The sequence below is a fragment of the Rhinoderma darwinii genome (genome assembly GCF_050947455.1).
Source record: "Rhinoderma darwinii isolate aRhiDar2 chromosome 2 unlocalized genomic scaffold, aRhiDar2.hap1 SUPER_2_unloc_11, whole genome shotgun sequence".
Lineage (NCBI taxonomy): Eukaryota > Metazoa > Chordata > Amphibia > Anura > Rhinodermatidae > Rhinoderma > Rhinoderma darwinii.
Genome location: NW_027461676.1, coordinates 63,241 through 135,329, shown reverse-complemented (window position 1 = coordinate 135,329; position 72,089 = coordinate 63,241). Strand labels below are relative to the sequence as shown.

At 43.1% G+C, this 72,089-nt stretch overlaps 1 pseudogene; it reads right to left on the bottom strand.

Annotated features, from left to right (window-relative positions):
* Positions 1 to 32,034: 32,034 nt before the first annotated feature.
* LOC142674706 (phosphatidylinositol polyphosphate 5-phosphatase type IV-like) lies at positions 32,035 to 67,628 on the bottom strand (annotated as a pseudogene).
* Positions 67,629 to 72,089: the final 4,461 nt, after the last annotated feature.

Sequence of the window (72,089 nt, the reverse complement as noted above, 5' to 3'; positions counted from 1 at the left end):
CCGCCTACAGTTGTCTCTCCAACCAATTCTAGGCACTGGAGTTTTTTGGCTTCTGGGGACACAAATGCACATAATGGCCCCCGAGGCCGAAATACAGACAGAGTCTCGAAGTGTGTCCGTGTTGTCTCTCCTGGACTGACAATTTGAGGAGGTCCACTTGCATAGGCTCCTCTGGTGGAACAACGGATGAGGGCAGCAGGGGTTGCTGGAAAGTAGGAGCCAACAGAGGGGATTTTATTTCCCGGCCAACCTCTTGGGACCGTTACTGGATCCTCATGTCAATCCAGGTGGCCTGAAGAATGTCCCTGCCAAAATGTTAGCCAGCAAGGCCTAGTTGTTGCAGGTTAGTTCTGCAGCCAGGGTACGGAACTGAATGGAGTACTCACCCACGGAGATGTCTCCCTGGCGAAGGGTCAGCAGAGATGCAGCTGCAGAAGAGACTCTCCCAGGTTCCTCAAATACTGTATGAAAAGTCTGTAAGAAACACTGTAAGTCATGGGTCTCTGGTCCCTGACATTCCCAAATGGGTTTCGCCCATACCAGGGCCTTGCCAGTAAGGAGAGAGATTATGAAGGCGATCCTTGAATCATCAGAAGCAAAGGCCTTGCATGCAGTCTGAATTGGATCTGGCATTGGTTCAGAAATCCCCTGCAGGTCCTCGGGTCTCTGTCATAGCAAGGAGCTAGTGGCAGAGAGAATAAGGGATAAACACTGGTACTGACATGAGGCATAGCAAGAGGAACAGCAGGAGCAATAGAAGCAGTTGCTGTGAAGACTGCAGCTTGCGCATCCAACCGATGTGAAATGGCATTTACCGCCTAAATGGTTTGATCCTGTCATGACCGGAGGTCTCGCATGTCTGCCTGCATGACTTGTGACGTCGTCATGCTATACGGTTGACCAGTGGGGTCCATAGCCTGAGTGTACTGCCACGATATGTGGGTATGTGGACTCACTAGGCCGCACCGCCGTAGCAGAGTAGAAGCTGGCCAAACAACAGTCTATACAAAGTCCCAGCACAAGTTTACCTGAAATAGTCCAGACAGTAGGCACAGATGGAAGTTGAAGGTAGATGACGCCACATGTGGCGAATGATATCAAGTGTGGCAGATGACACCATACATGGTGTATGACAGCAGGCGTGACAGGTGGCACAACACGACTCCAACACTAAATAAAGCTCAGGAGCAAACACAGCATGGGATACAGGATACAGGTAGCAGGGCACGGAAACACTGGTAATAGGATACGACTAAGGGACCACTTGCTAAGACTAACATGGGAATACACAACAACGCTCAGGCAAGGAATGAAAGAGAAGGGCCCTTTTAAAAGTCCAGGTTGATCTGCAGGGCAGGGCAAATGCATGTGCTGGCGTCTCCGGGGAGGGAGACTTTGGCAGGAGAAGAGAGGTCTGCGGTCGTGGCCATCATTTTTTTAAGAATTCTGGACTGACTGGTTTCCTGAATAATGAGGTCCTAGGCTATGGGAAATTTACACCCATGTTTGTAAAACCCACGTTTTGTAACACCCATGGCCACGGACCGTCAGGATTACTCACTTCCTGATGGCCGCAGCCATGGATCAGTGAGCTCTGGCCCGCATCTCCTACTAGCGAGACACCAGCACTCACTTCTGCTTCACTCTGCTGTGTCCCATAGGGTGTGCGCGCAAGCTCGTGCCCGGTCTTAAAGGGCCAACTACCAATGTCCCATCCGAGCCAATCTTCGCTACTGTCTGAAGTTACCACAGGTACACCTATCCGAACTATAGACTTTGACTTGGTATCCTGTTGGCTAGCTGCTATTCCATCAATGCGGTACGGCTCAGTGGGTCCACGCACCCAACGTGACACTGTTTGCTGCTGTTTACAATAAGTGACCCAGAGGATTGGAAAATACACCAATTTTAGAGATGGAGAGGCAAGGCTGAAGGGGAGGAGGAGGCCTTTATTTGAACATAACAATAGTTGTGTTGTTATGTTCAAAAGTCTTATCTAGTAAATATCCCGTAGCTCGCTATCTTTTTGTCCACATTCTTCACGTACCCACTATCTGACCAATATAATAGAAGAAGCATTATTTACTCAGCTAATATTCCAAGAGCTGTTTTACAAATGTTTGGAAACTCATATGTATATTGTGCTTAAAGCATTGGCCTGTAGTGGTGCCATAGATTTAGACATACAGAGCCCGGACTGAAGCAGATTGGGAGAGCTTTTGTGTGATGATCAATTGTGTAGATTTAGGTTATCCAGGCCTTGTAAGTTTTATAATGTGTAGCTATCATGTGTGTTACTAAAGAATCAATACATTTTGTATCTGTAGAGCTATAAAAAGTTATATTGTAAAGGGGTGTACACTTCTGGCTGAATTAATTCTTCTGCATTTTCCTGTTTACTGTAAAAAAGTAGGGATTTTTTGGTATAGTTTTCAATTTTGTTTTATACTTGCACACATTTTATGTTAATGTTGTCCTCTCATTTGGTTTTGATTGGTTGTATATAATCATGGAGATTTTATCTAGATTCTTTTACTATATTTTTATAAGTTATTCTGTTATGTTGAAGTTAGATGTACCTCAAATCATTATAGTTACATTGGTAATATGGTGAGATTGCTATCATATCACTGTGTCATTTCCATTATGTTCATCTAATTTCCAATGGAGATGTCTGGTCAGAAGTGGTTTGTTTGGTTCAGTTGCTGGGCACTCCTTGGATATTGGTACTTCTTGTGTAGTGGAATAACTTATGGCAGGTCCCTTTAGCTGGATTTGTTCAGGGCAATAAAGAGAGATGTAATGCTTATGTTATTGCTCCTCTCTCTCTCTCTCTCTCTCTCTCTCTCACTCTCTCTCTCTCTCTGTAAAATTGTGTGGTCTGAGATGGTATCAGGTTTGTTTTGGAGAAATGCCACAGACCAATAACCTTGTAAGGTATTGGGAATAAAGAGGTCTGCTTTTTTCAAAATTCTGTGTAGGTGTCATAGTATGGCACCATTTGCTCGTTAGTAAGTCATCTGATTTGATTTTAGTGATGGTGTTCACTGTGTTTGTTTAGTCTTTGAAACCAGTGACTCCACAGGTACTTGGTTTTGGTAAATTTGTTACCAGTCTCTACTTCTGTGTACCAGAGTAGTGTGTGATATCTGATAGCCAGGGGTTTGAAACGATTTTTTTAAGAATTCTGTACTGACTGGATTTCTGGATGATGAGGTCCTAGGCTATAGGAACTTTAATATTTGCTGCTATTTACAATAAGTGACACAAAAGATTGGTAAAGACACCAATTTTGGAGATGGATAGGAAAGGCTGAAGGGGAGGAGGAGGCCTTTATTTGAACATAACAATAATTGTGTTTTTATGTTCAAAAGTCTTACCTAGTAAATTTCCCATAGCTCGCTATCTCTTTGTCCATATTTTTTACGTACCCACTATCTGTCCAATATAATAGAAGTAGCATTATTTTCTCAGCTAATATTCCAAGAGCTGTTTTACAAATGGTTAGAGGCACATATGTATATTGTGCTTAAAGACAATGCCTGTAGTGGTGTCATAGGTTTACAGATAATGAACCAGGAATGAAGCAGATTTTGAGAGCTTTTGTGTGATGATAAATTGTGTAGATTTAGGATATCCAGGCCTTGTTTGTTTTCCAATGTGTAGCTATCATGTGTGTTACTAAAGAATAAATACATTTTGTATCTGTAGAGCTATAAAAAAAAGTTAGATTGTAAAGGGGTGTACTCTTCTGGCTAAATTAATTCATCTGCATTTTCCTGTGTACTGTAAAAAAGTTGAGATTTTTTTGTATAGTTTTCAATTTTGTTTTAAACTTGCACATATTTCAGATTTTTGAAATTATATTTGTATATGTTATTCTGTTACGTTGAAGTTAGATGTACCTCAAATCATGATGGTCACATTAGTAATATGATGAAATTGCTATCACGTCACTGTGTAACTTCCATTTTTTTCACCTAATTTCCAAAGGAGGTGTCTGGTCAGAACAGGTTTGTTTGGTTCAGTTATTGGGCACTTCTTGGGTATTACCACAAAATTGTAAACATATTTGCTATTAAAGCAAACAAAAGCCCTATTTTACGGCTAGCTGCATTAGTGTAGGCTAAAATATAACTTTTATTAATTATTCCTAAAAGGACAATGAAAGGAAAACATACACACTTTTAAAATTTCGCCAATGTTCACTGACAGTGAGAGGACTGATTGACACGTTGCTATAAAGCAGTCGCTCAGTGCGGACTAAGTGTCAGAGTGAGGACAGTGTCCGGTCAGAAGTGGTTTGTTTGGTTCAGTTATTGGGCCCTTCTTGGATATTGGTGCTGCATGTGTAGTGGAATAATTTAGGGTAGGTCCCTTTAGCTGGATTTGGTCAGGGCAATAAAGAGAGATGTAATGCTTATGTTATTGCTTCTCTCTCAAGGTACAATTGTGTGGTCTGAGATGGTTTCATGTTTGTTTTGGAGAAATGCCCGAGACCAATAAACTTGGAAGGTGTCACGGCGCGGGGTGTGGACCCACTGGGCTGTACCGCGTAGCGGGGTAGCAGCTGGCCAACAAGGTACAAAACAATGTCTATAGTTCTGAATGGGTACCTGAGGCAATGTAGACAGTGGCAGGAGCACGACTTGACTTTCACAGCAGGTGACGCCGCGGATGCAGCGGGAAGACAAGACTTGACTTTCACAGCAGGTGACGCCACGGATGCAGCGGGAAGACATGACTTGACTTTCACAGCAGGTGATGCCGCGGATGCAGCGGGAAGACACGACTTGACTTTCACAGCAGGTAACGATAGCTTGGGATACAGGGTACAGGCAGCAGGAACGGGTAACACTGGGAACTGGAAGACACTGGGAGAACTTTAGCAAGACAAACTAGGGTATACAACAACGCTCAGGCAAGGAACCAGTGGGCAGGGCCCCTTATTATAGTGCAGCAGCCATTTGGGCTGATAATTGATCTTAGACAGCTGGACGCGTACTGGCCCTTTAAGGCCGTGCACGCGCGAACGCGCGCTCCCTGCGGGACACAGTCTGAGGACCGGGAAGAGAGTGCCGGCGTCTCACTGGAGGGAGCGAACGCAGAGAAGAGAGACGTCCTTGGCAGGGATCGTCAAGGGGTAAGTCAGAACGACGACCCCCGGCCATAGACGTAACAGAAGGTATTGGGAATAGAGACATGTTTTTTTCAAAATTCCATGTAGGTGTCGTGGTATGGCACCATTTGCTTGTTAAGAAGTCATATGAGTTTATTTTACATGATGGTCTTCACTATGTTATTTTAGTCTTTGAAACCAGTGACTCCATAGGGACTTGGTTTTAGTAAATTTGCCACCAGTCTCTACTTATTTGTACCAGAGTAGTATGTGATATCTGATTTGAAACTATTTTTTTAAGAATTCTGGACTGACTGGTTTACTGGATGACAAGGTCCTAGGCTATGGGAACTTTACTGTTTGCTGCTTTTTATAATAAGTAACGCAAAGGATTGGTAAAGACACCAATTTTGGAGATGGAGAGGAAAGGCTGAAGGGGAGGAGGAGGCCTTTATTTGAAGATAACAATTCTTGTGTTGTTATGTTCAAAAGTCTTATTTAGTAAATTTCCCATAGCTCGCTATCTCTTTGCCCAAATTTTTTACGTACCGACTATCTGACCAATATAATAGAAGTAGCATTATTTATTCACCTAATATTCCAAGAGCTGTTTTATAAATGGTTAGAGACACATATGTATATTGTGCTTAAAGAGACTCTGTCACCACATTATAAGTGCCCTATCTCCTACATAAGGAGATGGGCGCTGTAATGTAGGTGACAGTAATGCTTTTTATTTAAAAAAAACAATCTTTTTTCACAAAGTTAGGAGCGATTTAAGTTTATGCTAACGAGCTTTCTTAATGCCCAAGTGGGCGTACTTTTACTTTCGACCAAGTGGGCGTTGTACAGAGGAGTGCATGACGCTGACCAATCAGCATCATGCACTCCTCTCCATTAATTTACACTGCACTAGCGATATAGATATATCGCTATGTGCAGCCTCATACACAAACCCTAACATTACTACAGTGTCCTGATAATGAATACACATGAAATCCAGCCTGGACGTCATTTGTACTCAGAATCCTGACACTTCTGACTCTTTTTTTGTGAGATTCCGGCAAGTGAAACCAAATCTCGTTTAGCTCCGTGATCTCTCGAGATTTCGTATCCGTTGCTGGAATCTCACAAAAAAAGATTCAGAAGTGTCAGGATTCTGAGTACACATGATGTCCAGGCTGAATTTCATGTGTATTTATTATCAGGACACTGTAGTAATGTTAGGGTTTGTGTATGAGGCTGCACATAGCGATATATCTATATAGCTAGTGCAGTGTAAATGAATGGAGAGGAGTGCATGATGCCGATTGGTCAGCGTCATGCACTCCTCTGTACAACACCCACTTGGTCAAAAGTAAAAGTACGCCCTCTTGGGCATTAAGAAAGCTCATTAGCATAAACTTAAATCGCTCCTAACTTTGTGAAAAAAGATCGTTTTTTTAAATAAAAAGCATTACTGTCACCTACATTACAGCGCCCATCTCCTTATGTAGGAGATAGGGCACTTATAATGTGGTGACAGAGTCTCTTTAAAGCCAATGCCTCTAGTGGTTCAATAGGTTTAGAGATAAAGGAGCCGGACTGAAGAAGATTAGTAGAGCTTATGTGTGAAAATAAATTTTGTAGATTTAGGATATCCAGGCCTTGTACGTTTTCCAATGAGTAGCTATCATGTGTGTTACTAAAGAAGCAATACATTTTATATCTGTAGAGCTATAAAACAGTTAGATTGTACACTACTGGGTGAACTAATTCTTCTGTGATTAGATTTTTTTTTATAGATTTTCTTTACGTTATTCTGTTACATTGAAGTTAGATGTACCTCAAATCATGATGGTCAAAATGGTAATATTATGAGATTGCTATCATGTCACTGTGTCATTTCCATTATTTTCACCTAATTTCCAATAGAGATGTCTGGTCAGAAATGGTTTGTTTTGTTCAATTATTATGCCCTTCTTGGATATTGGTGCTGCATGTGTAGTGGAATGACTTAGGGCAGGTCCCCTTAGCTGGATTTGGTCAGGACAATAAAGAGAGATGTAATGCTTATGTTATTGCTCCTCTCTCGAGGTGCATTTGTGTGGTCTGAGATGGTATCATGTTTGTTTTAGGGAAATGCCAGAGACCAATAACCTTGGGAAGGTATTGGGAGTATAGAGGTCTGCTTTTTTCAAAATTCTGTGTAGGTGTCGTGGTATGACACCATTTGCTGGTTAGGAAGTCATCTGAGTTGATTTTACATGATGGTGTTCACTAGCTTTTTTTTAGTGTTTGAAACCAGTGACTCTACGGGAACTTGGTGTTGGTAAATTTGCCACCAGTCTCTACTTCTGTGTACCAGACAGAGTAGTATGTGATTTCAACAGGGGTTTCAAAATTATTTATTTAAGAATTCTGGACTGACTTGTTTTCTAGATGATGTGGTCCTAGACTATGGGAACTTTACTATTTGCTGCTATTTACAATAAGTGACACAAAAGATATATTGGTAAAGACACTAATTTTGGAGATGGAGAGGCAAGGCTGAAGGGGAGGAGGAGGCCTTTATTTGAACTTAACAATACTTGTGTTGTTATGTTCAAAAGTCTTATCTAGTAAATTTACCATAGCTCGCTATATTATTCTCCAAATTCTTCACGTACCCATTATCTGACCTATGTAATAAAAGAAGCATTATTTACTCACCTATTAATTTAGGGTTTCGTAACTCCCGACCATGAAGTAAGAAAGTGGCCGGGAGGCAGCGAGAGCAGAAAGATGTAGCACGGGGTTTAGGGGGCCCCGTTCTAGAGATAGGTGCAAGTCCCAGAGGTGGGACCCGCATCTATCTGACATTTAGGATTTAGGACATATGCTGTGGATATGTCATAAATGTCCCTCATGAAAAAACCCTTTTAAGTAGTCAGACAGCCGTCCCCTTGTAGTAAAATAACTACTGAGGGCTGTATGGGGGGGATTATATTTCAAGGGGAGGTCAGATTGTCTGACTGTCTGCTTGGGGCTCTATAGGGGGGTCTGAGTGTCTGACTCTGACGTCTGTGGGAAGAGGGGGATTATTCTGAATAGGGGGTTTAACCATATAAGTGACTGCAGAGGACACTATGAAGGGGGGAATAATCCCCCCATCCCCCATAGAGTCCTCAGTATTATTATTATTTATTATACAGTAGGGGGGGTTCAGCGTCTGACTGTTGAGTGCTCTAAGGGGGGAAATTATTATCCCCCATAGAGTCCTCAGCAGTAAGTTAGATGGACCCCCCCTTGGTGTATAATTAATCCCTCCCTAGCGTCGGCTGATCAGTTTAAAGTTAGGAGTCGAGTACCACACTAACCACATCGCATGACCACCACCCTGCTTTCCTGTTCCTCTCTGGGGGTGCCTGCATCGTCTAAGAGGCGTGTTCTAACTTCTACCACTAGCAGATGTGCCTATCGTGACACATGCCTGCTAGCCCTATCCCGCCCTGCAAATGCTGTCCCTCCCCCAGGGCCAATTCTAGCTTTTCTGCTGCCTGAGGTGAAAATTGAAATGGTGCTTCCCAGATTTTGATTCACATCCTCCTGGCTGTTCTACATCACTAGCAGCCTCCTCCAACTCTTATAGATCCGCCGTTGCCTTGTTCTGGCATGTGCGGTGCAGCTGGGCAGAGTACACATCGCTGCACAGTGCGTGCCCAAGGAGTACAAGGCAATGGCTCATAAGAGAAAGTTGGAAGAGACTGGTAGTGATGTGTAACAGCTAGAGGGATGTCAATCAAGCATGGAAATATGGGTTTGGAGGCAGGACTACGTGATTTTTCAAGATAGCGGCACCACCACATGACCCTTTAATGGGTAATTAGCATATAATGTGTGTCGTTTTAAAAGTTTATGGATTTTGCTGCATCTGAAAAAAACATACGGGGGAATGTTTGGAAATATTGACAGGTCATGTATTACATCATGGCGGCGGTTTAAGGGGGTAAAACTACCTGACAGGTTCCCATTAAATATACAATAAATTCAAAACAATTCCATCTGCCCTGCAATTTTGTTATTATAAATATATCCTAAGTAATTACAGCATCAGAACCAAGCTGTAATGATGGGGGAAGGGAAACGGACAAGTGAGCCCTAATCTACCCGCCACTCTGTCCCTGCCTACTTGCAACGACCCGCCCTAGGCGACGGGGTACAACTGGGCGACAGTCCCTACGCTCAGTAAGTGCACGAGACAAACAGACAAGGGTACACAAAGCTAAGGGAAATGGGGCAGTTGCCCACGGAAACACCGTGAGCAACAAGATTGGTGAACGAGCCGAGTCAAACCAGGAGTGTACGAGGTACAAAACGCAGAGCAGGAGAGTAGTCAGTAAGCCAGGGTCAGTATGGAGCAGGGTCAAATAGTTAGAAGCTGTAGCAGGGCCAGGAAACCACACGAGAAGAATCACAAGCAAAGGAGGAACAGGAAAGGCAGGATATAAATAGACAGAGGGCGGGAGCTAGCTCCGTCTGGCCAGGCTGCGATAGGCTCTCCCACTCCTAAGCCTGCGATCCTGAGTGGTGGAAGATGGAGTCAGTCTCAGAGACATAGACTCAGGTGCAGACTGATTACCTATGGGCATATACACAGAAGTTGTGCCTGGCAGATCCTTTACAGTACCCCCCCTTTTATGAGGGGCCACCGGACCCTTTCTAAGCGGACCTGGTTTATTGGGGAAATGAAGGTGGAACTTCCTGACCAATACCCCAGCGTGACCATCCCGGGCAGGTACCCAAGTCCTCTCCTCAGGCCCGTATCCTCTCCAATGGACCAGGTACTGGAGGGAGCATTGGACCATCTTGCTGTCCACAATCTTGGGCACCTCGAATTACACCCCCTCAGGGGTGAGAACGGGAACAGGAGGTTTCCTCGAGGGAGCCAAGGACGGGGAGCAGCGTTTAAGGAGGGAGGCATGAAACACGTCGTGTATTCGAAAATATGGGGGCAACTCCAGTCGGAAGGAGACAGGATTGAGGACTTCAATGACCTTATACGGCCCTATAAACCGGGGAGCAAACTTCTTGGACGGGACCTTAAGGCGCAAGTTCCTAGACGATAACCACACCAGATCCCCGACCATAAACAAGGGATTAGCAGAACGTCTTCTTTTAGCCTGAGTTTTTTGTACGCTCTGGGACCCCTCTAGGTTCTTCTGAACCTGGGCCCGGACTGTGCACAGTTCCCGATGAACGACCTCTACCTCGGGATTGTTGGAACTACCAGGTGAAATGGAGGAGAACCGTGGATTAAACCCAAAATTACAGAAAAAGGGGGAGACACCTGACGAGTTACTGACCCGGTTATTAAGGGAAAATTCGGCGAGGGGAATGAATGACACCCAATCATATTGACAGTCAGAGATAAAACACCTTAAATATTGTTCTAGAGATTGATTAGTCCTCTCGGTTTGGCCATTAGTTTCAGGATGGAAGGCAGAGGAGAAGGACAGATCAATCTCCAACTTTTTACAGAAGGCTCTCCAAAACAATGAAGCAAATTTTACCCCTCTGTCCGAAACAATATTGACAGGGACCCCATGGAGACGCAGGATGTGTTTGACAAACAAGGTAGCTAACGTCTTGGCATTGGGTAGTTTCTTGAGGGGCACAAAGTGGCACATCTTACTGAAGCGGTCTACTACAACCCACACCACCGACTTGCCTTGAGACGGAGGCAAATCGGTGATAAAATCCATGGAGATATGGGTCCAAGGTCTCTGGGGAATTGGCAAAGAACGTAGTAAACCCGCTGGTCGGGACCTGGGAGCCTTGGACCTAGCACAAACCTCACAAGCGGCGACGTAGGCCTTAACATCTTTAGGTAACCCAGGCCACCAATAGTTTCTGGCAATGAGGTGTTTGGTACCCAGGACGCCTGGATGACCAGATAGTGCGGAGTCATGATTTTCCCTAAGTACCCTTAGCCAGAATTGCAGGGGAACAAACAGCTTGTCCTCAGGAAGGTTCCCGGGAGCTGAACCTTGATCAGCCGCAATTTCAGAGACAAAATCAGAATCAATAGAAGAAATGATTATACCAGGAGGCAAAATACAAGCAGGATCTTCCTCCGCTACGCGACAGTGCATCGGCCTTAATATTTTTAGACCCAGCCCTATAGGTAACCAAAAAGTTGAATCTGGTAAAATATAGCGCCCATCGAGCTTGTCTCGGATTTAGCCTCCGGGCAGATTCTAGGAAAACCAGATTCTTGTGGTCGGTAAGGACCGTTACCTGGTGCCTAGCCCCCTCCAGGAAGTGGCGCCACTCTTCAAATGCCCATTTAATGGCTAAGAGTTCGCGGTTGCCAATATCATAGTTACTCTCAGTGGAAGAAAACTTCCTGGAGAAGTAGGCACAGGGACGGAGATGGGTGAGGGACCTGGTACCCTGGGACAAGACAGCCCCCACTCCCACCTCGGATGCGTCAACCTCCACGATAAATGGCTCCATTTGGTTGGGCTGAACCAGCACCGGGGCCGAGATAAAGCACTTCTTAAGGACCTCAAAAGCCTGGACAGCCTCAGGAGGCCAGTGGAGGAGATCAGCACCTTTGCGAGTGAGGTCCGTAAGAGGCTTAGCGATGACCGAGAAGTTAGCAATAAATCTTCTGTAATAATTAGCGAACCCCAAGAAACACTGTAACGCCTTCAGGGAGGCAGGTTGGACCCATTCCGCCACAGCCTGGACCTTGGCGGGGTCCATGCGGAATTCATGAGGAGTGAGGATTTGACCCAAAAATGCTATCTCCTGGACCCCAAACACACATTTTTCGGTTTTCGCAAACAGTTTGTTTTCCCGAAGGACCTGGAGCACCTTCCTGACATGCTCAATGTGGGAGGACAGGTCCTTGGAAAACACCAGTATGTCATCAAGGTACACTACAAGAAATACCCCCAGGTAATCTCTTAAAATCTCATTTATGAAATTCTGGAAGACCGCGGGAGCATTACACAACCCAAAGGGCATGACGAGGTATTCGAAATGACCTTCGGGCGTGTTGAACGCAGTCTTCCACTCATCCCCCTCTTAGTTGCGGATAAGGTTATACGCCCCCCGTAGATCAAACTTAGAGAACCATTGGGCCCCCTGGACCTGATTAAAGAGATCAGGAATCAAAGGAAGGGGATACTGGTTCCTTACAGTGACCTTATTCAAGTTACGGTAGTGAATGCATGGCCTAAGACCACCATCCTTCTTCCCTATGAAGAAGAAGCCAGCACCTACCGGAGAAGTAGAGGGGCGAATGTAACCCTTGGCCAGGCATTCCTGGATATACTCTCTCATGGCTTCACGTTCGGGACAAGAAAGATTAAATATCCTACCCTTAGGGAGCTTAGCTCCTGGTACCAACTCGATAGCGCAATCGTATTCTCTATGAGGAGGTAACACTTCAGAGGCCTCCTTAGAGAAAACATCAGCGAAGTCCTGAACAAACTCAGGTAGCGTGTTCACCTCCTCAGGGGGAGAAATAGAATTAACAGAAAAACATGACGTCAAGCATTCATTACCCCATTTGGTAAGCTCCCCAGTATTCCAGTCAAACATGGGTTTATGCAACTGCAACCAGGGAAAGCCTAAAACCAAATCGGACGATAATCCCTGCATCAACAGTACAGAGCACTGCTCCAAATGCATGGAGCCAACAAGGAGTTCAAAAACAGGGGTATGCTGTGTAAAATAACCATTAGCAAGAGGAGTGGAGTCGATACCCACTACCGGGACAGGTTTAGGCAAATCAATCAAAGGCATAGCTAGAGACATAGCAAATTCCACAGACATGATATTAGCAGAAGACCCTGAATCCACGAAGGCACTGCCGGTAGCAGACCTACCACCAAAAGAGACCTGAAAGGGAAGCAAGATTTTATTACGTTTCATATTTACGGGAAATACCTGTGCGCCCAAGTGACCTCCCCGATGATCACTTAGGCGTGGAAGTATTTCCGGCTGCTTATTCTTACGCCTAAGACAGTTGTTCACTTGATGCTTGTCATCCCCACAATAGAAGCAGAGACCATTCTTCCTGCGGAACTCTCTACGTTGTCGGGGGGACACAGAGGCCCCGAGTTGCATAGGTACCTCCGAGTCTTCCGTGGAAGAGCGAAGCAACGGAACCTCGGGAGGCATCATGGGGGAGTCAGAGGGGAAAACACAAAAACGTTCAAGTTGTCGTTCCCTGAGACGTCGGTCAAGTCGTACCGCTAAAGCCATAACCTGGTCTAGGGAGTCAGAAGAGGGATAGTTAACTAGCAGGTCTTTCAGGGCGGTCGACAGACCCAACCTAAACTGGCACCTTAAGGCAGGGTCATTCCACCGAGAAGCTACGCACCACTTCCTAAAGTCAGAACAATACTCCTCAACAGGTCTCTTACCCTGACGTAAGGTCACCAGCTGACTCTCGGCAAAGGCAGTCCTGTCAGTCTCGTCATAAATGAGTCCGAGAGCAGAAAAGAAACGATCAACGGAGGAAAGTTCAGGGGCGTCAGGAGCCAAGGAGAAGGCCCACTCTTGGGGCCCTTCCTGGAGCCGGGACATAATTATACCCACCCGCTGGCTCTCAGAACCTGAGGAGTGAGGCTTTAAGTGAAAATAGAGCCTACAACTCTCCCGAAAGGAGAGAAAAGTCCTCCGGTCCCCTGAGAACCGGTCAGGCAACTTGAGGTGGGGTTCAAGAGGTGAGGTGAGGGGCACTACCATGGTAGCGTCACGCTGGTTGACCCTCTGAGCCAGGGCCTGGACCTGTAGGGAGAGACCCTGCATTTGCTGAGCCAGGGTCTCAAGGGGGTCCATAATAGAGTGAGGGACCAGGGTAGCCTAGGTATATGGGCTTGTGATTATGTAATGGCAGGGGGGTAGGGAAACAGACAGTGAGCCCTAATCTACCCACCACTCAGTCCCTGCCTACTTGCAACGACCCGCCCCAGGCGACGGGGTACAACCGGGCGACGGTCCCTACGCTCAGTAGGTGCACGACAGACAAACAGACAAGGGGACACAAGCAAAGGGAAATGGGGCAGTTGCCCACGGCAACACCGTGAGCAACAAGAGAGGTGAACGAGCCGAGTCAAACCAGGAATGTACGAGGTATTAAACGCAGAGCAGGAGAGTAGTCAGTAAGCCGGGGTCAGTATGAAGCAAGGTCAAATAGCTAGGAGCTGCAGCAAGGCCAGGAAACCACACGAGAAGAATCACAAGCAAAGGAGGAACAGGAAAGGCAGGTATAAATAGACAGAGGGTGGGAGCTAGCTCCGTCTGGCCAGGCTGTGATAGGCTCTCCCACTCCTAAGCCTGCCATCCTGAGTGGTGGAAGATGGAGTCAGTCTCAGAGACATAGAACGAGGTGCAGACTGATTACCCATGGGCGTATACACAGAAGTTGTGCCTGACAGATCCTTTACAGTTACACCAATGTTTAAACGTTCTAACACCATATATCATACGAAAATATTCATTTTGCAGGGTTTACAATAGAATCAGTGAATAAAATATAAAATCATTTTCAAAGAAATTTTTGAGCACATTGGGCTTTTGTCACGGTGGTGATTGTACCCCTGATTTTAACGAGATATTAATAAAGTTTACAAATTTTACTCTTTAGTCACAATCAGTGAATTGGGTGGCAAGGTGATCTGTGATTCTGGCATTGTTTTCTATAAAAAAAACTTATGGCGTTCACCATGCAGGAAAATTAATGTTAACGTTTTATAGTTGGGAACGTTAAGGAAGCGGCGATACCAAATACGTGTACTTTTTTAATGTTTTAAATTTTTCCCTATAATAAAACTTTTATTATGGGAAAAAAGGCGTTTTTTTGTTTATGTAACTTGAAACAATTTTTTTTTATTCAACATTTTTAATAACTTTTTCAAATATTTTTTTCTACTAGGGGACTTGAAAGCCTGATCGCTATTCTAATACACTGCACTACACTACATACATAGTGCAGTGTATTAGACCTGAACTAAGGATGCATGACGGTACGTATTTGTGGACAGCGTGCCTATATGCGAATGAGTCGCAGATGACTTTGGATGAATAGGGATGCGTATTTGAGTAGAATAAAAGCCATTACATTCGTGTGCATGAGGCCTTAGAGTCCATGCTGTTTAGTTTACAGATTATTGCTTAGGCTGGATACAATTGTAGCATATTACTATCCATGAGAAGTATTTGGCTTCTTTGGGTTTTCACTCCGTGTTTTCATCCCATTACAGCAAAGGTTAAAACAGAAATTTTAGCACAAAGGATATTATAAAGTTGTATAACATTTTTTATTTTACAGTGATCAAGGTTTATTTGCAGAGAACCCCTTTAATACTTACACCCATATTGTCCAAGATTCATATCCCTACATCAAGAGAATTAGAAATTCTACAAGTTTCAGTGTACCAACTATTCCTGTCCAATAGTGGAATGAGATGAACTGGACTTTACTAAATATATCACGCCATGAATTATTACTTATGTTACCTATAACCTCATATTTAACCCCTGACTTTTACAGTTATTTTTGGTTTTTCATTTTCGCTCTTTCCTCCCCAACTTCCAGAAGCCATAAGTTTTTATTTTTTGGTCCAAAAAAAACGTATGAGGGATTGTTTTTTGAAGTACAAGTTGTACTTTTTCACGGCACCATTTATTGTACCATATTATATACTGGGAAACGTAAAGAAAATATTTGCTTAATCGTATTGTCTCCGCTTGTAAAGGGAGTCTAATATTACATTTTAGGAAACGGATGCTTAACCCCTTCGCGCTCAGCGACGTACTATTCCTTCGTGCTAAGTGCATCGTTCGCGCTCAGCGCTGGAATAGTATGTCGCGGGAGGAACGGCCATTTCGGCCATCTTCCCGACACATACAGGAGCTGTAACAGCTGCTAACTCGTACAACAGTCGCCGCAGCTCCTTCTGCGGAGACTGATCGCTGTGTCCCCGCTGATTAGCCCCTTGGAAGCCGCTTGCAATAGCGATAGCGGCTTCTTAGGGGTTAAGCTGCCATCATCGGCCCGCTACACGATAGCGGCCGGCGATGGTGGCTATAGCAACCGGACGCCTAACAATGGCATCCAGCTGTGCCATTTATGGAAGCCTTGCTGTCAGTGAGTAGCTGACAGCTGTAATACACTGAACTACGCATATAGTGCAGTGTATTAGAATAGGGATCAGGGCCTCCTGCCCTCAAGTACACCAGTGGGACAAAGTAATAAAGTTAAAAAAAGTTAAAAAAAAGTTGTGTAAAAATAAGAAAATAAAAGTTTTAAAAGTAACAAAAGTAAAAATCCCCCTTTTTCCCTTATCAGTCTTTTATTATTAATAAAAATAAATAAATAAACAAATAAACTATACATAATTGATATCGCCGCATCCGTAACGGCCTGAACTACAAAAGTATTTCGTTATTTATCCCGCGCGGTGAACGCCGTAAAAGAAAATAATAATAAACCATACCAGAATCACAGTTTTTTGGTCACTTCACTTCTCAAAAAATGGAATAAAAAGAGATCAAAAAGTCGCATGTACCTAAAAATGGTACTGATCTAAACTACCGTTCGTTACGCAAAAACAAGTCCTCACACGGCTTTCCTGATGGAAAAAAAGACAAAAACTGTATGGCTCCTAGAATAAGGCAACATAAATGTAAATGATTTTTAATAAAAATTATTTTATTGTGCAAACACCATAAGACATAAAAAAAAACTATAAACATTTGGTATCGCCGTAATCGTATCGCCATGCTGAATAAAGTGAATATGTTGTTTATAGCGCACGGTAAACGCTGTAAAAAAAATAGAATAAAAAACAATAGAAGAATTGCTGCTTTTTAGTCTCCACGCCTCTTAAAAATAGAACAAAAACTGTATTCTAGTAGTGCTGTATATCCCTCCGCCTTATTCTAGCACTGTACTGAAACGAGTTACGGAGAAACTCTCTAGGTGGCCTGAGGTACCGCTAATCGTAATGGGGGATTTTAATGCAGTGATGTCTGAAGGGTTGGATAGGTTTCATAGGGGAGGAGGGGGGCAAAGAGGAGACCTGACTGCCTTTGGAAGATTAAATGAGGAATTGGGTCTGCGGGATATTCCGAGAGATAAACTTCCAGGGGTGAGGCAGTACTCGTGTGCATCATCCACATTTCAGTCACTTTCGCGAATAGACTTGGTAGCATGCTCAGCTTCAGCAGTGCCGTACATAGCGCAAATTGAATACCTACAGAGGGCGTTGTCAGACCACTCTCCGATGGCGGTGACGATGGAAGTGGGTGTAAGGCATACCAGGAACCCCGGGAATTGGAAGCTGAATGCGTTTTGGCTAAGATTGATGGATGGCGGGGAAATACGGAACCTGGTTAAAGAATATTTAAATTTTAATACTGAGTCAGTGCTGCGAGGGGTGTTATGGGATGCCATGAAAGCATGGTTGAGGGGAGTATTCATTCAACATATTAAACGAATTAAAACTAAATCTAGGCAATTGGGAGAAAGTTTAGAGGTTCGGGTGACAGAAACAGAAGGGAGACATGTAGAAGAGGGGTCCGAGGAGACACTTAGACATTGGGTGGAGGCACAGACGTTGTTAAACTAACTAACAATGGTGGATAATAAACGATTATTCCTTAAACAGAAATATTATGAAGAAGGGGAAACGGCGGGGAGAATACTCGCTAGGATGGCAAAGCCGCATGGGAGTAATAATTTCATTCATGGCCTTAGGGGGGAGGGGGGGGAGGGTGGAGACACACACACGTGGCAAATCTTGCAAATATTTCAGCGGTTTTATACTGACCTATATACATCCAAAGTGCATTACGACACACAGCAATTGGACGAGTACCTGGGAAACATTAATTTGCCTACCTTGGGCCGGGAGGACTGTGAAAGCTTGGAGGCACCTATTTCACTGGAGGAGTTGGAACAGGCGATAAGGGATATGGCAAATGAGAAAGCTCCGGGTCCAGATGGGTTACCGGGGGAAATCTATAAGGAATATGGGACGGAACTAGCGCCAGAATACTTGAGTACTTTGCAGGATAGTTTTGACAGAGGTAAAATACCAGACTCCCTATATGAGGCTACGATAGTGGTTCTCCCAAAAGAGGGGAAAGACAGTCAATTACCGGAGTCCTACAGACCAATATCCTTGTTGACATCGGATGTCAAGATTTTGGCAAAGATATTGGTGCTGCGGCTGAACAGGGTGGTAAAGCATGTTGTGCATGAAGACCAATCGGGGTTCATGCCCTCCAAATCGACGGCTGTCAACCTCAGGCGGCTGTTTTTAAAACTTCAGGCGACACCGGATGATCAAGGAGGAAGGGCGGTGCTAACGTTAGACGCCGCAAAAGCGTTTGACTGCGTAGAATGGGGGTACCTATGGCGAGTAATAGAAAAGATGGGATTCGGCCCTAACTTCGTGAAGTGGGTACAGTTGTTGTATGTGGCCCCTACAGCCCGCATACGGGTGAATAGTGCAATGTCCGAGAAATTTTCACTGGCCCGGGGTACGCGCCAGGGGTGCCCACTGTCACCATTGCTATTCGCCTTGGCGGTAGAGCCACTGGCGTGCCTCATAAGACAGGAGGAGCATATAAGAGGCTTGCAATATGGGGAAATGGAGGAAAAAATTTCACTATATGCAGACGATATTTTAATATATATGACGGACACTGAGAATACACTGAAGGTAATAATGGATACGATCACAAGGTTTGGGGAGTTCTCAGGATTAAATATTAACTGGACCAAGTCTGCTCTGATGCCACTTGACACGGTGAATATGGTAGATACTGGAGTGGGACCCCGGATTCCGATAGTCTCTGAATTTACGTACCTAGGGGTTAAGGTGACGGCTAGGGTCCCAGACTATATGTCTTTGAATGTTTCACCACTGCTGCTCAAGGTGAAACATAAGGTGGATGCCTGGAACAGGCTCCCGCTCTCTGCTCTGCGGAGGACTAATCTAATCAAGATGATCCTTATGCCTCAAGTTTTATATATTCTTCATAACTCCCCAGTATGGATACCTAAGCACTGGTTCAGACGATTGCACAATCTCTTTCGGGATCTGGTCTGGAAAAAATGGATTCCAAGGATTAAATTGGAGAAATTGCAATTGCCTAAAGACGAAGGGGGGGGGGGTAGCGCTGCCAAATGCCTGGATATATTACCTGGCTGCCCAGAGCCAACAATTTAAGGGGTGGGAGGACACAGAGACCTGGGGCTCCAGTGCACGTTTATTGTCATATTTGGGGGGAGGACTCAACCCACTAGAGGGTCTGGAAGCGCATACCTTTAAGAGATTGGCGAGTGCTAAACCAACGTTACTCCTGATACATAAAATATGGTGGCAGTGCAAACAGATCCTGGGAGTGGGAATGTGTACCAAATATACTCCCCTATGGCATAATCCGGTCTTGTGGGAATTATACCAATTAGAGGGCATGCAAAAATGGGAATCGGCAGGGGTTAGGCGATTACAACACCTGTATGATGATAACGGGCTGCGATCATTTCAGCAGTTGAAAGACCTATTTCCACTGGAGCACAATATGTTTTACCAATATTTGCAGATCCATCATGCCCTACAGGCGCAGACGCATGTGGTGGACCTGACGGTCTGTGCTCTTGGGGTCCTAGAGTATGTGGGACGGGCTGACACGACCAAAGGCCTGATCTCAATGGCGTACAGGAGCTTACTGTCCAAACACTTGGGAAACACAATGGTGCTGGTAAAAGCGAAATGGGAACAGGATGTCGGTCCATTGACCGAGGAGGAGTGGGAGATATTAGCGTCCACATGTCACTTATCGCTCAGTCTGGCGCAAAGGAGATCACAACTCTTCCTGATACACAGAGTGTACCGCACCCCGTGGGTATTAAAACAGATGGGTATTAGAGCGGATGCTAAATGTCGTAGGTGCACGGAGGAGAAGGCGGACATATTGCATATGTTTTGGTCATGTGAGGCCCTGAGGACCCTATGGGGGGAAATATTGGACCTGATAAAGCAGGTGTATGGTTGGGAATTGGCGGCAGACCCTAAAGTTATGTTGTTGGGAGCGGTGGGAGAATTGGAGAGTGACAGAATGGCAAGCCTGGCAATTGCCAAGATATTATATCAAACGAGGAAATGCATTGCTAAACACTGGCTGGACGCGGAGCCACCAAGGATGAGGGAAATTGTAGGAATGTTGAACTATAATATCCTGATGGAGCATAAGATATTTTCTAAAAGGGGCACGGAAAAAAAATTTGAGAAACAATGGAGCAGATGGATGGCCTGTCCTGAGGTGCTGACACCTGAACTGAGCAGACTAAGGGCGAGAGTCGTCTGAGGAACTGGAGGTGATAGAGTCTGGAGTAAAGAAGGGGTGGTGGGGAAACTTGATAAGAGACATGTGCTCTGACCAGGAATGGTACTAGAAACAAACGGCGGAGATATAGTGGGGGGCTGTGCGGGGAGGGGGGAAAGGGGGGAAAGGGGGGAAGTTGGGGATTTCCTGATATGCTGTCACTATTGTATACGATGTTGGAAAATTGTAATGTGAATGTTAATGTGTTATTTCATTTCTGTGTTCGTATCAATAAAATTGGATTGTTTTAAAAAAATAAAAATAAAAATAGAGCAAAAACTGATCAAAAAGTCACATGCACCCCATGAAAACTACAATGAATTCCTCAAGGGGTCTAGTTTCCAAAATAGTGTCACTTTTGGGGGGTTTCCACTGTTTTGGCACCACAAGACCTCTTCAAACTGGACATGGTGCCTAATAAAAAGGAGGCCTCATAATCCTCTAGGTGGTTCTTTGCTTCGGAGGCCGGTGCTTCAGTCCATTACCACACTAGGACCACATCTGTGATATTTCTCAAAACTGGAGAATCTGGGCAATAGGTATTGAGTAATGTTTCTCGGGGTAAAACCTTCTGTTTTACAGAAAAAAAAGGAATAAAAACAATTTTCTTACAAAAAAACTGAAATATGTAAATTTCACCTCTACTTTGCTTTAAATTCTTGTGAAACACCTAAAAGGTTAATAAACTTTCTGAATGCTGTTTTGAATATTTTGAGGGGCCTAGTTTCTAAAATGGGGTGTTTTATAGGGGTTTCTAATATATAGGCCCCCCCAAAGCCACTTCAGAACTAAACTGGTAACTTAAAAAAAAAAAAAAAGAGGCTTTTTCTTATACCACACCCCAATGTACTGTATGGCCGTGTCCAGGATGCGTTATGAGGCAATACTTCGCTTCTTACATTATACTGATAATGAGCAGCGCCCACCCCGAGATGACCCCAGTTTTGACCGTTTGTATAAACGGAGACCCCTATTAGACCATTTTAGTGCCCGGTTTTCCAAAGCATACACCCCCGAGAATTGTATTTCTATTGATGAGTCCCTGGTCCATTTTAAAGGGAGGTGTAATGGCAGGAAGGAGGTGAAGGGAAAGTGAGCCCTAATCTACCCACCGCCCTGTCCCTGCCTACTTGCAACGACCCGCCCTAGGCGACGAGGTACAACTGGGCGGCGGTCCCTACGCTGGCTAAGTGCACAGGAAGACAAACAGGGAACACGCAAGGGAAGGGGCAGTAGCCACGGAACGCCACGAGGAAACGGGGCGGCGAACGAACAGTCAGGACCAGGACGAAGTGAGTACACCCGAGCAGGCACGGAGACAGAAGCAAGCCAGGGCAAGCAAGCAGGTAAAGCAGAACTGCAGCAAGGCAGAAGCACGGCAGAAGCAGGCTGGAGCAAGCAGCAGTGGGGCCAGGAATCCAAAAGAATTACAAGCACTGAGGGAGAGCACAGGGCAGGTAATAAAGGGCAGGGGGCGGAGCTAACTCCGAGAGACCAGGCCGCGATAGGCTCTCCCACTCCTGAGCCTGCCACCCTGGTTGGTGGGAGATGGTGTCAGTCGAGCAGGTCTGGCCTCAGGTGTGGATTGATTAATCCCAGGAGTGTAGCTAGATGAAGTACCTGGCAGATCCCTAACAGTACTCCCCCTTTTATGAGGGGCCACCGGACCCTTACTAAGGGGACCCGGTTTTGTGGGGAAGAGGAGGTGGAACCTCCTGATCAATACCCCAGCGTGAACATCACGGGCAGGTACCCAAGTCCTCTCCTCCGGCCCGTATCCTCTCCAATGGACCAGGTACTGGAGGGAGCCCTGGACCATCCTACTGTCCATAATCTTGGCCACCTCGAATTCCACCCCCTCAGGGGTGAGAACGGGAACAGGAGGTATCCTCGAGGGGGACCAGGACGGGGAGCAGCGTTTAAGGAGGGAGGCATGGAAGACGTCATGTATGTGAAAGGATGGGGGGAGCTCCAGACGGAAGGATACAGGGTTGAGGACTTCAATGATCTTATAAGGTCCAATAAATCGGGGAGCAAACTTCCTGGACGGGACCTTAAGGCGCAAGTTCCTGGACGACAACCAGACCAAATCCCCGACGACAAACCGGGGGTTAGCAGAACGTCTACTATCCGCCTGAATCTTTTGTGCGCTCTGGGACGCCTCTAGGTTCTTCTGAACCTGGGCCCAGACAGTGCACAGTTCCCGATGAACCTCCTCTACCTCAGGATTATTGGAACAACCAGGGGAGACGGAGGAGAACCTTGGGTTAAACCCGAAATTACAGAAAAACGGGGAGACCCCTGACGAGTTACTGACCCGGTTATTCAGGGAAAATTCAGCAAGGGGAAGGAATGAGACCCAATCGAATTGACAGTCAGAGATGAAACACCTTAAATATTGTTCCAGGGATTGGTTGGTCCTTTCCGTTTGGCCATTAGTTTCGGGATGGAAGGCGGAGGAGAAGGACAGATCAATCTCCAACTTTTTACAAAAAGCTCTCCAAAATAAGGAAACAAATTGTACCCCTCTGTCAGAAACGATATTGACTGGGGCCCCATGGAGACGCAGGATGTGTTTCACAAACAAAGAAGCTAACGTCTTGGCGTTAGGTAGCTTCTTAAGGGGCACAAAGTGGCACATCTTGCTGAAGCGGTCGACTACCACCCACACCACCGACTTGCCCTGAGATGGAGGCAAATCGGTGATAAAATCCATGGAGATATGGGTCCAAGGTCTCTGGGGAATGGGCAAGGAACGTAGTAGGCCCGCAGGTCGGGACCTAGGGGTTTTGGACCTAGCGCAAACCTCACAAGCGGCGACGTAAGCCCTAACATCTTTAGGCAACCCAGGCCACCAATAGTTTCTGGTAATGAGGTGTTTGGTGCCCAAGATGCCAGGATGACCAGATAGAGCGGAGTCATGGTTTTCCCTGAGTACCCTCAGCCGGTATTGCAGGGGAACAAACAGTTTGTCCCCAGGGACGTTCCCGGGAGCTGCACCCTGATCAGCCGCGATATCAGAAGCTAAATCAGAATCCGTGGCAGAGACGATTATACCAGGGGGTAAAATACAAGCGGGATCCTTCTCGGAAGGAGGATTGGCCATGAAACTACGTGACAGAGCGTCAGCCTTAATATTCTTGGACCCAGCCCTATAGGTAACCAAGAAATTAAATCTGGTAAAGAATAGTGCCCACCGAGCTTGTCTAGGATTAAGCCTCCGGGCCGATTCTAGGAAAACCAGATTCTTGTGATCCGTAAGGACCGTTACCTGGTGTCTGGCCCCCTCCAGGAAGTGCCGCCACTCCTCAAAAGCCCATTTAATGGCTAGAAGTTCGCGGTTACCAATATCATAGTTACTCTCCGTGGGCGAAAACTTCCTAGAGAAGTAAGCACAGGGGCGGAGATGGGTGAGGGAGCTGGTACCCTGGGACAAGACGGCCCCCACTCCCACCTCGGAAGCGTCAACCTCCACAATAAATGGCTCCTCTTGGTTGGGCTGAATCAGCACGGGGGCCGAGATAAAGCACTTCTTGAGAGTCTCAAAGGCCTGGACGGCCTCAGGGGGCCAATGGAGGACATCGGCACCCTTGCGGGTAAGGTCCGTAAGAGGCTTAGCGACGACCGAGAAGTTGGCAATAAATCTCCTGTAATAGTTGGCGAACCCTAAAAAACACTGTAACGCCTTAAGGGAGGCAGGTTGGACCCATTCCGCCACAGCTTGAACCTTGGCAGGGTCCATGCGGAATTCATGAGGAGTGAGGATTTGCCCTAAAAATGGTATCTCCTGTACCCCAAAGACACATTTTTCAGTCTTAGCAAACAGATTATTCTCCCGAAGGACCTGGAGCACCTTCCTGACATGCTCCACGTGGGAGGACCAGTCCTTGGAAAACACCAGTATGTCATCAAGGTACACAACAAGAAAATTACCCAGGTACTCTCTCAGGATTTCATTAATAAAATTCTGGAAGACAGCAGGGGCATTACACAACCCAAAGGGCATGACCAGGTATTCGAAATGACCCTCGGGTGTGTTGAACGCAGTTTTCCACTCATCCCCCTCTTTGATGCGGATAAGGTTATATGCCCCCCGTAGATCGAACTTAGAAAACCATTGGGCTCCCTGAACCTGATTAAAAAGATCCGGAATCAAAGGAAGTGGGTACTGGTTCCTTACGGTGACCTTATTCAGGTTACGATAATCAATGCACGGCCTAAGACCACCATCCTTCTTCCCCACGAAGAAGAAGCCAGCACCTACAGGAGAAGTCGAGGGGCGAATGAAACCCTTGGCCAGGCATTCTTGGATATACACCCTCATCGCTTCACGTTCAGGACATGAAAGATTAAATATCCTACCCTTAGGAAGCTTGGCACCAGGCACCAAATCGATAGCGCAATCGTAATCTCTATGGGGGGCAACACCTCGGAGGCCTCTTTAGAAAACACATCGGCGAAGTCCTGAACAAACTCAGGAAGCGTGTTTACCTCCTCCCGGGGAGAAATAGAGTTAACAGAAAGACATGACATAAGACATTCATTACCCCATTTGGTGAGATCCCCAGTATTCCAATCAAATGTGGGATTATGCAACTGCAACCAGGGAAGACCTAATACCAGATCAGACGATAATCCCTGCATCACCAGTACAGAGCACTGCTCCAAATGCATGGAGCCAACCAGGAGTTCAAAAACAGGAGTATGCTGAGTAAAATAACCATTAGCAAGGGGGGTTGAGTCGATTCCTACTACAGGGATGGGATAAGGTAAATCAATACAAGGCATCTTTAGAGACATAGCAAAATCCACAGACATGATATTAGCAGATGAGCCAGAATCCACGAAAGCACTGCCCGTGGCAGACCGGCCAGCAAACGAGACCTGAAAGGGAAGCAAAATTTTATTGCGTTTCACATTAACGGGAAATACCTGTGCGCCCAAGTGACCTCCCCGATGATCACTTAGGCGCGGAAGTTTTCCGGCTTCTTATTCTTGCGCCTGGGACAGGTGTTCAGTAGATGCTTGTCGTCCCCACAGTAGAAGCAGAGACCATTCATTCTGCGAAACTCTCTACGTTGTCGAGGGGACATGGAGGCCCCGAGTTGCATAGGTACCTCCGAGTCCTCCGTGGAGGGGCGAGGAGACGGGACCTCGGGGGGAATCGCAGAAAAGTCAGAGGGGAGCACACTGAAGCGTTCTAGCTGACGTTCCCTGAGACGTCGGTCAAGTCGTACTGCTAGGGCCATAACCTGGTCAAGGGAGTCAGGCGAGGGGTAGCTAACCAGCAGATCCTTCAGGGCGTCAGATAATCCTAACCTAAACTGGCACCTTAGGGCCGGATCGTTCCACTGAGAAGCTACGCACCACTTCCTAAAATCAGAACAGTATTCCTCAACCGGTCTCCTACCCTGACGTAAGGTCACCAGCTGACTCTCGGCTAAAGCAGTCCTGTCAGTCTCGTCGTAAATGAGTCCGAGGGCAGAGAAAAAACGATCAACAGAGGAAAGTTCAGGGGCGTCAGGAGCCAAGGAGAAGGCCCACTCTTGGGGCCCTTCCTGGAGTCGGGATATGATGATACCCACCCGCTGGTTCTCGGAACCTGAGGAGTGGGGCTTTAGGCGGAAATACAGTCTGCAACTCTCCCGGAAGGAGAGAAACGTCTTACGGTCCCCTGAAAACCGGTCAGGTAACTTGAGGTCGGGTTCTAGAGGTGAGGTGAGGGGTACTACTAAAGCAGCGTCACCCTGATTGACTCTTTGGGCCAGGGCCTGGACCTGTAGGGAGAGGCCCTGCATCTGCTGGGTCAGGGTCTCAAGGGGGTCCATGATAGCGTCAGCGTAGGAGAAATGGTAGACTAGGTAAGGGCTTGTAATTATGTAATGGCAGGAAGGAGGTGAAGGGAAAGTGAGCCCTAATCTACCCACCGCCCTGTCCCTGCCTACTTGCAACGACCCGCCCTAGGCGACGAGGTACAACTGGGCGGCGATCCCTACGCTGGCTAAGTGCACAGGAAGACAAACAGGGAACACGCAAGGGAAGGGGCAGTAGCCACGGAACGCCACGAGGAAACGGGGCGGCGAACGAACAGTCAGGACCAGGACGAAGTGAGTACACCCGAGCAGGCACGGAGACAGAAGCAAGCCAGGGCAAGCAAGCAGGTAAAGCAGAACTGCAGCAAGGCAGAAGCACGGCAGAAGCAGGCTGGAGCAAGCAGCAGTGGGGCCAGGAATCCAAAAGAATTACAAGCACTGAGGGAGAGCACAGGGCAGGTAATAAAGGGCAGGGGGCGGAGCTAACTCCGAGAGACCAGGCCGCGATAGGCTCTCCCACTCCTGAGCCTGCCACCCTGGTTGGTGGGAGATGGTGTCAGTCGAGCAGGTCTGGCCTCAGGTGTGGATTGATTAATCCCAGGAGTATAGCTAGATGAAGTACCTGGCAGATCCCTAACAGGAGGCTTCAATTCCACCAGTACCTGCCGTGTAAGAGGGCAAGGTATGGCGTGAAGATGTATAAGTTGTGCGAGAGTGCATCAGGGTATACTTACAAGGACAGCAGTATTCAGCCCTTAGAATGCCCCCACTTACTGGGAGTTAACGCAAAAATTGGGTGGGATTTGGTGCACCCACTGCTGGACCAGGTTTACCACCTCTAACTGGATAATTTTTATACCAGCGTCCTACTCTTCAAGTGCCTCGCTTCCAGAAGTACTGTGGCATGCGGCACTGCTAGAAGAAATCGGAGAGGCCTCCTGTGAAGGATTTGCCTGACACAGCTTCTGTGTCAATGCCCGTGGTTAATAAGCCTGCATCTGTGTCTAGGTCTGCTAGAGTGACTCGATCTGCTACCACTCAGGCTGGTAGGCTGAGGAGTGGGAGAGCCTATCGCAGCCTGGCCAGACGCTTCTAGCTCCCGCCCTTGGTCTACTTATAACTTCATTTGATGCTTGTCCTTTGCCTGTGATTCTCTTGTTTCCTGGCTCTGCTGTTTCTGCTGTTACCATTGACCTCTGCTTCATATTGACCCTGGCTTGACTGACTATTCTCCTGCTCTGCATTTGTTAACACGTACACTCCTGGTTTGACTCGGCTCATCCACTACTCTGTTGCTCACGGTTTTGCCGTGGACAACTGCCCCACTTCCCTTTGCTTTTGTGTACCCTTGTCTTGTTTGTCTGTCGTGCACATATTGAGCATATGGACCGTCGCCCATTTGTACACCGTCGCCTAGGACGGGCTGTGAAAGTAGGCAGGGTCTGAGTGGCGGATAGATTAGGGCTCACCTGTCTGTCTCCCTATCCTGACATTACACCTCCCTAAGACACTGCTTGGGCAAACAAGAAGGGGTGGAAGCAGGGCACATTCTAGCAGCAACATATTGTGTGTTAAGTACAAGGACAAGAGAGATGTCGTTGTATTGACAACAATACATGGCCATACCAGTGCCCATGTACCTGTACGAGGTACCAGTACAGAGAACCCCAAACCAGACTGCATCCTGGACTACAATAGGTGCATGGGAGGGGTGGACTTGTCAGATCAAGTCCTGAAGCCCTACAGCGCCATGCGGTGTGGTATAAGAAGCTGGCCGTGCACATCATTCAGATTGCATTGTTTAATGCGTACCTACTACATCGATGTAAAGGCCAGATGGGAACTTTCCTGGAATTTCAAGAGGTGGTTATCAAGAACCTAATCTTTAGGGACCATGAAGGGGGGCACCAAGTACTTCTGGAAGCAAGGCAACACACATCGTACCAGGGCAATACTTTCCAGGAGGAGTTCCCCAAACTGGCAAGAAGGGAAAAAGTCAAAAGAAGTGCAAAGTATGCTATAAGAGGGGGATAGGGTAAGACACAATATATCAATATGACACGTGTCCCGAAAAACCAGGGCTCTGTATGAAAGTGTTTTAAAATGTATCATACATCCCTTGATTTTCAATCTACCCCAGTTTTACTTACCATGATGCACTCCGCACAGCTTATCCCCCTCATCTTTACACTCTGGGCCCTGCTGTCTGCCCAGGCAGCTGTTAACATCCACATGTAGGGTATTGCTGTACCCGTGAGAACCCACATTACTGTTTATGGGATGTATGTCTCCGGTGGCGCATGCTGGGCACAATATATCGGACACTGAAATGGCATATATGTATAGAAAATTGCAAATCTCACTCTGCACTATCTGCTGCGCATTATCTTTTACACAATACCTGTGGGGTCAAAATGCTCACTACACCTCTAGATGAATGCCTTAAGGGGTGTAGTTTTTAAAACGGGGTCACTTCTCGGGGGTTTCAACTGTACTGGTACCTCAGGGGCTTCTGCATACATGACTTAGTACCAGAAAATCCCCAGTAGGCCAAATGGTGGTCCTTTCCTTCTTAGCCCTCCCATGGGCCCAGTTTATCACACATTTTTTTTAATTCACAGCCCATTTCAAATAAATTCTGAGAATAAACTGTGGGGTCGAAATGGTCACAACACCCATAAATGAATTCCTTGAGGGGTTTAGTTTCCAAAATGGGGTCACTTCTGGTGGGTTTCCATTGCTTTGATACCTCTGGGGCTCTGCAAATTCGACATGGCACCCGTAAACCAATCCAGCAAAATCTGGACTCCAAAGAACACATAGCGCTTCTTTCCTTCTGAGACCTCCCATGGGCCCAAACGGCAGTTTATCACCACAAATGGGATATTACCGCACTCAGGACAAATTGGGCAACAAAATGGGGCATTTTCCATGCGAAAATAAGAAATTTTGATCAAAAATGACATCTTATTGGAAAACATTTCATCTTTTTAATTTCACAGCCCAATTCAAAGACGCTCTGTGAAAAAACTGTGGGGTCAAAATGGTAACAACAACCATAAATGAATTCCTTGAGGGGTGCAGTTTCCAAAATGGGGTCACTTTTGAGGGATTCCTACTTTTTTGGCACCTAAACACCTCTTCAAACCTGGCATGCTGCCTAAAATATATTCTAATAAAAATGAGGCCCCAAAATGCACTAGGTGCTTCTTTGCTTCTGGGGCTTGTGTTTTAGTCCAAGAGCACACTAGAGCCACATGTGGGACATTTCTAAAAACGGCAGAATCTGTAAAATACATATTTAGTAGTGTTTCTCTGGTAAAACCTGTGTTACAGAAAAAAATAGAATAAAATTAAATTCAGCAAGAAAAATGAAATTTGCAAATTTCACCTCCACTTTGCTTTAATTCCTGTGAAATGCCTAAAGGGTTAAAAAAAACTTTCTAAATGCTGTTTTGAATACTTTGAGGGGTCTAGTTTTTAAAACGGGAAGTTTTGTGGGTGTTTCTAATACATAGGTGCCTCAAAGCCACTTCAGAACTGAACAGGTACCTTAAAAAAAAGGCTTTTGAAATTTTCTTAAAAATATGAGAAATTGCTGTTTATGTTCAAAAAATCATGCCAATCTAAAGTAGAATTATGGGAAATGTGAACTAGTAAATATTTTGGTTGGTATAACCATCTGTTTTACAAGCAGATGCATTTTTTACTTTAGAAAAATTCTATTTTTTCTACATTTTCTCTAAATTTTGCAATTTTTCATTAATAAACACTGAACATATCAACAACATTTTACAGCTAACATAAAGCCCAATGTCTCACGAGAAAACATTCTCAGAATCGCTTGGATAGGTTTAAGCATTTCGACATTATTACCACATAAAGTTAAATATGTCAGATTTGAAAAATGGGCTCTGAGCCCTAAGTCCCGAACTAGGCTGCGTCCTTAAGTGGTTAAGCAACTATCAAATATATCAATGTTTTACATCTCCTAGCACTCTTTGTCCTAAAGTATATAATCCAGTACATATGGCGGCACGTTCCATACACTCTGTATTGTGTAAGTTGCAGCCGCGCACATAACAATTACCAGTCACACTTATGGATTGATGTTAATGATTTATTTAAGGTTTTTGTGGATCAAAATATATAATGGTAAAGATGACGGTAATACAAGATCCAGCAAAAACTACGGAATATGTCACAGTATATACTGTAGTATCAGTTAGGGGTGGAAAATCTGGATTCGACAGACACAAGAAGAGATGACATATTGTCCTGTTCTGAACCTGGTCTTCTGGGTGATATTGATGCCCTGGTGACCACATTGATGTCTCTTCTGTGACAGATGTTGTAGAAATGTTAAGTCTCGCCATTGGAATTCTTGTAAGATGGCGGATTCTGCCCTTGGTTGTTATTGGTGTTGATGTTCTGTTGATATCTGCTGACTTGTTCTGGGGGGAGAAGCACACAACCCTATTAAATATTGATCATTCAGGCTGCTTGATAAATATAGAGAGGGGACACATCCAGAGGAACTTACCTTTCTATCAGCATTGATGGTGGCTCCTCCGGTGACAGGGAGCGCTATTCTCGCCAGATGTACTGCGGAATTGATGTTTATGCTGCAAGACAAATATTTGCTATTAATGTTCTATAATGTGTGTTTCTTAGCAGACACAAAATCTAGAAGACTTTTTAAGGTGATTTGAGGTAAATAAATTTCTTAATTGATCCTTGGCGTCACACTACAAACCTTGAAGATGGTTGATGCAAGCAGTGGGTCTGACCTAGAGCTGTGCTCGGTATTGGTTCAGAGTGCACAAGACCTATAGGAGGTGCACGAATAGGGTCCCAACCCAATCGTATGTAGAGAAGTATTCGGCACACAGACAAATATGATTCAAAACTTCTTTTGTTTTATTTGTATTGTATTCAAATGCCATGGGCGGAGTGCAACGTTTCGGTCCTAGAAGACCTTCGTCAGGCACTGGAACCCTGTTGGCGTGGATGTATCCTGCTGATGAGCACTGCTGTTCATATCGCGGCTTACCGCGCCAAAAACGAGCGGTAAGCCGCGATAAGAACAGCAGTGCTCATCAGCAGGATACATCCACGCCAACAGGGTTCCAGTGCCTGACGAAGGTCTTCTAGGACCGAAACGTTGCACTCCGCCCATGGCATTTGAATACAATACAAATAAAACGAAAGAAGTTTTGAATCATATTTGTCTGTGTGCCGAATACTAGAGCTGTGCTCTTCAGCATGTTACCGGAACTTTCTAATATTCCGATGTTTTATGCCCCGGAGATTGTAACTGTTCCTTAGGAGTCCTGCAAGATGCCAAGTAATGTCTTCCATCAATAGCAATGTTTCTTGTATCCATCATTTTTGCTTAGAAGCTAATGCATCATAAAATCCAGTTGTTCCATCCATTCAGATGACCGGTTCCTTTAGGAAACTCATTGTACTATACTACATACATGCTTACAGTTGGGGAAGTTGTTCCCCAAAGCCCACAACCTTCATTCAGAAATGAAAACGTGTCTAAATACAAGGAGTTGGAATTTTAAGATTGAAAATACTTATTTACACTTTAGTTAAATTAGTTGATAAAATAAATTACAGATACAGAGGAAAACCTAAGAGATGGAAGAACATTTTCACCGCAAACATAATAGACAACTACAAAGCTCTTACCTGTAAGGACATGAACAGATGCAGCTACTTTTTTTGTCCTTTCCTCCTAATGCCCGTTACATAGATTTTACGATCAAAGCGTCCACCAGCCAAGGGGATGCTGGAATGAGAAATATATTTATGTAAGACATATGATAATGTTAGCAGGTAACCACACTTTGCTTAGTTTCACATCCTATAATCCTCCAGTACTGTTACCAAGGTGTACAGCCACCTGCCCCAAAGTGTGAGCTCTGGCTATAAGGACCATGTAGTAATGACGGCTACTGAAAGTATCATACCAACAACATGGAGGAAAACATGACTTACTCATCTGAACCGGGCCTGATCTTTACTTCAAAGATGCCAAAAACAGGTCGGTGGTCTGAGGTCTTCAAAACAGGGCAAGAGTCGTATCTCAGGACTCGCACATCTCCCTCACATTGGCTTTTAAACAACACCCTGTCCTGTAGAGGTCATGAAAATAACAAATATCATTAGTGAAATCATATTATAATAGATTATTAAACTGCAAAACAACACAGACCTAAATGTTGGGCCTACTTTATTTATATTGCAAAATATTGAGACTTTATTGCATTTTAGGTTTGACTTGGTCACACAGATTTCATTAAATAAGTATCCTTGACCCATACTGGGCAACGACATATTACACTGGGAAACTGTGATGACAAACTCACTACATAAAAGTAAAATTAACTGAAAGCTTTGTTCATAAGAAATTACTCTTCCAGCTATAAAAATAACAATTCATTACATTGGGGGAGGGGATTCATTATATAATGGGTGCTCTGGCCCATGGATTCTATTGTCTCTCAAGCTCTGTAGACCTGGAAATAAGATATCTTACCGTATATGATGGAATTCTCTGCTTTGCTGATGTATCATAGGTGTCTGTGCCAATGTCAAACTTATATGTAGGAAGGAAATCAATGGTGTGCTCCTTGAACCCTAGAAATATGGACCCTTAAGTTGAAAGAAAAAAAAGTAGTCAGTATTAAAAAAAAAAAGGAGCAATTGATAATTTTAGCACTATATAAGAATTTGGGGAACATATCAACCATCATGTCAGTGATTTGTATTAATCTGTGGAAGTGGTTGTGGTATTAAAGGGGTTTTCCAACTTCTAACAACTAATGACATACTCACCAGATAGGTCATTAGTACATGATCTGTGGTGGTCCGACACCCGGACCCTGCACTAATCAGCTGGTCCGGTGCCTTTGAGCACCGGACGTACATGCCGGATGCAGTTGGCGCCGGCCACGGAATTGCAGCCGAGCTGCAGTACTGCAACTCTGCTCCTATTCAAGTGAATAGGAGGCAGACCTGCAGTTATGCATCATGGCAGCTATGCTATGTAAGGAGCCAACTGCTACCGGCTCCGTACATAGCATTGTGTGGCATAACATCCGGTGCCCGCAGGCCACTGGAGCAGCTTAACGGTGCAGCGTCCAGGTGTCGGACCCGCACCGATGATATACTGATGACCTATCCGGTGGATAGGTGATCAGTTGTCAGAAGGTGGAGAACCCCTTTAATGAAGGTTGAGGAGTGATAGAGATCTGTCTACTAGTAAATATACCATTGTTCTTGGCTTCATTCAGATGGTCGTGTTTGAGGAGACTGGACATATCTTTTCCCTCGATCTTCTGCAGAAGAGATTCCACATTTTTTCTGTCCTCTTTAAGTTGAAAATTGAGGTCTCCAAACCAAAACACCCGATCAAAGCGGCTGGTGACGTCCACTGTAGAATAAAAATAAATAAAAAAATTATAGCACATGACTGCATTAGACTCAACGGAGACAAATAGAGAGATAAAAGGATCCATAGGTTCAACCACATAAGTAATACTCACAGGCATTGGAGTTGATTCTTTCCGGAATAATTTGAGGCAGACGGAGACCCTCAGTAATGGTTTTATAGTCCTGGATCCTCTTGTTGACTGCCCCAACTGCCAACAAAAAAATACATATTAGCAGTGGCGGATGATCATATGGGCGGCCCCAATCGCATATTATTTTCAAAAAAACACATTGCAGCGCGCCACCGCCGCTAATGGAGAGGAGGGGTGGGTGTGAGGGATTATACGGCCGCACCGTCCGCCCTGCTGCCTCTCAGAGGGGGAGGCGGCGCAACTGAAACCAGCCGCCGCCACCCCCTCCTGCACTAATTCTACCTGCGTGTATCTGTATTACTGGCCACTCACAACATAGAATGAGATTGATAGATTAGAAAAAGTTTGATCAAACTGGAACAAACCTTTTATTTTTACCAAAACATAAGTACAGATCTCTTGATATCATCCCATATATTTCAGTTAATTATCAAATAGCAGCAATTTTATACAAAGTAAAACTGTACATGGTCATATATTAATATTGTAAATACTTACATCTCAGATGTGAATTAATAAAAAGGAAAGATGTTCCAAAGACGGTGAAGGCAACACCCAAGGCTCCTTTAGTTTTCACATGGTGGAATAGCCTGGTTGTTACATGGGTGTGCTCTACCTCTGTATAAGAAATTAAACACAAAAAGACGGGTCAGTGGTTAAGAGTACTACATGCAACAATGGAATAGAAATTATTTCCAATTAAACTATGGAAATATTACTAGAACATAATTTCATGCTTTGTAACTGTGGTGTGAACTTTTAGATCTCCAATACTCAGAAGTCAAGAATCTGAGAGCCAAGCTCTTAGGCATCTAAGTCTAATAACTAAATAAGATGTTCCAGCTAATGACTACATTCAAGACTTCTTATGTAGACGTAGGAATGTGAATCTTACCTGAGCAGAACCAGATTAGTTCCCGTCGAACAAAGATGGTGAGATACAGGACTCCGAGCCCGGAGGAGTGGTATAATACATAGTGTGGTCCAAGGGTCTCCTGTAATTTTATCTCCCATTCCCGTCTACAAGAAGACACAATTTCAGATTTACATATTAATAAATGACACAAGATTAAGATACTCAACTCATCTGTATCAACACTCCATATAATAATAACCTCTGGGGATACATTTTGAAAATTAAGGAGTGATAATACAATAAGTAGAGCATTGAGAGAGAATTTGTATCAGCCGCCCTGCTGTCCATCTGCAGTCATAGGCTGGTGTAAGACAACCTGAGAAGACTTACCTGTTTGGACATCCTTCCTGAACGCCAATAACATAAATGTCTTTCGTATCATCTGATGGTAACAGCAGATCCTCCACATTTTGCGGGTAATCCTGTTCAAAATATACAAACATTAATATTGTATACAAAGAGCGCCAACTCAACTGACATAGGGTAGAATATAACCTGTCTATGTAATATTCAACTACAAACTAAAGAGACATGGTTACTGGCCCATTTCATCCAACTTGAGCTCGGGCACACTGATGGGTCACAATAAATATTGTACATTACTTCTCACCTTTCCCTCCATATTCCAGGTGGCAACATATAGTCTCAACCGTCTATCTGGGAAATAGCGATCCAGTTCTCTAGCGCCGATCACAGCGCTGCTGCCAAAGTTTCTGTGAAGATATGGGGAGAATTAAAGATCTAGTGACTGTTATACCACAGCTCTGGATATCTGAGCAATGTATGAGAATTATTAGTTACATACCTTTTACGGATATTTTTGGAGCGCAGGCGGGTCAGCAGGCTGAATGCGCTCTTCTTGGTGTTCTTTGATGTAATGTCACAATATTTGCTGTGACTAAGATCGCTGGATTTTTCATCTGCCATATCTTTGATGACAGAAAACTTCTGGAGCGAGATGTTAGGCTCCTCCATAGTTGGTATGTCTCCCATCAGATTTCCTTCATCAGGAATTTGGGAGACGTGATATTTCTTAGATTTTTTCCAAAAGGGCATGGTTGTTTAATGCCCGGGTGCAAAACTGCACCAATGTCCTTGGTAGAAAACCAGGAGACAGTCAAGATAGAATTTGACTAATCGCCTCTAGTTCTCCGAAAATAGGACAAATCGCTAACCGTATAAGCAACACAGTAAGTAACACAGTGTCAATCCAACAGCAAGACCTAGAAAGACCAGAAAACTATAAGGGAGTCGTTACTTGTGATGAAACTAGCTGGAAAAATTAGTTATTAAATAGGGTATTCCTATAACAGAATATTGTCAATCATAAGTGTCAGAGGATCACATGACCTGGGAGCCCCTGTTGATAACATTGCATTAGGTTTGGAAGCTGAAACAATGTATTGGTTGTTAAATTGACCATATGGCATTTTAAAGGGTTGAATTTTTTTTTATATTAATTGATAACCAGAATTTAGAACCTAAGTAATTGGAGTTAGTAATAAATACTTTTTATTGTTATCTTTTTTATTGTTATTATTATTATTATTATGATTATATACATAATTATTAATTTCAATTGTTAATAAGGACACGTTTCCAGGGGATTAGCACTATCCTTCTACAATTTAGTCTGACGAATGCTATTAGGCTGTTTATTCCTGGACTTACTAATATTTTATTACTAAAAAAATAAAAAAATAAAAAAAAAGCAATACTCCTTATAATCATTTATTTATGTACATGATTCAAACATCAAATAGTTTAAATCTTGTAATAAAACCAATACTACCATAGACGCAGTAAGAAACACGGCTATCTAGACTCATCTCAAGACATCACAATAGCGGCACCTGATGTAGGTTGGTTGCATAGCCATACCAGCTAATATTCAGGATTGACCTGATATATAAATAGTATAGTCTACAGACAGAAAACCTAAAATTCATAAATATGAATTCCCTTATAAACATTTATTATGAGAATTACTGGTGTTATAAACTGGAGGGTGTGATAATAAGTTCCCAGAGATTCACATTCTTTGCTTTGTGGTTGCTTTATGAATCTACCAGCAGAATACAGACACCAATTTCTGTCTGCAATCTGCATTCTGTCTATGGAGCAGATGTGACAGGCCACAATATTGCTATTTAAGCAATTTCCTAGTGTATAAGTATGCCAAATAAAAAACACAAATAACACGACAAACACTAGAATTACATGTAAGAATCCAATATTCATAAAGAGACTGATAGATGAGACTGTTCTAGAGACGTAGCAATGATAAAGTACTTACCGTACCGATCACATCCACCTGATAAATGACAGCCCTCTGGCCAGCACTATACTTTATACCTAAGCTCGGTGACATCACAATAGATATACACTCGGTACACTACAGTATATGGCCAAAAGTATATGGACACCAATGGTTGAGACACTGATGTTGGGCAAAAAGGTCTGGCTCGCAATTGCCTTTCCAATTCACTCCAAAGGTTTTGTTGGGATTGAGGTCCGGGTTCTGTGCAGATACGCAAGTTCCTCCACATCGAACTTGTCAAACCATGTCTTTAGGGAGCCTCTTTGTGCACAGGGGCACAGTCATACTAGGACAGGAAAGGGTCTTACCCAAACTATTACCACAAAGTTGGAAGCATACAATTGTTTAAATAGTCTTATTAACCCCTACTGGAAAAATGGGGATTTAATCCAACCCCTTACAAACAATCCAGACCATTATACAAACTTCACTCCATTTTATAATAGGCACTATACAGTCCAGTAGGTAGCATTCTCCGGGCAGGCACAAAACGCAAATTCGTCCATTAGATGGCCAGATAGTGAACCGTGATTTATTACTCAACAGAACATGTTTCCCATGCTCCAAAATTCAACAGCGACGTGTTTTACACCCATCCAGCTGATTATTGGCTCAATAATTAGGAGAGGTGTCCAAATACTATTGGCCATATAGTGTAGGTGGATTACCTAACTACACTCGTTATAACTTACAGATCTTAATATGGCATTTTCAATGGCTTTTACATGTTTTTTTTATATTACTTGATCAAAATTCTGAATGTTATTACATTGTGTTAATTTATGGAATTCTTTTTAGGGAATTTACACTAATATAAGGACTTACTACATAACAGTCCCCTAAATATGACCATACTGTAATTTCTCCTTTACAATCGAGAGACAAAATAAGTTCTCAGGGCTGCAGGGAACCAAAATGATGTGCTGTTACCCTGCAAATCTATTATCGGCTGAATGTAGGCTGCCATTTCTTACAGCCTGTGTTCTTTCTATGATATTTAAGCAATTCAATTGTATAATGAAACAAAAAAAGATATTACAACCTCTAATAAACCATATCTTGAAGACATGGATTCAATGTTCCTAATATAATGGATCGATCAGAGTCAGGTACAGATAGAGAAATGATAGAGAACTTACCGGTCACATCCAACTGAGTGACAGCTCTGTGACCAGCATCATTGCATATACACAAGCTCTATGACATCACAATAGATGCTTTTATGACCTCACCCATAATTTGCATATTTCAATTATAGATTTACCATCATTAATAGTAGTGACATCACAATAGATATACCCGGCGTGAGCTGCTTTTATGACCACACACATAATTTGCATATTTCAGTATGGCTTTAACAATATTTTTAATGTTTGATTGTTATTTATATTTTGAATGTAGTTTCTATATTCATAATGTTTCCGTGGACAGACTCTTACCCAGTACTGCCAAGAAAGGAGATCAGGGATAGAATTAAAACCCATAATAAATTGTAAAAGTCGGAGATATGGTTCAGTCTTGGTGCATGGAACTTGTAATGTTCATCTCTCACAGTTGGTTTAGTGTGTGTCTAGTTATTACAATCTGGACGGATCTGCAGCTGCTGAACATCTGATAGATAATAATTTCTGTCTGTGTGACATTGAGGAAACAATTAATATTATATTAAAATACATAATCTTTGTAATAAATATGACTAAAAACCTGAAGACCCTCATAAGGTGCTGGGGCTCTGCACCAGTAAGAACATCCTACATGCTGCATCTCCTGTGCTCAGCTCTCGAGGGAATAAAGAGGTGGTAAGAATCGATCTATTCATCCTGAGAGGAGACGGTCAGACCTGATGTGAACGTATTCAGCATAAATAGCTCAGAGATAACTGCACATAATCTCTGCCAGTTGCTCTCCTGTTCTAAAAAGTAGATCTGTGGCACCAGAAGGCGGATAACTTCGGGAACCAACTAAGTTGGAATAGTATATAGATCATAGGCCTCCCAAGAGGGGGTAGAAGACCAACACCCAGATGTATTCATGAAAAATGGCTGCATGATATTTTTATGGATACCACATTCTCTGCAGCATTTGAAGTCAAGAGGACCAAAGAATTCCTGCCTGGTCCCTTAATCCGGGTCACTCCTAAAACCATTGCTGGCCCATTAGGTAAACTGTAAAGACAGGGAGCGACATCAAGAAATGCTTAAGTGATTTACAAATGTCTCATGTCCTCATCATCCAATGGTTGCCAGTGAACCTCATATAACTACAGTATTTATGAAACCCATTAATACCTGAGAAATCCACAGCATGTAGAAGGTTCAAGGTGTTTCTTTTATTAGTCATTAATTAAGTGAATAATTTGTCATAATAATGTTTATCGGGCATAAATATTCCTATATTTCTCAAGTTAGCGGAGTTATATGTGATCCCAGAAATGCACCAATTATCTTTCTAAGCCAAGCTCCGTTTTTCTGATAGAGAGTTCATTCCCTGCTTCCCTTTACACAGCTTTATTGAAATAATAAAATTCTGGGTGCCTGCAGGTACAACTAGGGCAGCTTTCTGTATATGGATTTACTGCATGTTGCATTGCACTAAGTGGAAGTTATATAAATTTATATACAGCAAACAGTACACAGAGACAGCTGCAGAAAGCAGGAATTTTATTATTCAAAGGGGTTATCTGGGTTTTTAAAACTGATGGCCTGTACTTAGGATAGGCTGTCAATATTAGAGCGGGGTGGGTTCGACTCTTGTCACCCTCGCCGATCAGCTATTTGAAGGGTCTGCAACCCTTGTATGAGAGCTGCAGCCTCTTCATTGTTTTCATGGTTTACCTTCTCATTCGTATTAGCACGTGCTGTTACATTTTTAGTGGCTGTGCACGGTATTGCACCCCTGTCCCATTAAAATTAAGGGGTCTTGTTAGTAATTGAATTATAAAAGCTGTAAGGTTTGGAATCTTAATTTATATAGGAGTCCTGTTTAAATTCTGAATTTATATAGGGGTCTGGTCTGGGGTATGAATTAATTCTTGTTACTTAAAATGCTGGGAATTGCTGCAGAAGCAATCGGCCAAAATAGTCTGGGCAGCAGACTCTGCATTTATTATGGCAAGTCGTCATAACAATCTTGGCTGGAAAGGGAAGAAAAGGAAAGAGAACGTCTACAATCAGCGAAGACGTCACCTGTGAGTCACTGGATTTAATGAGGACATGTCAATCCTCCAAACATGTCTATTTTAGCAAATGTTTGTATGCTTTTACCTATCCAAGCGATTGTAAGATTCTTCTCTCGTGACACATTGGACTTTGTTACTGGTAAAACTTGGTAGATACATTCAGTATTTATTTGTGAAAAACACTAAAATTTTGCGAAAATTGCGAATTTTTACAAATTTCTATGTATCTGTTTGTAATACATATGGATATACCACACAAAATAGTTACTAATTAACATTTCCCATATCTCTATTTTAGATTGGCATAGTTTTTTGAACATCCTTTTATTTTTCTAGGACGTTACAAGGCTTAGAACTTTAGCAGACATTCTCACACAAATTTCAAAAGGCTGTTTTTACAGGGACCAGTTCAGTTCTGAAGTGGCTTTGAGGGGCCCATACAATACAACCCCCCATAAAGCACTCCATTTTAAAAACAGTACCCCTCAAAGTATTCAAAACAGCATTTAGAGATTTTCTTAACTCTACAGACCTTTCACAAGAATTAGAGCAACGTAGGGGTGAAATTTACAAATTTCAGGTTTTTTTGCAGAAATACATTTTTAATCCTTTTTTCTCTGTAACACGGAAGGTTTTACGAGATAAACACAACTTAATATTTATTGCCCAGATTCTGCAGTTTTTAGTGTGCTAATTTACTGAAGCACAGGCCTGAGAAGCAATATAGTGCCTAGAGGATCTTGGGGCCTTCTTATTATTAGATTATATTTTATGTACCATGTCAGGTTTGAAGAGGTGCGATGCCAAAACAACGGAAACACCCCAAAAAAGTCCCCATTTTGGAACCTACACCTAACAAGGAATTCATCTTGGCATATAGTGAGCATTTTGACTAGAGATGAGCGAACCGGGACAACCGAACCCGGTTTCGGTCCGAACTTCTGGAAAAGTTTGGTTCGCAGCGAATCCGAACTTCACCGGGTTCGGCCGAACCCGTTTTGACCGAACCCGGTCAAAAATATTATACAAATCGGCAGCCACTTGTCTCTATCAATCACTGATAGAGAAAAGAGGCTGCTGATTAAAAATAAAATAAAAAGCATTTCATACGTACCTGGTCGTTGTCTTGGGGACGAGTCCCTCTTCTTCCTCCAGTCCGACCTTCTTTTCTGACGCGGCATCCTGTGATTGGCTGCAGCGCTCACATGGGCTGTATCGTCATCAAGGAATGTCGTGCCGGATGTCGAGAGGGACGCGTCACCAAGGCAACGGCCAGGAGACCGGACTGGAGGAAGCAGGGAGTTCCCGGTAAGTTTGAACGTCTTTTTTTTTACAGGTTACTCTATATTGTGATCGGTAGTCACTGTCCAGGGTGCTGAAACATATACTGCCGATCAGTTAACTCTTTCAGCACCCTGGACAGTGACTATTTACTGACGTCGCCTAGCAACGCTGTCGTAATGACGGGTGCACACATGTAGCCACCCGTCATTACGGGGCCTCATGCACACGACCGTAAAAACACCTGTTATTACGGGTCGTAATTACGACCCGAAATAGCGGGCCCATAGACTTCTGTTAGCCACGGGTACCTTCCCGTTTTCTCACGGGAAGGTGCCCGTGCCGTTAAAAACATAGAACATGTTCTATTTTTTCATTTTACAGGCCGTGCTCGTAATTCCGACTCGTAATTACGAGCACGGCCGGGCACGGCCGGCCACGGGCAGCCGGCCGCTTTTGCGAACCGTGCTGTCATTATAATTATAGCAGCACGGCCCGTAAAATAGAACATGTTCTATTTTTTTTAATGGAACGGGCACCTTCCCGTGAGAAAACGGGAAGGTACCCGTGGGTAACAGAAGTCTATGAGCCCGTTATTGCGGGTCGTAATTACGACCCGCAATAATGGGTGTTTTTACGGTCGTGTGCATAATGGGAGCACGGCTCGCAAAAACGAATGGCTGCCCGTGGCCGGCCGTGCTCATCTCCTGAAATACTCTGTGCTGCCTTAAACTTTGTGGACAGGTCAGGATCCTGTTTCTTTTAAATGCTGCTAGGCAACCCGCTCGATCCACTATATAAGGCTGCGCTACAGTGCAGCATTTAAAAGAAACAGGATCCTGACCTGTCCACAGAGTTTAAGGCAGCACAGAGTATTTCAGGAGATGAGCGTGCAGATTCAGTGCTGCTGTGAACTCTGCTCTTACCATTACGTAGCTCTCAGTCTGTTACCTCTCCTCCACTACTGTCCTCAATAACACCTTCATGATTGGCAAGTCACCACGTAACGGTAAGAGCAGAGTCCACAGCAGCACAGAATATTTCAGGAGATGAGCGTGCGGATCTTGTGCGGGGTGGTGACTTGCCAATCATTTAAAGGTGTTCTTGAGGACAGGAGTGGAGGAGAGGTAACAGACTGAGAGCTACGTAATGGTAAGAGCAGAGTTCACAGCAGCACAGAATATTTCAGGAGAGGAGCGTGCAGATTCTGTGCTGCTGTGAACTCTGCTCTTACCCTTACGTAGCTCAGTCTGTTACCTCTCCTCCACTCCTGTCCTCAATAACACCTTCACATGATTGGCAAGTCACCACCCCGCACAAGATCCGCATGCTCATCTCCTGAAATACTCTGTGCTGCTGTGAACTCTGGTCTTACCATTACGTGGTGACTTGCCAATCATGTGAAGGTGTTATTGAGGACAGGAGTGGAGGAGAGGTAACAGACTGAGAGCTACGTAATGGTAAGAGCAGAATTCACAGCAGCATAGAATCTGCACGCTCCTCTAATGAAATACTCTGTGCTGCTGTGAACTCTGCTCTTACCATTACGTAGCTCAGTCTGTTACCTCTCCTCCACTCCTGTCCTCAATAACACCTTCACATTATTGGCAAGTCACCACCCCGCACAAGATCCGCACGCTCATCTCCTGAAATACTATGTGCTGCTGTGAACTCTGCTCTTACCATTACGTGGTGACTTGCCAATCATGTGAAGGTGTTCTTGAGGACAGGAGTGGAGGAGAGGTAACAGACTGAGAGATACGTAATGGTAAGAGCAGAGTTCACAGCAGCACTGAATCTGCACGCTCATCTCCTGAAATACTCTGTGCTGCCTTAAACTCTATGGACAGGTCAGGATCCTGTTTCTTTTAAATGCTGCACTGTAGCGCAGCCTTATATAGTGGATCGAGCGGGTTCCCCAGCAGCATTTAAAAGAAACAGTGTGTGTGTTTGTGTATGTGTGTGTTTGTGTATATATGTGTGATTGGGTATGTGTCTTTGTCTGTTTTTGTTTTTATATGTGTGTTTGTGTATATGTGTGTGTGTATTTATGTGTGTTTGTGTATATATGGGTGTGTTTGTGTATATGTGTTTGTGTATATGTTTGTGTATATGTGTGTGTATTTATGGGTGTATTTGTGTATATGTTTATGTGTAGATGTTTGTGTGTGTGTGTTTTTGTATATGTGTGTGTTTGTGTATATGTGTGTATATGGGTGTGTGTTTATGTGTGTGTGTTTGTGTATATATGGGTGTGTTTGTGTATATGTGTTTGTGTATATGTGTGTATTTGTGTATATGTGTGTGTTTGGGTATGTGTGTTTTTGTTTGTATATGTGTTTGTGTATATGTGTTAGTTCGTGTATATGTGTGTGTTTGTGTATATCTTGTTGTGTTTGTGTATAACTGTGTATATGTGTTTGTGTATATGTGTGTGTGTGTTTGTGTATATGAGTGTGTTCGTGTATATGTGTGTGTTTGGATATGTGTGTTTTTGTTTGTATATGTGTGAGTTTGTGTATATGTGTGTGTGTTTGTCTGTTTATGTGTGTGTGTGTGTGTGTGTGTATCTTGTTGTGTTTGTGTATATATGTGTGTGTTTGTGTATGGTTGTTTGTTTGTGTGTGCGTGTATATATGTGTGTAGGTGAGTAGAAGTATTGGTATTGTTCACATTGATAACTGTTTTTTTTATGTTGTTGCAGATTTTGATGTACCGATTGGACTACATCTTCGATTCGTTGGACTACTGCGTAGATCTACGTTTTTTCAAATTTTAATAAAATGGTTAACGAGGGTTTTGTTGGGGATTTCTTATTTCAATAAAAAAGAATTGTCTTTGTGGTTTTTTTTAAACTTTATTAGTGCCTAGATAATGGCAGTTGGCTGATTGACAGCGTCCATTATTAAGGCGGTACTTAGTGTTAGCCGGTGCAGAGGCTAGCACTAACCACCTATTATTACCCCGGTACCCACCACCACCAGGGGTGCCGGGAAGATCTTGGTACGATCCAGTACCCGACCATCTGTTGTGATGGTCGGGTACTGGGGCGGCCGTAGGCTGGTATTATGAGGCTGGGAAGGGCCAAAAACAGTGGTCCTTCCCACCCTTGTAATGCTAGGCTGCTGCTGCTGTGTTGTATCGGGCTGGTTATAAAAATGGGGGGGACCCCCACGTCGTTTTTTTTTTTAATTTAACAAATTTAACAATAGACGGGTCCCCCACATTTTTAATAACCAGCCATATACAAGGCCGCAGCAGTCTAGCATTACATGGGTGGGAAGGGCCACTGGGTTTGTCCATTCCCAGGCTAATAACACTGTTGTATGTGGCTGGTTATGATAAATTGGGTGGAACCCCACGTCTTTAAAAAAAAATAAAAAATTAAAAAAAATGACGTGGGGTCCCTCCCACTTTTATAACCAGCCAGATACAACACAGAAGCAGCAGCCTAGCATTACAAGGGTGGGAAGGTCCACTGTTTTTGGCCCTTCCCAGCCTCATAATACCAGCCTGCGGCCACCCCAGAGCCCGACCATCACAACAGATGGTCGGGTACTGGATCGTACCTGGCTCTTCCCGGCACCCTTGGTGGTGGTGGGTACCGGGGTAATAATGGTGGTTAGTGTTAGCCTCTGCACCGGCTAACACTAAGCCTCGCCTTAGTAATGGATGTTGTCACTCAGACAGCGGCCATTACTAAAGTGGTAGTAATAAAATTTGAAAAGAAAAAGACAAAGATATAGATAAAATATTTTATTGAAATAAAGCACCCCCAACACAACCCTCATTAACCATTTTATTGTAGAAAAAAAAAACGTCATCTAAGTAGTCTTCGAAAACGACGTAGTCCAAACACCAAACCTGTCAGGCTTAGATTCAGTTTAATGTGTGATACTGACGGTTATACCATGTATAGAAGCCTGCCGCGAAGTTGACTTAGATACAGGGCGCCAGCAGACAGTATCATACATGGCCATACAGACATATATACAAACAAACATACATGCAAACATACATACATACATGCATATATACAAACATACATACAAGCATGCACATATATACATGCAAATATACATACATGCAAACATACACACATATATACATACATACATGCAAACTATCATACATACATACATGCATACACACACACACATGAAAACATACATACATACAAACAAACATACATACATGCATATATACAAGCATGCACAAATATACATGCAAACATAAATACATGCAAACATAATTACATACATGCACATATATATATAAACATACATGCAAACATACATGCAAAAAAAAAATGCAAACATACATACATTCACATATATACATACATACATGACAACATACATACATACATGCAAACATACATACATGCAAACATACATACATGCAAACATACATACATGCATACATACATGCAAACATACATACAAACATGCAAACATACATACATGCAAACATACACACATGCAAACATACATACTTACATGCAAATATATACATGCAAATATACATACACACATGCACATATATACATACATGCCAACATACATGCACATATATACATACATACATAAATACATACATAACAACATACATACATACATACATACATACATACATACATACATGACAACATACATACATACATACATACATGCAAACATACATACATGCAAACATACATACAAACATACATTCATGCAAACATACATACATGCAAACATACATACATGCAAATATATACATGCAAATATACATACACACATGCACATATATACATACATGCCAACATACATGCAAACATACATGCACATATATACATACATGCATACATGACAACATACATCCATACATACATACATACATACATACATCTATGACAACATACATACAAACATACATAAATGCAAACATACATACATACATACATGCAAACCTACATACATGCAAACATACACACATGCAAACATACATACATACATATATATTCATGCAAATATACATACAAACATGCACATATATACATACATGCAAACATGCATGCACATATATACATACATACATACATGACAACATACATACATACATACATACATACATACATGCAACCATACATGCAAACATACATTCATGCATCATTGGGGTACAAACTGTATTCTGCAGATGATTTGCACCTAAATGGAAGGGGGTCCGCTGTGCTGGGGGAGAGAATTCTAGCTGGGGTGGCGGAGTATTTAAACTAGGGCTGAGGAGGGAGGCCAATGTAGGAAATAAAGGGGTAGTTAGGTTAGAGAGGGGTCAGACTATATTGGTGGGGGGAGAAACAGACGGTGGGGAGAGGACTAGGCAACAAGATAAGGAGATCCTTTCGTTACAAAACAGCAGTGAAAATAAAAAGGCCCAAATGTCAAATAATCACATTTCTGATACTGAAAGTGAAACATTTAAAGGCAAGTTAAAGAGGCTCTGTCACCAGATTTTGCAACCCCTATCTGCTATTGCAGCAGATAGGCGCTGCAATGTAGATTACAGTAACGTTTTTATTTTTTAAAAACGAGCATTTTTGGCCAAGTTATGACCATTTTTGTAGTTATGCAAATGAGGCTTGCAAAAGTCCAAGTGGGTGTGTTTAAAAGTAAAAGTCCAAGTGGGCGTGTATTATGTGCGTACATCGGGGCGTTTTTAATACTTTTACTAGCTGGGCGCTCTGATGAGAAGTATCATCCACTTCTCTTCAGAACGCCCAGCTTCTGGCAGTGCAGATCTGTGACGTCACTCACAGGTCCTGCATCGTGTCAGACGAGCGAGGACACATCGGCACCAGAGGCTTCAGTTGATTCTGCAGCAGCATCAGCGTTAGCAGGTAAGTCGATGTAGCTACTTACCTGCTGATGCTGCTGCAGAATCATCTGTAGCCTCTGGTGCCGATGTGTCCTCGCTCGTCTGACACGATGCAGGACCTGGGGAAGTGACGTCACAGCGTGATCTCTCGAGAACACGCTGTGTCTGCACTGCCAGAAGCTGGGCGTTCTGAAGAGAAGTGGATGACACTTCTCATCAGAACGCCCAGCTAGCAAAAGTATTAAAAACGCCCCGATGTACGCCCATAATACACGCCCACTTGGACTTTTACTTTTAGGGTATGTTCACATGAGGGCATCCGTTACGGCTGAAATTACGGGGATGTTTCAGCCTGAAAACATCCCCGTAATTTCAGCCGTACCGGCATGTGCAGGCGCTTGAATGCCGTGTCCATTACGGCCGTAATTAGCGCTGCTATTCATTGGAGTCAATGAATAACGGCTCCAATTACGGCCAAAGAAGTGACAGGTCACTTCTTTGACGCGGGCGTCTATTTACGCGCCGTCATTTGACAGCGTCGCGTAAATATACGCCTCGTGTGAACAGACAAACGTCTGCCCATTGCTTTCAATGGGCAGATGTTTGTCAGCGCTATTGAGGCGCTATTTTCAGACGTAATTCGGGGCAAAAACGCCCGATTTACGTCCGTAAATAGGCCGTGTGAACATACCCTTAAACACACCCACTTGGACTTTTGCAAGCCTCATTTGCATAACTACAAAAATGGTCATAACTTGGCCAAAAATGCTCGTTTTTAAAAAATAAAAACGTTACTGTAATCTACATTGCAGCGCCTATCTGCTGCAATAGCAGACAGGGGTTGCAAAATCTGGTGACAGAGCCTCTTTAAAGTGTATGTTCACAAATGCCAGAAGTCTAGCAAGCAAAATGGGGGAGCTGGAGGCCTTAATACTGGAAGAAGATATAGATATAGTTGGTGTTGCTGAAACATGGCTGGACTCTTCACATGACTGGGCTGTAAATCTACAGGGTTTTACACTGTTTCGGAAAGACAGGGCAAATAGGAAAGGCGGTGGTGTATGTCTGTATGTGAGAAGCGATATGAAGGTGAGTGTAAATGAGACATTAGAGGGTGAAGACTGTGAGGAGGTTGAAACCTTGTGGGTGGAATTACAAAGGGAAGTAAACACTGAAAAAATTACTTTGGTGTAATCTATAGACCCCCCAATATAACTGAAGAGATAGAAGGTCAAATATATAAACAAATGGAGCGGGCTGCACAGGCGGGTACTGTTGTGATAATGGGAGATTTTAATTATCGGGATATTAATTGGTGTCATGGTTCGGCTTCAACTGCAAAGGGGAGACATTTCCTCAACCTGTTGCAGGAAAATTTTATGTGCCAGTTTGTGGAAGACCCGACTAGAGGTGAAGCTCTGTTGGATCTGGTCATTTCTAATAATGCAGAGCTTGTTGGGAATGTCAATGTTTGTGAAAACCTTGGTAACAGTGATCATAATATAGTTATATTTTACCTATACTGTAAAAAACAAACGCAGGCTGGGAGGGCAAAAACATTTAATTTTAAGAAAGCCAATTTCCCCAGGATGAGGGCTGCAATTCAGGATATAGACTGGGAAGAACTAATGTCAAATAATGGGACAAATGATAAATGGGAGATTTTCAAATCTACTTTGAGTTATTATAGTGCAAAATGTATTCCTACAGGTAACAAGTATAAACGACTAAAATTAAACCCCACATGGCTTACACCTTCTGTAAAAAGGGCAATACATGACAAAAAAAGGGCATTTAAAAAATACAAATCTGAGGGTACATCTGCAGCCTTTGTAAAATATAAAGAGCTTAATAAAATCTGTAAAAAGATAATAAAATCAGCAAAAATACAAAATGAAAGGCAGGTGGCCAAGGACAGTAAAACAAATCCTAAAAAATTCTTCAAGCATATAAATGCAAAAAAGCCCAGGTCTGAACATGTAGGACCCTTAGATAGTGGTAATGGGGAGTTGGTCACAGGGGATCAAGAGAAGGCAGAGTTACTAAATGGGTTCTTCCGCTCTGTATATACAACAGAAGAAGGAGCAGCTGATGTAGCCGCTGCCGGTGCTGTTAATATATCAGTTGATATACTGAATTGGATGAATGTAGATATGGTCCAAGCTAAATGAAATAAAATAAATGTACACAAGGCCCCGGGACCAGATGGGTTACACCCTAGAGTTCTTAAAGAGCTTAGTTCAGTTATTTCTGTCCCCCTCTTAATAATATTTAGAGAGTCTCTCATGAGTGGTATAGTGCCAAGGGACTGGCGCAGGGCAAATGTGGTGCCTATTTTCAAAAAGGGCTCTAGGTCTTCGCCGGGTGATTATAGACCAGTAAGCTTAACATCAATTGTGGGGAAAATGTTTGAGGGGCTATTGAGGGACTATATACAGAATTATGTGACAATAAATAGTATTATAAGTGACAGCCAGCATGGTTTTACAAAGGACAGAAGCTGTCAAACCAACCTGATTTGTTTTTATGAAGAGGTAAGCAGAAGCCTAGACAGAGGGGCCGCTGTGGATATAGTGTTTTTGGACTTTGCAAAGGCATTTGACACTGTCCCTCATAGACATCTAATGGGTAAATTAAGGACTATAGGTTTAGAAAGTATAGTTTGTAATTGGATTGAGAATTGGCTCAAGGACCGTATCCAGAGAGTTGTGGTCAATGATTCCTACTCTGAAGGGTCCCCAGTTATAAGTGGTGTACCCCAGGGTTCAGTGCTGGGACCACTATTATTCAACTTATTTATTAATGATATAGAGGATGGGATTAATAGCACTATTTCTATTTTTGCAGATGACACCAAGCTATGCAATATAGTTCAGACTATGGAAGATGTTTGTGAATTGCAGGCAAACAAACTAAGTGTTTGGGCGTCCACTTGGCAAATGAAGTTTAATGTAGATAAATGTAAAGTTATGCATCTGGGTACGAAAAACCTGCAAGCATCATATGTCCTAGGGGGAGCTACACTGGGGGAGTCAATTGTTGAGAAGGATCTGGGTGTACTTGTAAATCATAAACTAAATTTCAGCATGCAGTGTCAATCAGCTGCTTCAAAGGCCAGCAAAATATTGTCGTGTATCAAAAGAGGCATGGACTCGCGGGACAGGGATGTAATATTACCACTTTACAAAGCATTAGTGAGGCCTCATCTAGAATATGCAGTCCAGTTCTGGGCTCCAGTTCATAGAAAGGATGCCCTGGAGTTGGAAAAAATACAAAGAAGAGCAACGAAGCTAATAAGGGGCATGGAGAATCTAAGTTATGAGGAAAGATTAAAAGAACTAAACCTATTTAGCCTTGAGAAAAGACGACTAAGGGGGGACATGATTAACTTATATAAATATATGAATGGCGCATACAAAAAATATGGTGAAATCCTGTTCCATGTAAAACCCCCTCAAAAAACAAGGGGGCACTCCCTCCGTCTGGAGAAAAAAAGGTTTAACTTGCAGAGGCGACAAGCCTTCTTTACTGTGAGAACTGTGAATCTATGGAATAGTCTACCGCAGGAGCTGGTCGCAGCAGGGACAGTAGATGGCTTTAAAAAAGGCTTAGATAATTTCCTAGAACAAAAAAATATTAACTGCTATGTGTAGAAATTTTTTACTTCCCCTTTCCCATCCCACTTCCCCTTTCGCATCCCTTGGTTGAACTTGATGGACATGTGTCTTTTTTCAACCGTACAAACTATGTAACTATGTAACTATGTAACTATATGCAAACATACATACATGCAAACATACATACAAACATACATTCATGCAAACATACATACATGCAAACATATATACATACATGCAAATATATACATGCAAATATACATACACACATGCACATATATACATACATGCCAACATACATGCAAACATACATGCACATACATACATACATACATACATGACAACATACATACATGCAAACATACATGAATGCAAACATACATACATGCAAACATACATACATGCAAACATACACACATGCAAACATACATACATACATATACAGTGAAGGAAATAAGTATTTGATCCCTTGCTGATTTTGTAAGTTTGCCCACTGTCAAAGTCATGAACAGTCTAGAATTTTTAGGCTAGGTTAATTTTACCAGTGAGAGATAGATTATATAAAAAAAATAAAAAAAATAACATAGTCAAAATGATATATATTTATTTGCATTGTGCACAGAGAAATAAGTATTTGATCTCCTACCAACCATTAAGAGTTCAGCCTCCTCCAGACCAGTTACACGCTCCAAATCAACTTGGCGCCTGCATTAAAGACAGCTGTCTTAAATGGTCACCTGTATAAAAGACTCCTGTCCACAGACTCAATTAATCAGTCTGACTCTAACATCTACAACATGGGCAAGACCAAAGAGCTTTCTAAGGATGTCAGGGACAAGATCATAGACCTGCACAAGGCTGGAATGGGCTACAAAACCATAAGTAAGACGCTGGGTGAGAAGGAGACAACTGTTGGTGCAATAGTAAGAAAATGGAAGACATACAAAATGACTGTCAATCGACATCGATCTGGGGCTCCATGCAAAATCTCACCTCGTGGGGTATCCTTGATCCTGAGGAAGGTGAGAGCTCAGCCAAAAACTACACGGGGGGAACTTGTTAATGATCTCAAGGCAGCTGGGACCACAGTCACCAAGAAAACCATTGGTAACACATTACGCCGTAATGGATTAAAATCCTGCAGTGCCCACAAGGTCCCCTTGCTAAAGAAGGCACATGAACAGGCCCGTCTGAAGTTTGCAAATGAACATCTGGATGATTCTGAGAGTGATTGGGAGAAGGTGCTGTGGTCAGATGAGACTAAAATTGAGCTCTTTGGCATTAACTCAACTCGCCGTGTTTGGAGGAAGAGAAATGCTGCCTATGACCCAAAGAACACCGTCCCCACTGTCAAGCATGGAGGTGGAAACATTATGTTTTGGGGGTGTTTCTCTGCTAAGGGTACTGGACTACTTCACCGCATCAATAGGAGAATGGATGGAGCCATGTACCGTCAAATCCTGAGTGACAACCTCCTTCCCTCCACCAGGACATTAACCCCTTCCCGACATTTGACGTACATGTACGTCATGGAAAGCATTGACTTCCCGCAAAATGCCGTACATGTACGTCAAACGTTTGGCACCGGCTCAGAAGCTGAGTCGGTGCCATCATCGTCGGATCTCAGCTGTATCTTACAGCTGACATCCGACTGTAACGGCGGGGACCGAAATTAGCTTCGATCCCCGCCATTAACCCCTTAAGTGCAGCGCTCAAACGCGATCGCTGCACTTAAGGTGTTTGCAGCTCATCGGAGCCCCAGCAATGAAATTGCCGGGGTTCCGGTAGCTGCAATGGCAACCGGAGGCCTAATACTGGCCTCCCGGTCTGCCTAGCACCGAAGCCGGTCAAGATCCGCCCGGCGGCGGAGCCTGATCGGCTTCCGTAGCTGCCGGCAAGATGGCGCCGGGTCAGGAGCTGATCCGGCGTCATCAGCGGTGGAGGTCAGCTGTACTGTACATCCACCTGTAACGGCAGGAACCGGAGCTAGCTCCGATCCCTGCCATTAACCCCTTCGATGCAGCAATCGAAAGCGATTGCTGCATCGTAGCGGTTACAAGCAGATCGCCAGCCCTGACAGGCAATCGGGACTGGCGACTGCTGTTATGGCAACAGGAGACACAATGGTCTCCTGCTCTGCCATTACGGAAGCCGAATTAGGCCCCGCCGGGAGGCGAAGCCTAAACGGCTTGCTGTCAGTGAATGACTGACAGATCTAATACATTGCACTACATAGGTAGTGCAATGTATTAGAAAAAAAAAATCTGACCGTTGGACCTTCAAGTCCCCTAGTGGGACTTGAGAAAAAGTGTAAAAAAAGTATAAAAAAGTGTAAAAAAAAGTGCACAAAATAAAAGTTTGAAAACAATAAAAGTTTCAAGTAATCAAATAACACACAATCCCCCTTTTACTCTTATCAAGTCCTTTATTATTGAAAAATAATAATAAACCATATGTATTTGGTATCGCCGCGACCGTAACGACCGGAGGTATCAAAATATTATATCATTTATTGCACGCGGTGAACAGCGTAAAAAAAACCCGGAAAAAACGTTACCAGAGTTTCTGTTTTTTGGTCACTTTGCCCTACAAATATTACAATAAAAAGTGATCAAAAAGTCGCACGTATCCAAAAATGGTACCTATAAAAACTATAGCTCGTCCCGCAAAAAACAAGCCCTCATACAACTCAGTCGACAAAAAAATTAAAACGTTATGGTTCTCACAACTTGGCGACAGAAAAAATACATTCTTTTTACAAAAGTAATTTTATTGTGCAAAAAGTTGTAAAACATAAAAAAGTGCTATAAAATAGGTATCGCCGGAATCGTACTGACCCGCAGAATAAAGTTAACATGTAGTTTATAATGCGTGGTGAACGCTGTATAAAAAAAAAACAAAAAAAGCTGTGCCAGAATTGCGTTTTTTTGTTTACCTGGCATCCCAAAAAATAGGATAAAAGGTGATCAAAAAGTTGCATGTACCCCAAAATGGTACCAATAATAACTACAGCTCGTCCCGCAACAAACCAGCCCTCATACCGCTACGTCTATGAAAAATAAAATTAGTTATGGCTCCAATAAGTCAGGAAATAAAAAAATATGCAGTTGTGCCCGAGGGGAACATTTCTTCTGTTTGAAGAGGCGATTTATCAAGGACCTAAAATTAGGGAACCAGGAAGGGGAGGGCCCAAACATATACGCTGGAAGCGACGGTGCCCGTATTATACCAGGATAATACTTTCCCAGCAAAATTCCCCAAACTACAAAGGCGCGGAGTGTGGACCAAAAGGGGGATAAGAAATGACACCATTTATCAGTGCGACACTGGCCTGTGCGGAAAGGATTGCTTCACAGCGTAACACACATCTATGGATTATTTTTATTTTTTATACCACCTGACTATGCCCCTTATATACTCCGCCCCGCTTACATGTACCCCCACATTATAAAACACCAGCAATACTCAAACAAATATAGTACCAAGCAAAATCCGCTCTCCAAAAGCCAAATGGTGCTCCCTCGGCCCTGAACCCTACAGCGTCCCCAAACAGCAGTTTCCTTCAACATATATGGCATCGTCATACCCGGGAGAACCCTTTTAACAATTTTTGGGGTGTGTGTCTCCAGCGTCATAAGCTGGGCATGACATATTTGCCACTGAATGGCATATCTAGGGAAAAATATTAATTTTTAATTTGCACCATCCGCAGCGCATTCATTTATGGAAAAGACCTGTGGGGTGAAAATGCTCACTTCACCCCTTAATTAATGCCTTGAGGGGTGCAGTTCCATAGTGGGGGTCACTTATCAGGGGTTTCTTTTTATTATTTCACATCAGAGCCTCTGCAGTTGTGAACCAATACTTTGTAAATCGCCAAATTAGGCCTCCACTCCGCATGGTACTCTTCACTTCTGAGCCCTGTCATATGTCCAGACAAAAGATTAGGGCCACATGTAGGGTGTTTCTAAAACCGGGAAACACCGCATAATAATTAGAGAGCTGTCTTGTTATGGTGGCACAAGCCGGGCACCACATATTGTCATATCTATGGAAAAAAATCCCATTTTCACTCTGCAACATTGAGCGCACACTAATTTCTACAAAACACCTGCAGGGTTAAAATGCTTACTACACCCCTTGGTAAATGCATTGAGGGGTGTAGTTTCCAAAATGGGGTCACTTCTGGGGGGTTTCCACTGTTTTGGGCCCACAGGTGCCCAGAAACCAATCCAGCAACATCTGCACTCCAAATGGCGGCCCTTCCCATCTGAGCCCTGCGGTTTGCCCAAACAGCAGTTTATGACCACATATGGGGTATTGCCGTACTCGGGAGAAATAGCTTTACAAATGTTGGGTTCTTTTTTTCCTTTATTTGTTGAGAAAATGAAAAAATTTGCGCTAAAGCTACGTCTTATTGAAGAAAAAGGACTGTTTTTATTTTCACTGCCTAATTCTAATAAATTCTATGAAACATCTGTGGGGTCAAAATGCTCACTACACCCCTAGATGAATTCCTCAAGAGGTGTAGTTTCCTAAATGGAGTCCCTTTTTGGGCGTTTTCATTGTTTTGTCCCCTCAGGGGCTTTGCAAATGTGACCTGGCCTCCGCAAATCATTCCTGCTAAATGTGATCTCAAAAAGTCAAATAGTGCTCTTTCCCTTCTAAGCCCTGCCGTGTGTCCAAACAGCCGTTTATTACCACATGTGGGGTATTGTTTTACTCGGGAGAAATTGCTTTACAAATTTTGTGGTGCTTTTTCTGCTTCAGTCCTTCTGGAAATGAGAAAAAATTAGCTAAACCTACATTTTCTTTGAAAAAATGTAGATTATTATTTTCAGGGCCTACTTCCAATAATTTCTGCAAAAAAACTGTGGTGTCAAATCGCTCACTATACCCCTAGATAATTTCCTCAATGGGTGTTGTTTCCAAAATGGGGTCACTTGTGGGGGGTTTCCACTGTTTTATCCCCTCAGGGGCTTTGTAAATGTGACATGGCCTCCGCAAACCATTCCTGCTAAATTTGAGTTCCAAAAGCCAAATGGCGCTCTTTCCCTTCTCAGCCTCGCCGTGTGTCCAAACAGCCGTTTATTACCACATGTGGGGTACTGTTTTACTCGGGAGAAATTTCTTTACAAATTTTATGGTGATTTTTCTCCTTTAGTCCTTGTGGAAATGAAAAAAAATTAGCTAAACCTACATTTTATTTGAAAAAATGTAGATTTTCATTTTCACAGCCTACTTGCAAAAATTTCTGCAAAAAACCTGTGGGGTCAAAATGCTCACTATACCCCTAGATAATTTCCTCAAGGGGTTTAGTTTCCAAAATGGGGTCACTTGTGGGGGGTTTCCACTGTTTTGTCCCCTCAGGGACTTCGTAAATGTGACATGGCCTCCGCAAACCATTCCTGCTAAATGTGAACTCCAAAAGCCAAATAGTGCTCTTTCCCTTCTCAGCCACGCCGTGTCTCCAAACAACCGTTTATTACCACATGTGAGGTATTGTTTTACTCGGGAGAAATTGCTTTACAAATTTTGCGGTGCTTTTTCTCCTTTAGTCCTTGTGGAAATGAGAAAAAAAATCGCTAAACCTACATTTTCTTTGAAGAAATGTTGATTTTAATTTTCACGGCCTACTTCCAATAATTTCTGTAAAAAACCTGTGCGGTCAAAAATGCTCACTACACCCCTAGATAATTTCCTTGAGGTGTCTAGTTTCCCAGATGGGGTCACTTTTGGGGGATTTTGACTGTTTTGGCACCGCAAGAGCCCTTCAAACCTGACATGGTGCCTAAAATATATTCTAACAAAAATAAGGCCCCAAAATCCACTAGGTGCTCCTTTGCTTCTGAGGCCGGTGCTTAAGTCCAGTAGCACGCTACGGCCACATGTGGGATATTTCCTAAAACTTCAGAAACTGGGCAACAAATATTGAGTTGCATTTCTCTGGTAAAACCTTCTGTGTTATAAAAAAAATTGTATTAAAAATGTATTTCTGCAGAAAAATATGAAATTTGTAAATTTCACCTCTACTTTGCTTTAATTCCTGTGAAATGTTTAAAGGGTTAAGACATTTTCTAAATGCTGTTTTGAATACTTTGAGGGGTGAAGTTTTTAAAATGGGGTGACTTTTTTTGGGTTTCTAATATATAAGGCCCTCAAAACCACTTCACAACTGAACTGGCCCCTGTAAAAATAGCCTTTTGAAATTTTCTTGAAAATGTGAGAAATTGCTGCTAAAGTTCTAAGCCTTGTGAGGTCATAGAAAAATAAAAGGATGTTCAAAAAACGATGCCAATCTAAAGTAGACATATGGGTGATGTTAATTAGCAACAATTTTGTGTGGTATAACTGCCTGTCTTACAAGCAGATACATTTAAATTGAGAAAAATGCTAATTTTTGCAATTTTTCGCTAATTTTTGGTGTTTTTCACAATTAAATACTGAACATATCGAGCAAATTTTGCCAGTAACATAAAGTCCAATGTGTCACGAGAAAACAATCTCAGAATCGCTTGGATAGGTGAAAGCATTCCGGAGTTATTACCACATAAAGTGACACATGTCAGATTTGAAAAATGAGGCTCTGTCAGGAAGGTCAAAAGTGGCTAAAGAGGGAAGGGGTTAAAAATGGCTCGTGGCTGGGTCTTCCAGCACGACAATGACCCGAAACATACAGCCAAGGCAACAAAGGAGTGGCTCAAAAAGAAGCAAATTAAGGTCATGGAGTGGCCTAGCCAGTCTCCAGACCTCAATCCCATCGAAAACTTATGGAGGGAGCTGAAGATCCGAGTTGCCAAGCGACAGATGATCTGCAAAGAGAAGTGGTCCAAAATTCCATCTAACTTGTGTGCAAACCTCATCATCAACTACAAAAAACGTCTGACTGTGCTTGCCAACAAGGGTTTTGCCACCAAGTATTAAGTCTTGTTTGACAAAGGGATCAAATACTTATTTCTCTGTGCACAATGAAAATAAATATATATAATTTTGACAATGTGATTTTCTTTTTTTTTTTTTTATATAATCTATCTCTCACTGGTAAAATTAACCTAGCCTAAAAATTCTAGACTATGTAGAAATATCCGGCACACAAACAAATGTGGTTCAATTTTCCGATTTTATAAAATTTGATGCCATGGGCAATGTGCGTGCAACGTTTCGGTTCAACGACCTTCGTCAGGCACTAGATCCCACTTGGCGTATGATTCTTGAGTTATATCGAGCTGCAGTCAGTATGGCGGCTTGCCGCTTTGTTTTGAGCGCCAAAACAAAGCAGCAAGCCGCCATACTGACTGCAGCGCGATATAACTCAAGAATCATACGCCAAGTGGGATCTAGTGCCTGACGAAGGTCGTTGAACCGAAACGTTGCACGCACATTGCCCATGGCATCAACTTTAATAAAATCGGAAAATTGAACCACATTTGTTTGTGTGCCGGATATTTCTACATATACAGTTGGGTTGGGACCCTATCCGTGCACCTCCTTCTATCTTGTGCGCTCTGAACCAATACAGACTAAAAATTCTAGACTGTTCATGTCTTTGACAGTGGGCAAACTTACAAAATCAGCAAGGGATCAAATACTTATTTCCTTCACTGTATATACCTGCAAATATACATACAAACATGCACATATATACATACATGCCAACATACATGCAAACATACATGCACATATATACATACATGCATACAAGCGCCTCATGACTTACACACTATCCCTCCATGTTTCACACACTTGCATCCCATTATTCATTTATTTTTTAGGCACTTTACTCATTACTGCCCCCTATATTTCACTTACATTATTACACTTGCACATACACTATTCATTTATTATTTCTTACTACACATCCCATGCACCACATACCACTCCCCTCAAGACTAGTGGGAGTGGCTATTATTATTTAAAGCACCTGCTCACTCGCCTTCATCAGCGTTTCTGACCTGGCTGTGTCCATTTGTAAGTATGGCCTTTTTCGGTGTTTTTGCATAAATGTCCTTGTTTTTATCTGTTTTGTCTGTACATCAGGAGCTTTTCGCTCCAGTTAGGGACTCGCAAGTCTGGGGATCCTTGTCGTGGATTGCGAGCTTGCGTCCTTTTGGCCAAAATGATCACTAATACCCCAGGTATTTTTCATTATTACTTATATTCGCTTCTTTTGGACACAGCCAGGTCTTTGATGCTGGGAGAGCATGGTGTGTTGTTGTTTGGCCTAGCAAGCAGGGTAGCCCGCTCTATGAATTATCAAGGCGTCACAAATAGGCTTCTACCTGGCTAGACACGTTGCGCCTCATGACTTACACACTATCCCTCCATGTTTCACACACTTGCATCCCATTATTCATTTATTTTTTAGGCACTTTACTCATTACTGCCCCCTATATTTCACTTACATTATTACACTTGCACATACACTATTCATTTATTATTTCTTACTACACATCCCATGCACCACATACCACTCCCCTCAAGACTAGTGGGAGTGGCTATTATTATTTAAAGCACCTGCTCACTCGCCTTCATCAGCGTTTCTGACCTGGCTGTGTCCATTTGTAAGTATGGCCTTTTTCGGTGTTTTTGCATAAATGTCCTTGTTTTTATCTGTTTTGTCTGTACATCAGGAGCTTTTCGCTCCAGTTAGGGACTCGCAAGTCTGGGGATCCTTGTCGTGGATTGCGAGCTTGCGTCCTTTTGGCCAAAATGATCACTAATACCCCAGGTATTTTTCATTATTACTTATATTCGCTTCTTTTGGAAACAGCCAGGTCTTTGATGCTGGGAGAGCATGGTGTGTTGTTGTTTGGCCTAGCAAGCAGGGTAGCCCGCTCTATGAATTATCAAGGCGTCACAAATAGGCTTCTACCTGGCTAGACACGTTGCGCCTCATGACTTACACACTATCCCTCCATGTTTCACACACTTGCATCCCATTATTCATTTATTTTTTAGGCACTTTACTCATTACTGCCCCCTATATTTCACTTACATTATTACACTTGCACATACACTATTCATTTATTATTTCTTACTACACATCCCATGCACCACATACCACTCCTCTCAAGACTAGTGGGAGTGGCTATTATTATTTAAAGCACCTGCTCACTCGCCTTCATCAGTGTTTCTGACCTGGCTGTGTCCATTTGTAAGTATGGCCTTTTTCGGTGTTTATACATGCATACATGACAACATACATACATACATACTGCATACATACATACATGACAACATACATACATGCCAACATACATACATACATGCCAAAAAAAAAAAATACGTTCATACTTACTTTCCTCCTGTCCGGCCTCCAGCGATGATGTTTCATCCATGTCGCCGCTGCAGCCTGTGATTGGCTGCAGAGGCGGTCACGTGGGATGAAGCATCATCCTGACGTGCGTGACCGCCACTACAGCCTGTGCAGCGGCGAAAGGGATAAAACGTCATCGCTGGAGTCCGGACAGGAGGAAAGTAAGTACGAACGTATTATTTTTATTTTTTTATTACATTAAAATTGTATTTTCCGCGCGCCGAGCATGTACTGTCAAGGTTGCTGAAAGAGTTAGTGCAGCCCATTAACTCTATCAGCACCCTGGACAGTAGCATGCTCGGCGCACGGAAGTGACAGGTTTGGTCCGAACTAGTTCGGTCCGAATCGAACTTTTTAGTGAAATTCGGCGAACTAGCCGAACCGAACTTTTGATAAGTTCGCTCATCTCTAATTTTGACCCCACAGATTTTATTAGAATTTGTATGTCAAAATAAAAAATGCATATTATTTTCCAATAAGATGTTATTTAGCTAAAAAGAAAATCAATTTCCACAAGGAATAAAGAAGAAAAAGCCACCAACATTTGTAAAGCAACTTCTCCAGTATGGAAATACCCCATATGTCGTCATAAACTGCAGTTTGGGCACATGGCAGGGCTCAGAAGGGAAGAAGCGCCATTTGGCTTTTGGAGTGCAGATTTTGCTGGATTGGTTTCTTGGTGCCATGTCGCATTTGCAAAGCCCCTTAAGGTAACAGTACAATGGAAACTTCCCAAAAGTGACTTCATTTGGGAAACTACACGCCTTGAGAAATTCATCTAGCATTTTTACCCCAAAGGTGCTTCATAGATTTTGTTAGAATTTGGACGTGAAAATAAAAAACTAATTTTTTTCCAATAAGATGTCATTTTCGCTGAAAAAAAAACGAGGAAGGAATAAAGAAGAAAAAGCCCCCAAGATTTGTAAAACAACTTCTCCAGAGTATGGAAATACCCCATATGTGGTAATAAACTGCTTTTTGGGCAGATAATATGCATTTTTATTTTTCCAAAGCCCCTGTGGGACCAAAACTTTGGAAACTTCCCAAAAGTGACTCCATTTTGGAAGCTATACCCCTTGACGAATTTATCTAGGGGTGTAGTGAGCATTTTGACCCCAGAGGACTTTTATAGATTTTATTAGAATTGGACAGTGAAAATAAAAATTTAATTTTTTTCCAATAAGACTTAGATTTAGCGCAACATTTTTATTTTCTTAACGAAAAATGGAGAAAAAACACCTCAACATTTGTAAAGCAAGTTCTCCCGAATATGGCAATACCTAATATGTGGTAATAAACTACTGTTTGGGTACATGGTAGAGGTCAGAAGTGAAGGAGCACCATTTGGCTTTTGGAGTGCAGATTTTGCTAGATTGGTTTCGGGACGCAATGTCGCATTTGCAAAGCCTCTATGGTACCAAAACAGTGGAAACCCACCAGAAGTGACCTCATTTTGGAAATTACACCCCTCAAGTTATTCACCTAGTGATGTAGTCAGCATGTTAGCCCTGCAGGTGTTTTCCAGAAATTAGTGTACACTCAATGTTGCAGAGTGAAAATGGCAATTTTTCCATAGCTATGCCAATATGTGGTACCCAGCTTGTGCCACCATGAAAAGACAGCTCTCTAACTATTATGCTGTGATTCCCAGATTTAGAAATATCCTACATCTGGCCCTAATCTTTTGCTTGGACATTCGACAGAGCTCAGGACGGAAAATGTACAATGCAAAATTGAGGCCTAATTTGTCGACAAAGTAGTGAGCATTTTTACCCACAGGTCTTTTCTATAAATTAATGCGCTACAAATGGTGCAAAGTAAAATTGCAATTTTTCCCTAGATATGCCATTTCAGTGGCAAATATGTTGTGCCCAGCTTGTGCCACTGGAGACACACAACCCAAAAATTGTTAAAAGGGTTCTCTCGGGTATATTTGTGTAAGTAAACTGCTTTTTGGGCACACTGTAGGGCTCAGAAGGGAGGGAGCGCCCATTTGGAGTTTTCTTGGTAGTAGTTTTGTTTGGAGTATTACTCGTGTTTCAGTTTATAACGTGGGGGTACATGAAAGCTGTGCGGAGTACATCAGGGCATAATAATTGGGTAAAAAAGAAAAAAACAATAATCCATAGATGTGTGTTACGCTGTCAAGTAATCTTTTATGCACAGGCCAGTGTCGCACTGATAAATGGTGTCATTTCTTATCCCCATTTTGGTACACACTCTGCACCTCTGCAGTTTGGGGAATTTTGCTGGGAAGTGTTCTGGTATAATGCAGGTGTCCTCGCTTCCAGAAGATATGTTTGGGCCCTCCCATTCCTGGTTCCCTAATTTTATTTTACTTTTATTAGAGACGTAGTGGATGAGGGCTGTTTTGTTGCGGGACCAGCTGTCATTTTTACTGCTACCATTTTGAGGTACATGAGACTTTTTGATCACTTTTTATCCTATTTTTGGGAGGCAAGGTGACCAAAAAACAGCAATTCTGGCAGAGTTTTCTAATTTTTTTTATGCAGCGTTCGCCATGAATTATAAATTACATGTTACGTTTATTGTGCGGGTCGGTACGATTCCGGCGATACCAAATTTATAGCACTTTTTTTCTGTTTAGTAAAAATATTTTTTCTGTCACCATGTTCTGAGAGCCATAACGTTTTCATTTTTTCGTTGATGGAGCTATATGAGGGCTTGTTTTTTGCAAGCTGAGCTATAGTTTTTATAGTTTTCATATCATTTTTGCATAAATGCGGCTTTTTAAGCACTTTTTATTCCAATTTTTGGTAGGCAAAGTGACCAAAAAAAAGCAATTCTGGCATTGATCTTTATGTTAATTTTTTACGGCATTCACCACATAGAATAGATAGAAACAAATCAGCAGCACAGGACAATAATTTCTCTCTTAGGTCACAGTCCAAGAGTGACCCCTCAGTCAGGATAGGAAGAAATTGAGACAGCACTCCAAAATATTCAAAAAATAAAGATCCTTTTATTCCACGTGTGTGCAACGTTTCAGCTCAGTACGAGCCTTTCTCATGCTTGAGAAAGGCTCGTACTGAGCTGAAATGTTGCACACACGTGGAATAAAAGGATCTTTATTTTTTGAATATTTTGGAGTGCTGTCTCAATTTCTTCCTATCACCACATAGAATAAATAACATAATATTTTTACAGTTCAGGCCGTTACGGACGCGGCGATACAAAATATGTATGGTTTATATATTTTTTCAATAATAAAGGACTTAATAAGGGAAAATAGGCTATTGTGTTTTATTTTATTACTTGAAACTTTTATTTTATTTTTTACAACTTTTTTTTAACTTTTTTTACATTTATTTTTAGACCCACTATGGGACTTGAAGGTCTAATTTCTGATTTATCTTCTAACACATAGCACTACCTATGTAGCGCAATGTATTAAAACAGTCAGTCGTTCATTGACAGCAAGCCGATTAGGCTAACACCCACGACTGATGACGCAGGCTCAGCTTCTGAGCCAGCTCTTTCTTCCCATCAGTACCGGAAGCCATTTAGGACCCGCCTCCAGGTGGGGCCTAGGAGTCTTCCGTACTAGGCAGATCGGGAGGCCAGTGTTAGGCCTCCGGTTGGCATTGCAGCCATCTGCCCCCTGGCAATTTCGCCACCTGGGGAGGCAATTGGCTACAAACACCTTAAATGCAGCGGTCACTTTTGACTGCTGCATTTAAGGGGTTAACGGCGGACATCAGAGCTAATTTTGGTCCCCACCATTATATCAGGGTGTCAGCTGTAACATACAGCTGACGATAGCACTGACTCAGCTTCTAAATCCGTGCCATCCATTTGTCATATGGATATGGCAATTTGCGGGAAGCACTGGCTTTCCATAACGTATCCATACGACAAATGTCGGGAAGGGGTTAAAGCTGTGATGATTTGGCAATATGGTAGGTATGTGAGAGATGTTGGTAGACTCTTGTCTTGATGTGGACACCTGAGATAATGCTGCACAGACTTTGTAAGTAGGCAGAGCTAATTCTATAAAAGGAGGTGATTTAGTGTGTGCCATGCTTCATTGTTGTTGTTGGCTGCAGAGAGCACGTCAGTGGAGAGTGATGGTCCTTGATTGAGAGAGTACAGTGGAGCATTCTGTCAACTGTGAGGATGAAATACTGCATGGGACTGGCGGCGGAACCGAAACAGCAGAAAGGATTTTGGAAGGAGTTAGTTGTGCAAGCTTTTATTGCTGTTAAGATCCTGCTGGGCGGTATGCACCAGTAACCTTGACCAAAACCGGCTGATCCGAGTGACTTTTGATTGGGAGATCTTGTGTCTGCTGCATGTGGTTACGGACCTCCTCCTAAGGGAAAGAGCTCCTGAACTAAGGCAGGTGGAGGCTGTGGATACTTGTCGAATAGAGAGTGGCCAGAAGCTCAGTCAAGGAGAATGTCTCACGTGTCGTGAGTCTGTGTAACGAAAATGAAATGAGTTGCGCCGTGCGCATTTACAGTTCAAAAACCGCCTGTACCACTTTGAAACTGTAACCGCCAAGGTCCGTTCCAGCTAAAAGACTGCAACCGATAAACCTGGTCCCATTTGTGTATTTAACTATAGTAACCCCATTTGGGAAACTACACCCACAAGAAATCTATCCAGGGATATAGTGAGCACCCCACATGTCTTTTGCAGAATTTATTGGAATTAGGTCGTGAAAATGTAACTCTACACTTTTTCCACTAAATTGTAGAATTTCTTCATTTTTACAATCCATAAAGGAGAAAAACCTCCCACACATTTGTAAAGCAATCTCTCCCTAGTACGGAAATACCCCATATGTGGTTTTAAACTGCTGTTTGGACACACGGTAGGGTACAGAAGGGCAGGAGCACTATTTTTCCTGCAGATTTTGCAGGATTGTTTTTTAGGCGACATGTCATATTTGCAGAACCATTGAGGTACAAGTACAGTAGAAAACACCGAGAAGTCACTCAATTTTTGAAACTACACTCCTCAGGGCATTCATCTAGGGGTGTAGTTAGCATTTTGACCCCACAGGTGTTTCCTAGGTTGATTAGAATTAGGCAGTGAAAATTTAAATTTTTATTTTTTCCAAAAATATCTAGATTTAGCTCCTAATTTTTCCTTTTCACAAGGGGTAATAGGAGAAAAACACCCCAAGATATGTTACGCAATATCTCCCGAGTATGGCAGTAGGGCACATGGCAGGGCTCAAAAAAGGAAGGAGTGCTATTTGGCATTTGGAGCTCACATTTTACTGGATAGCTTTCGAGCGCCATACAATATTTTCAAAGCCCCTGAGGTACCAGAGTACAGTGATAAAAGCCCAGAGAAGTGAGCCAATTTTGGAAACCACACCGCTGAAGGCATTTATCATTTGCCTAGAAGTATGACAGGGCTCAGAATTGAAAGAACACCATGCACATTGGAGTTCTTTATTGGTTATTTTCACAGCAATGTTCCACAATTTCAGGGATCCGAGGTCAAATAGTAAAACAAACCCCCAAGAAGTGACCCAGTTTCGGAAACTACTCCCCTCTTGGCATTTATCAAGTAGGCATTAATGCGTAGCAGATAGTGCAAAGTGAAAATGGCCACTGATTCCATTTAAGTGCACAATATGTTGTGCCCAGTTTGTGCCACTGAAGTCAAATACTTCATAAACTATTAATCGGGTTCTCCCGGGTATGGCGATTTAATATATGTGGACGTAAACTGATGTTTGGGCACACTGTAGGGTTCAGAAGGGAGGGTGCACCATTTGGCATTTGGAGTGCAGATTTTGCTTGGTAGTTGTTCTGTTTGGAGTTTTTCTTTTTTGAAAAATCTCTTTTTATTAAACAGTAAATAATACATAACAAACAGTTATTATTGTGCATGACCAGAAGCAGATAAACAAAGATTGCAAACTTTACAAGACAAACTTTACAAGACAAAAGAATAATAAGAATAAGAATAAGAATAAGAATAATAAATCACCAGTCGGTGACGCGAAGGCAATAGAATCCTGACAAACAAGACTGCCCTCATGAAATCTACTAAATCTTGCACTTTACGAATATTAATAATCTAATAACTGTGAGTGACAGCACATACAATTCATTAAACAATGAATAACAAATGAATAACAATTAAATAACAATTCCAGTACTACAGCACCTTTAATCAATTCTGTATAAAGGAAAACTCACTTCATGCTTCATGCTACCCCAAGATTCAGCATATCGGCCCGGCAAATGACTTACGGAAGGGATGGACATTAGATGTAAAGAAATGTGGAGAGTTGTCTAAACATTACGTAGAACCCGTCTTGCCTATGCACTGGGACAGCCATGGGCTCCACACTTTTAGAAAACGGTCCCTGGTTTGAGTTACCCAAGCTGCCAACTCCTCCATGCGGCAAATATGTTGCATTTTATCCGACCATAGTTCTTCTGTAGGTGGGTTAGTCTGTCTCCAAAATGTGGGAATGAGCAATTTAGCTGCCGAGATCATCTGTGTCGGCAAGTTGTATATGGAGGGTGTAAAGCCAGGCTGAGGCAGCCATAAGAACACTAACTCTGCCGTTAACTTAATCTGCGTAGAGCAGATAGTGTTGATAGCACTCTCAATCCCCTTCCAGAAACTAATTATTCTAGGACAGCTCCACCATATATGTGGGTAAGAACCTGGCCCCTCATGACATCTCCAACAGGTATTGACATTCACTAGACCTATAGAGGCAAGGGATTCAGGCGTCCGATACCATCTCATGACAAGTTTGTAAGAATTCTCCTGTATACGCACACATCTGGAGAAACCGTGAGCATGTTTCAATACATATTCCAATTCAAGTTTGGAAAAGAATTTCCCCAATTCCCTCTCCCAAGCCCCCAAATAATGGGGTTTCTGTTCAGACTTACCCATTAGAAGACCTCTATATAATTTGGACAGAATCTTTGCAGGGGTAGTTGGTAATAGGATGTAATTTTCTAACCATGTCGGATCAGCGTGAGGCGTCCTGGAGACAGCCTTGAACATATCTGTTGTTGCTACATAATCCGCAACTTGTAATGCATTCGGACGCCTCAACCCCTGTTCCTCAAATAGCTGTGCAAGGCTTGGAGGACCCAATGGGTCCAAGAGAACCGATATCTTGACGTTGTTCAGCCTCCTCCAAAAGTCTGCCGTTCTATCAGACTTTCTACCCAGGAAGGACGGTAGAACACTCAGTGGCGCCAGTGGGGAGAGGAGTTTCCCCGTCATGTTCAGAGCTCCTGCAGTATGACATACACGAACCATCCCCTTAGTGATAGGACTCAAATCCCCCCTTTTAGATAACTGCGTCCATCGTGAGAGATGATTAGCATAGAAATACAGTTCCAAGTCAGGAAGCGAAATACCTCCCTGTTCTCTTTTCTGTGAGAGAAGGCTATAGGCTAGTCTGGGGCGTTTAGGATGCCATAAGAAGGATGTAAACAAGGATTTAAAGTTCCGAAAGTAGCTTCTCGGGACCCCAATGGGCAAGGAAGTCAGCAGGTACATGATCTGTGGAAGTATATACGTAGTCAATAAGTTTTTCCTACCAAACCACGAGAGGAATGGCAACTTAAGGGACCCTATTTGTGAACGAATTTTGATAAAGAGGGGTTTGTAATTAATGGAGAACAATTCCCCAAGGTCAGCTGGGATCATAATCCCCAAAAATTTTATGGCTTTGGGAGGCCACTTGAATGGAGTGCAACTTTGCAGTTGTGAGATAGTCTGCGACGAGACGTTAATGTTAAGTGCTTCTGATTTACTAAGGTTAATTTTAAAATTTGATATAAAACCAAATTTGTCAAATAGAGCAACTATATGGGGTATTGCTGATAGTGGGTTAGAAATTAACAAAAGGAGGTCATCAGCAAAAGCCACAATTTTATGTTCTACATCTCCTACTTTTAATCCTCTGACTTCATCAATTTGTCTCATAGTCAACAATAGAGGTTCCATCGTCAGTATGAAAAGAGCTGGGGAGAGCGGGCAGCCCTGACGAGTGCTGTTTTTTATAGAGAAGGGGTCAGACAACAGTCGAAATCAGTCGAAATCAGAATCTAACACTAAGTTCAGATCCCCTCAAACCACCTTCTCCAAACCTCTTAAATAAACGTAGAACCTTTAGCAGCCAGGCTATTTGTTTGTCGTTAGGAGCATACAAACTGGCAATGGTCATTTTTGTATTGCATAGGGACCCTTTCAGGAAGACATATCTGCCCTGTTGATCAATTTTCGAGGACTCTACCTGAAAAGGTAGGTCTTTTTGAATACCTATGGAGACCCCCCTCGAGGCAGATGTGTGAGTGCTGTGGAACCATTGACTGTATGTGGACCTAGGCAAAGTGGGTACAAGGTTGTGTCTAAAGTGTGTCTCCTGAAGCATTAATACCCCTTGCGTATCCTGTCTCAGCATAGAGAAGACCTGGGACCTTTTTTGGGGTGTGCTAAACCCATTTACATTAAGCGTCAAGTAAGTAAGTGGTGACATATTACCCGTCTGACCTTGTCAGCTACTGATCGTGGTGAAGAGAGTAGTACCGGACACAAATAAAACATACAATCAACTATATACATAGAGAACTTGAGAGAAGAAAGTGAGGCTGCACCATATCCTGTGAAATGTGGTATAAATAATGCGCCTCTTATCCCATAGAGGCCGCTGTTCAAGCCATTACATGACAGCCCACGAGTGACATAGTGGGGGGGGGGGAGTAGGTACCCAGCCTTTTGAGATAGGTATGGAGAACACTGACTTCTATGTATAAGTGAATATAGAAATTAAATGAAAACATAACAATATAGCAATATAGCGGTAAAGCAATATATGGAGGGATGAGAGCAGAGAAAAGTGACCCAGAAGGGACCCACACAATACTAAATTGCAACAGATAACGTCCCCGGTGATGAGCACATAACAACAAACCCGTCCGAGTCTTGAAGCTTCTCCCATTACCATGTGGGAGGAATCCCACCACAGGAATTTAAACTGCATTTTCAGTGCATCAATCGTACATCACCAACGCTGAAAATAATATCAATGAGGTAGTCCCATTTCAAGGAGCTCCGGGTATGCAATTCAATCCCCAGACTGAGGTACCGTTCTCTTCCTGCTGCGCGGGGCTTTGAATTTCTGGGGTTTTTGCCACCCATGTGGGTCGGGTACCTTTAGCGAGAGAGTGTCCCTTTGTATCGGCATCCAATCTGGTACAACAATTTTCTCCATGTCCAATTTGGACCAGGCCTTATCAAGATCCTCCGGAGTGCGGATAGTAATTTGCCTTCCCTCTTTTAAAATTGCCAATCCAAATGGGAACAGCCAACGAATGGGAATCTTCTGCAATCTCAGGGCTTCGGTCAGGGGTTTCAACATTCGTCGCTTGGCCAAGGTACTAGCCGCCAAATCCTGAAAGACCATGATCTTGTGGTCCGGAAATTTCAGGTCCGAAGACCCTCTCGCAGCCGTCAAAATGGCCGCCGTATCCAGAAAATTAAGCAGCCCACATATAACATCTCTAGGCGGTTCTTCCTTTGCCGGTTTAGGTCTCAGTGCTCTGTGAGCACGCTCAATTATAACTTGCGCTGCCTTGTCTTGTCCCAATAACAACGTAAATATGTTTCTCACTGTGGGTAAAATATCCTCTGCAGTGATAGACTCCGGAATGCCGCGCAGCCTGATATTCTTCCGCCTGCTGCGGTTTTCCTGATCCTCTAACTGCAAGTATGCCTGGTTCATGTGGGTGAACTGCGAGGCCACTACGGTCTGTAAGGCATCTGCCTGCTGTATAATGGCCGACTGAGTGTCCTCCAATATCGCTACCCTCTGCCCCACGTGTTGAATGTCCATCTTAATAGAGAATAATTATTTCAGGATCGGAGACATTGCACTGGCCAGGGCTTTTTTGAAAAAGGTTCTAGTGATAGGGAGAGGGTCTACCCTGCCTGTGGCATCAGATTGCGTACCTGAGCTGTCTTCATCAGAGTCCTCTCCCCTGATCTCTTCTGACGGGTTCAGCGGTGCCGGCACCATCTTGCTTTTACCCGCCGGGGAAGCATGTTTCTTTTGGAGAAATCTCTCCATCTCCGCTTGAGATTTTCCGACTTTCGGTATCCCCCGGGGTTCACACGACTTTTCTCTATTCGTACGGACCATTTTGTGCAGTTTAATCGCCCTCCAGCTGTAGAAGTCAGTGTCTCTGTGAGGAGCTCCGGGATCAAGCGACCATCACAAAGCACAGCTAGCTCCGCCCCCCTGTTTGGGGTTTTTCTGACATTTCATTTTATAATGTGGGGGCATATGTGAGCTGTGCGGAGTACATCAGTATATAATAAGAGGGTATAATAATGCAGTAAATAAATAATTCATAGATGTTTGGCCAGTGTCGCACTGATAAATGGTGCCCGATCTTATCCGCTTTTGGAATATACTTTGCACTTTTTGTGTCTTCATATTCTGGGAGCCAGAACTTGTTTATTTTTTCTCCACCGGGCTGTGTGAGGGCTAATTTATTGTGGGTCAATTTGTGGATTTCACTTGTACCATTTTGGGGTACATGCGATTTTTTTGATCAGTTTTTATTTAATTTTTTGCGAGCAAGGTAACCAAAAAATGGCAATTCTGGCAATGTTTTTTATTTGTTTTTATGGCGTTCACCATGAGCTATAAATGACATATTAACTTTATTCTGCGGGTTGATAGGATTACGGCGATACCATGTATATCGGTTTTAATGTTTTACAGCGTTATCACATAAATCGTATCTTTTTTAGGCTGCCATATTCTAAGAGCCATAACTTTTTTATTTTTTCATCGACAAAGCTGTGCAAGGGCTTGTTACTTGCGGGACAAGCTGTAGTTTTTATTGGGCTACATGTAACTTTTTGATCACTTTTTATAAAAAAAATTTGGTTTGCGACGTGAGGCTTTAACTGCGTTAGAGAAGAAGCAAAATATAATTTTAAAAGCATCCGATAAGGGTGGGAATATCGTGATTATGATTAGGGAGGATTACAAAAAAGATGTGTGAGGACATACTACTCAACTCAAAAAGTAATGCACTGATAAATCCCAGTGAACTTATTTCCAACTATGGCATGTTTCAATAGTCTATCAAAAATCCACAAGGGTTATCCCCCGTTACGTGGTAGGCCTATTGTGTTAGGCATTAATAATCTAACCCAGGATGTCAGCACATATATTGATGTAGTCCTGCGTCCTTTTGTTCTTAGTCTGACATCTTATGTACGTGATATGATGGACGTACTTAAACAAATTGATGGTATTACTTTGGAAAGAGGAACTATGCTGGCAAGCTTGGATGTAGAGGCATTATATTCCTCGATACCACATGGGCTGGGCTGCCAAGCAGTGGGCTATTTTCTTATGTAAAGAGGCACTCAATATGTGGCTCAAAATGACTTTGTCCTTCAACTACTGCACTTGGTGTTGGAAAGGAACATGTTTGTCTTCGAAGATCGAATTTTCCATCAGCAGCGGGGTACGGCGATGGGGAGTCCAGCAGCACCTACTTATGCTAATCTGTACCTCGGCTGGTGGGAGGACACTCTGGTCATGGAACATGGTTGGACCGGAAGGTTCTGGGCACATATAGATGTGGGGGTTGCACAGCCTGTAACTTTATTCAGACTTGTAAGAAATTCCAAAGTGTCGCCACCTTAACCGGTTAAGGA